The following is a 72089-nucleotide window of genomic DNA, read 5'->3' on the forward strand; positions in this document are numbered from 1 at the left end:
TGATGAGGACCTGGGTGAGGACATGATGAGGACCTGGGTGAGGACATGATGAGGACATGATGAGGACTTGGGTGAGGACATGATGAGGACCTGGGTGAGGACATGATGAGGACCTGGGTGAGGACATGATGAGGACATGATGAGGACCTGGGTGAGGACATGATGAGGCCATGATGAGGACCTGGGTGAGGACATGATGAGGACCTGGGTGAGGACATGATGATGACATGATGAGGACCTGGGTGAGGACATGATGAGGACCTGGGTGAGGACATGATGAGGACATGATGAGGACATGATGAGGACATGATGAGGACCTGGGTGAGGACATGATGAGGACCTGGGTGAGGACATGATGAGGACATGATGAGGACATGATGAGGACCTGGGTGAGGACATGATGAGGACCTGGGTGAGGACATGATGAGGACCTGGGTGAGGACATGATGAGGACATGATGAGGACCTGGGTGAGGACATGATGAGGACATGATGATGACATGATGAGGACATGATGATGACATGATGAGGACATGATGAGGACCTGGGTGAGGACATGATGAGGACATGATGATGACATGATGAGGACATGATGAGGACATGATGATGACATGATGAGGACCTGATGAAGAGATGATGAGGACCTGATGAGGACATGATGAGGACCTGGGTGAGGACATGATGAGGACATGGTGAGGACATGATGAGGACCTGGGTGAGGACATGATGAGGACCTGGGTGAGGACATGATGAGGACCTGGGTGAGGACATGATGAGGACATGGGTGAGAACATGATGAGGACATGATGAGGACATGATGAAGACATGATGAGGACCTGGCTGAGGACATGATGAGGACATGATGAGGACATGATGAGGACCTGGGTGAGGACATGATGAGGACATGATGAGTACATGATGATGACCTGGGTGAGGACATGATGAGGACATGATGAGGACCTGGGTGAGGACATGATGAGGACATGATGAGGACATGATGATGACCTGGGTGAGGACATGATGAGGACATGATGAAGACATGATGAGGACCTGGGTGAGGACATGATGAGGACATGATGAGGACCTGGGTGAGGACATGATGAGGACCTGGGTGAGGACATGATGAGGACATGATGAGGACATGATGAAGACATGATGAGGACCTGGGTGAGGACATGATGAGGACATGATGAGGACCTGGGTGAGGACATGATGAGGACCTGGGTGAGGACATGATGAGGACCTGGGAGAGGACATCATGAGGACATGATGAGGACCTGGGTGAGGACATGATGAGGACATGATGCGGACATGATGAGGACCTGGGTGAGGACATGATGAGGACATGATGAGGACATGATGAGGACCTGGGTGAGGACATGATGAGGACATGATGAGGACATGATGAGGACCTGGGTGAGGACATGATTAGGACATGATGAGGACATGATGAGGACCTGGGAGAGGACATCATGAGGACATGATGAGGACCTGGGTGAGGACATGATGAGGACATGATGCGGACATGATGAGGACCTGGGTGAGGACATGATGAGGACATGATGAGGACATGATGAAGACATGATGAGGACCTGGGTGAGGACATGATGAGGACATGATGAGGACATGATGAGGACATGATGAGCACATGATGAGGACCTGATGAAGACATGATGAGGACATGATGAGGACCTGATGATGACATGATGAGGACCTGGGTGAGGACATGATGAGGACATGATGAGGACATGATGAGGACATGATGAGGACATGATGATGACATGATGAGGACATGATGAGGACATGATGAGGACATGATGAGGACATGATGAGGACATGATGATGACATGATGAGGACATGATGATGACATGATGAGGACCTGGGTGAGGACATGATGAGGACATGATGAGGACATGATGAGGACATGATGAGGACATGATGAGGACCTGATGATGACATGATGAGGACATGATGAGGACATGATGAGGACATGATGAGGACATGATGATGACATGATGAGGACCTGGGTGAGGACATGATGAGGACATGATGAGGACATGATGAGGACATGATGAGGACATGATGAGGACCTGATGAGGACCTGGGTGAGGACATGATGAGGACATGATGAGGACCTGGGAGAGGACATCATGAGGACATGATGAGGACCTGGGTGAGGACATGATGAGGACATGATGCGGACATGATGAGGACCTGGGTGAGGACATGATGAGGACATGATGAGGACCTGGGTGAGGACATGATGAGGACATGATGAGGACATGATGAGGACCTGGGTGAGGACATGATGAGGACATGATGAGGACCTGGGTGAGGACATGATGAGGACATGATGAGGACATGATGAGGACATGATGAGGACCTGGGTGAGGACATGATGAGGACATGATGAGGACCTGGGTGAGGACATGATGATGACATGATGAGGACATGATGAGGACCTGGGTGAGGACATGATGAGGACATGATGAGGACATGATGAGGACATGATGAGGACCTGATGAGGACCTGGGTGAGGACATGATGAGGACCTGATGAGGACCTGGGTGAGGACATGATGAGGACATGATGAGGACATGATGAGGACCTGGGTGAGGACATGATGAGGACATGATGAGGACATGATGAAGACATGATGAGGACCTGGGTGAGGACATGATGAGGACCTGGGTGAGGACATGATGAGGACATGATGAGGACCTGGGTGAGGACATGATGAGGACCTGGGTGAGGACATGATGAGGACCTGGGTGAGGACATGATGAGGACATGATGAGGACATGATGAGGACATGATGAGGACCTGGGTGATGACATGATGAGGACATGATGAGGACCTGGGTGATGACATGATGAGGACATGATGATGACCTGGGTGAGGACCTGGGTGAGGACATGATGAGGACATGATGAGGACATGATGAGGACCTGGGTGAGGACATGATGAGGACATGATGAGGACCTGGGTGAGGACATGATGAGGACCTGGGTGAGGACATGATGAGGACATGATGAGGACCTGGGTGAGGACATGATGAGGACCTGGGTGAGGACATGATGAGGACCTGGGTGAGGACATGATGAGGACATGATGAGGACTTGGGTGAGGACATGATGAGGACCTGGGTGAGGACATGATGAGGACCTGGGTGAGGACATGATGAGGACATGATGAGGACCTGGGTGAGGACATGATGAGGCCATGATGAGGACCTGGGTGAGGACATGATGAGGACCTGGGTGAGGACATGATGATGACATGATGAGGACCTGGGTGAGGACATGATGAGGACCTGGGTGAGGACATGATGAGGACCTGGGTGAGGACATGATGAGGACATGATGAGGACCTGGGTGAGGACATGATGAGGACATGATGATGACATGATGAGGACATGATGATGACATGATGAGGACATGATGAGGACCTGGGTGAGGACATGATGAGGACATGATGATGACATGATGAGGACATGATGAGGACATGATGATGACATGATGAGGACCTGATGAGGACCTGGGTGAGGACATGATGAGGACCTGGGTGAGGACATGATGAGGACATGATGAGGACCTGGGTGAGGACATGATGAGGACATGATGATGACATGATGAGGACATGATGATGACATGATGAGGACATGATGAGGACCTGGGTGAGGACATGATGAGGACATGATGATGACATGATGAGGACATGATGAGGACATGATGATGACATGATGAGGACCTGATGAAGAGATGATGAGGACCTGATGAGGACATGATGAGGACCTGGGTGAGGACATGATGAGGACATGGTGAGGACATGATGAGGACCTGGGTGAGGACATGATGAGGACCTGGGTGAGGACATGATGAGGACCTGGGTGAGGACATGATGAGGACATGGGTGAGAACATGATGAGGACATGATGAGGACATGATGAAGACATGATGAGGACCTGGGTGAGGACATGATGAGGACATGATGAGGACATGATGAGGACCTGGGTGAGGACATGATGAGGACATGATGAGTACATGATGATGACCTGGGTGAGGACATGATGAGGACATGATGATGACCTGGGTGAGGACATGATGAGGACATGATGAGGACATGATGATGACCTGGGTGAGGACATGATGAGGACATGATGAAGACATGATGAGGACCTGGGTGAGGACATGATGAGGACATGATGAGGACCTGGGTGAGGACATGATGAGGACCTGGGTGAGGACATGATGAGGACATGATGAGGACATGATGAAGACATGATGAGGACCTGGGTGAGGACATGATGAGGACATGATGAGGACCTGGGTGAGGACATGATGAGGACCTGGGTGAGGACATGATGAGGACCTGGGAGAGGACATCATGAGGACATGATGAGGACCTGGGTGAGGACATGATGAGGACATGATGCGGACATGATGAGGACCTGGGTGAGGACATGATGAGGACATGATGAGGACATGATGAGGACCTGGGTGAGGACATGATGAGGACATGATGAGGACATGATGAGGACCTGGGTGAGGACATGATTAGGACATGATGAGGACATGATGAGGACCTGGGAGAGGACATCATGAGGACATGATGAGGACCTGGGTGAGGACATGATGAGGACATGATGCGGACATGATGAGGACCTGGGTGAGGACATGATGAGGACATGATGAGGACATGATGAAGACATGATGAGGACCTGGGTGAGGACATGATGAGGACATGATGAGGACATGATGAGGACATGATGAGCACATGATGAGGACCTGATGAAGACATGATGAGGACATGATGAGGACCTGATGATGACATGATGAGGACCTGGGTGAGGACATGATGAGGACATGATGAGGACATGATGAGGACATGATGAGGACATGATGAGGACATGATGATGACATGATGAGGACATGATGAGGACATGATGAGGACATGATGAGGACATGATGAGGACATGATGATGACATGATGAGGACATGATGATGACATGATGAGGACCTGGGTGAGGACATGATGAGGACATGATGAGGACATGATGAGGACATGATGAGGACATGATGAGGACCTGATGATGACATGATGAGGACATGATGAGGACATGATGAGGACATGATGAGGACATGATGATGACATGATGAGGACCTGGGTGAGGACATGATGAGGACATGATGAGGACATGATGAGGACATGATGAGGACATGATGAGGACCTGATGAGGACCTGGGTGAGGACATGATGAGGACATGATGAGGACCTGGGAGAGGACATCATGAGGACATGATGAGGACCTGGGTGAGGACATGATGAGGACATGATGCGGACATGATGAGGACCTGGGTGAGGACATGATGAGGACATGATGAGGACCTGGGTGAGGACATGATGAGGACATGATGAGGACATGATGAGGACCTGGGTGAGGACATGATGAGGACATGATGAGGACCTGGGTGAGGACATGATGAGGACATGATGAGGACATGATGAGGACATGATGAGGACCTGGGTGAGGACATGATGAGGACATGATGAGGACCTGGGTGAGGACATGATGATGACATGATGAGGACATGATGAGGACCTGGGTGAGGACATGATGAGGACATGATGAGGACATGATGAGGACATGATGAGGACCTGATGAGGACCTGGGTGAGGACATGATGAGGACCTGATGAGGACCTGGGTGAGGACATGATGAGGACATGATGAGGACATGATGAGGACCTGGGTGAGGACATGATGAGGACATGATGAGGACATGATGAAGACATGATGAGGACCTGGGTGAGGACATGATGAGGACCTGGGTGAGGACATGATGAGGACATGATGAGGACCTGGGTGAGGACATGATGAGGACCTGGGTGAGGACATGATGAGGACCTGGGTGAGGACATGATGAGGACATGATGAGGACATGATGAGGACATGATGAGGACCTGGGTGATGACATGATGAGGACATGATGAGGACCTGGGTGATGACATGATGAGGACATGATGATGACCTGGGTGAGGACCTGGGTGAGGACATGATGAGGACATGATGAGGACATGATGAGGACCTGGGTGAGGACATGATTAGGACATGATGAGGACATGATGAGGACCTGGGAGAGGACATCATGAGGACATGATGAGGACCTGGGTGAGGACATGATGAGGACATGATGCGGACATGATGAGGACCTGGGTGAGGACATGATGAGGACATGATGAGGACATGATGAAGACATGATGAGGACCTGGGTGAGGACATGATGAGGACATGATGAGGACATGATGAGGACATGATGAGCACATGATGAGGACCTGATGAAGACATGATGAGGACATGATGAGGACCTGATGATGACATGATGAGGACCTGGGTGAGGACATGATGAGGACATGATGAGGACATGATGAGGACATGATGAGGACATGATGATGACATGATGAGGACATGATGAGGACATGATGAGGACATGATGAGGACATGATGATGACATGATGATGACATGATGAGGACCTGGGTGAGGACATGATGAGGACATGATGAGGACATGATGAGGACATGATGAGGACATGATGAGGACCTGATGATGACATGATGAGGAGATGATGAGGACATGATGAGGACATGATGAGGACATGATGATGACATGATGAGGACCTGGGTGAGGACATGATGAGGACATGATGAGGACATGATGAGTACATGATGAGGACATGATGAGGACCTGATGAGGACCTGGGTGAGGACATGATGAGGACATGATGAGGACCTGGGAGAGGACATCATGAGGACATGATGAGGACCTGGGTGAGGACATGATGAGGACATGATGCGGACATGATGAGGACCTGGGTGAGGACATGATGAGGACCTGGGTGAGGACATGATGAGGACATGATGAGGACATGATGAGGACCTGGGTGAGGACATGATGAGGACATGATGAGGACCTGGGTGAGGACATGATGAGGACATGATGAGGACATGATGAGGACATGATGAGGACCTGGGTGAGGACATGATGAGGACATGATGAGGACCTGGGTGAGGACATGATGATGACGTGATGAGGACATGATGAGGACCTGGGTGAGGACATGATGAGGACATGATGAGGACATGATGAGGACATGATGAGGACCTGATGAGGACCTGGGTGAGGACATGATGAGGACCTGATGAGGACCTGGGTGAGGACATGATGAGGACATGATGAGGACATGATGAGGACCTGGGTGAGGACATGATGAGGACATGATGAGGACATGATGAAGACATGATGAGGACCTGGGTGAGGACATGATGAGGACCTGGGTGAGGACATGATGAGGACATGATGAGGACCTGGGTGAGGACATGATGAGGACCTGGGTGAGGACATGATGAGGACCTGGGTGAGGACATGATGAGGACATGATGAGGACATGATGAGGACATGATGAGGACATGATGAGGACCTGGGTGATGACATGATGAGGACATGATGAGGACCTGGGTGATGACATGATGAGGACATGATGATGACCTGGGTGAGGACCTGGGTGAGGACATGATGAGGACATGATGATGACATGATGAGGACATGATGAGGACCTGGGTGAGGACATGATGAGGACATGATGAGGACATGATGAGGACCTGGGTGAGGACATGATGAGGACATGATGATGACATGATGAGGACATGATGAGGACCTGGGTGAGGACATGATGAGGACATGATGAGGACCTGGGTGAGGACATGATGAGGACATGATGATGACATGATGAGGACATGATGAGGACCTGGGTGAGGACATGATGAGGACATGATGAGGACATGATGAGGACCTGGGTGAGGACATGATGAGGACATGATGAGGACATGATGAGGACCTGATGAGGACCTGGGTGAGGACATGATGAGGACCTGGGTGAGGACATGATGAGGACCTGGGTGAGGACATGATGAGGACATGATGAGGACCTGGGTGAGGACATGATGAGGACCTGGGTGAGGACATGATGAGGACCTGGGTGAGGACATGATGAGGACATGATGAGGACCTGGGTGAGGACATGATGAGGACCTGGGTGAGGACATGATGAGGACATGATGAGGACCTGGGTGAGGACATGATGAGGACCTGGGTGAGGACATGATGAGGACCTGGGTGAGGACATGATGAGGACATGATGAGGACATGATGAGGACTTGGGTGAGGACATGATGAGGACCTGGGTGAGGACATGATGAGGACCTGGGTGAGGACATGATGAGGACATGATGAGGACCTGGGTGAGGACATGATGAGGCCATGATGAGGACCTGGGTGAGGACATGATGAGGACCTGGGTGAGGACATGATGAGGACATGATGAGGACCTGGGTGAGGACATGATGAGGACCTGGGTGAGGACATGATGAGGACATGATGAGGACATGATGAGGACATGATGAGGACCTGGGTGAGGACATGATGAGGACCTGGGTGAGGACATGATGAGGACATGATGAGGACATGATGAGGACCTGTGTGAGGACATGATGAGGACCTGGGTGAGGACATGATGAGGACCTGGGTGAGGACATGATGAGGACATGATGAGGACCTGGGTGAGGACATGATGAGGACATGATGATGACATGATGAGGACATGATGAGGACATGATGATGACATGATGATGACATGATGAGGACATGATGATGACATGATGAGGACATGATGAGGACCTGGGTGAGGACATGATGAGGACATGATGATGACATGATGAGGACATGATGAGGACATGATGAGGACATGATGATGACATGATGAGGACCTGATGAAGATATGATGAGGACATGATGAGGACCTGATGAGGACATGATGAGGACCTGGGTGAGGACATGATGAGGACATGGTGAGGACATGATGAGGACCTGGGTGAGGACATGATGAGGACCTGGGTGAGAACATGATGAGGACATGATGAGGACATGATGAAGACATGATGAGGACCTGGGTGAGGACATGATGAGGACATGATGAGGACATGATGAGGACCTGGGTGAGAACATGATGAGGACATGGGTGAGAACATGATGAGGACATGATGAGGACATGATGAAGACATGATGAGGACCTGGGTGAGGACATGATGAGGACATGATGAGGACATGATGAGGACCTGGGTGAGGACATGATGAGGACATGATGAGGACATGATGATGACCTGGGTGAGGACATGATGAGGACATGATGAGGACCTGGGTGAGGACATGATGAGGACATGATGAGGACATGATGAAGACATGATGAGGACCTGGGTGAGGACATGATGAGGACATGATGAGGACATGATGAGGACCTGGGTGAGGACATGATGAGGACCTGGGTGAGGACATGATGAGGACATGATGAGGACATGATGAAGACATGATGAGGACCTGGGTGAGGACATGATGAGGACATGATGAGGACCTGGGTGAGGACATGATGAGGACCTGGGTGAGGACATGATGAGGACCTGGGAGAGGACATCATGATGACATGATGAGGACCTGGGTGAGGACATGATGAGGACATGATGCGGACATTATGAGGACCTGGGTGAGGACATGATGAGGACATGATGAGGACATGATGAGGACCTGGGTGAGGACATGATGAGGACATGATGAGGACCTGGGTGAGGACATGATTAGGACATGATGAGGACATGATGAGGACCTGGGAGAGGACATCATGAGGACATGATGAGGACCTGGGTGAGGACATGATGAGGACATGATGCGGACATGATGAGGACCTGGGTGAGGACATGATGAGGACATGATGAGGACATGATGAAGACATGATGAGGACCTGGGTGAGGACATGATGAGGACATGATGAGGACATGATGAGGACATGATGAGCACATGATGAGGACCTGATGAAGACATGATGAGGACATGATGAGGACCTGATGATGACATGATGAGGACCTGGGTGAGGACATGATGAGGACATGATGAGGACATGATGAGGACATGATGAGGACATGATGAGGACATGATGAGGACATGATGAGGACATGATGAGGACATGATGAGGACATGATGAGGACCTGGGTGAGGACATGATGAGGACATGATGAGGACATGATGAGGACATGATGAGGACATGATGAGGACCTGGGTGAGGACATGATGAGGACATGATGAGGACATGATGAGGACCTGATGAGGACCTGGGTGAGGACATGATGAGGACATGATGCGGACATGATGAGGACCTGGGTGAGGACATGATGAGGACATGATGAGGACCTGGGTGAGGACATCATGAGGACATGATGAGGACCTGGGTGAGGACATGATGAGGACATGATGCGGACATGATGAGGACCTGGGTGAGGACATGATGAGGACATGATGAGGACCTGGGTGAGGACATGATGAGGACATGATGAGGACATGATGAGGACCTGGGTGAGGACATGATGAGGACCTGGGTGAGGACATGATGAGGACATGATGAGGACATGATGAGGACATGATGAGGACCTGGGTGAGGACATGATGAGGACATGATGAGGACCTGGGTGAGGACATGATGATGACATGATGAGGACATGATGAGGACCTGGGTGAGGACATGATGAGGACATGATGAGGACATGATGAGGACATGATGAGGACCTGATGAGGACCTGGGTGAGGACATGATGAGGACCTGATGAGGACCTGGGTGAGGACATGATGAGGACATGATGAGGACCTGGGTGAGGACATGATGAGGACCTGGGTGAGGACATGATGAGGACATGATGAGGACATGATGAGGACCTGGGTGAGGACATGATGAGGACCTGGGTGAGGACATGATGAGGACATGATGAGGACATGATGAAGACATGATGAGGACCTGGGTGAGGACATGATGAGGACCTGGGTGAGGACATGATGAGGACATGATGAGGACCTGGGTGAGGACATGATGAGGACATGATGAGGACATGATGAGGACCTGGGTGAGGACATGATGAGGACCTGGGTGAGGACCTGGGTGAGGACATGATGAGGACCTGGGTGAGGACATGATGAGGACATGATGAAGACATGATAAGGACCTGGGTGAGGACATGATGAGGACATGATGAGGACCTGGGTGACGACCTGATGAGGACATGATGAGGACCTGGGTGAGGACATGATGAGGACCTGGGTGAGGACATGATGAGGACCTGGGTGAGGACATGATGAGGACATGATGAGGACCTGGGTGAGGACATGATGAGGACCTGGGTGAGGACATGATGAGGACCTGGGTGAGGACATGATGAGGACATGATGAGGACCTGGGTGAGGACATGATGAGGGGGTGAGGACATGATGAGGACATGATGAGGACCTGGGTGAGGACATGATGAGGACCTGGGTGAGGACATGATGAGGACCTGGGTGAGGACATGATGAGGACATGATGAGGACATGATGAGGACTTGGGTGAGGACATGATGAGGACCTGGGTGAGGACATGATGAGGACCTGGGTGAGGACATGATGAGGACATGATGAGGACCTGGGTGAGGACATGATGAGGCCATGATGAGGACCTGGGTGAGGACATGATGAGGACCTGGGTGAGGACATGATGAGGACATGATGAGGACCTGGGTGAGGACATGATGAGGACCTGGGTGAGGACATGATGAGGACATGATGAGGACATGATGAGGACATGATGAGGACCTGGGTGAGGACATGATGAGGACCTGGGTGAGGACATGATGAGGACATGATGAGGACATGATGAGGACCTGTGTGAGGACATGATGAGGACCTGGGTGAGGACATGATGAGGACCTGGGTGAGGACATGATGAGGACATGATGAGGACCTGGGTGAGGACATGATGAGGACATGATGATGACATGATGAGGACATGATGAGGACATGATGATGACATGATGATGACATGATGAGGACATGATGATGACATGATGAGGACATGATGAGGACCTGGGTGAGGACATGATGAGGACATGATGATGACATGATGAGGACATGATGAGGACATGATGAGGACATGATGATGACATGATGAGGACCTGATGAAGATATGATGAGGACATGATGAGGACATGATGAGGACATGATGAGGACATGATGAGGACATGATGAGGACATGATGAGGACATGATGAGGACCTGGGTGAGGACATGATGAGGACATGATGAGGACATGATGAGGACATGATGAGGACATGATGAGGACCTGGGTGAGGACATGATGAGGACATGATGAGGACATGATGAGGACCTGATGAGGACCTGGGTGAGGACATGATGAGGACATGATGAGGACCTGGGAGAGGACATCATGAGGACATGATGAGGACCTGGGTGAGGACATGATGAGGACATGATGCGGACATGATGAGGACCTGGGTGAGGACATGATGAGGACATGATGAGGACCTGGGTGAGGACATGATGAGGACATGATGAGGACATGATGAGGACCTGGGTGAGGACATGATGAGGACATGATGAGGACATGATGAGGACCTGATGAGGACCTGGGTGAGGACATGATGAGGACATGATGAGGACCTGGGAGAGGACATCATGAGGACATGATGAGGACCTGGGTGAGGACATGATGAGGACATGATGCGGACATGATGAGGACCTGGGTGAGGACATGATGAGGACATGATGAGGACCTGGGTGAGGACATGATGAGGACATGATGAGGACATGATGAGGACCTGGGTGAGGACATGATGAGGACCTGGGTGAGGACATGATGAGGACATGATGAGGACATGATGAGGACATGATGAGGACCTGGGTGAGGACATGATGAGGACATGATGAGGACCTGGGTGAGGACATGATGATGACATGATGAGGACATGATGAGGACCTGGGTGAGGACATGATGAGGACATGATGAGGACATGATGAGGACATGATGAGGACCTGATGAGGACCTGGGTGAGGACATGATGAGGACCTGATGAGGACCTGGGTGAGGACATGATGAGGACATGATGAGGACCTGGGTGAGGACATGATGAGGACCTGGGTGAGGACATGATGAGGACATGATGAGGACATGATGAGGACCTGGGTGAGGACATGATGAGGACCTGGGTGAGGACATGATGAGGACATGATGAGGACATGATGAAGACATGATGAGGACCTGGGTGAGGACATGATGAGGACCTGGGTGAGGACATGATGAGGACATGATGAGGACCTGGGTGAGGACATGATGAGGACATGATGAGGACATGATGAGGACCTGGGTGAGGACATGATGAGGACCTGGGTGAGGACCTGGGTGAGGACATGATGAGGACCTGGGTGAGGACATGATGAGGACATGATGAAGACATGATAAGGACCTGGGTGAGGACATGATGAGGACATGATGAGGACCTGGGTGACGACCTGATGAGGACATGATGAGGACCTGGGTGAGGACATGATGAGGACCTGGGTGAGGACATGATGAGGACCTGGGTGAGGACATGATGAGGACATGATGAGGACCTGGGTGAGGACATGATGAGGACCTGGGTGAGGACATGATGAGGACCTGGGTGAGGACATGATGAGGACATGATGAGGACCTGGGTGAGGACATGATGAGGGGGTGAGGACATGATGAGGACATGATGAGGACCTGGGTGAGGACATGATGAGGACCTGGGTGAGGACATGATGAGGACCTGGGTGAGGACATGATGAGGACATGATGAGGACATGATGAGGACTTGGGTGAGGACATGATGAGGACCTGGGTGAGGACATGATGAGGACCTGGGTGAGGACATGATGAGGACATGATGAGGACCTGGGTGAGGACATGATGAGGCCATGATGAGGACCTGGGTGAGGACATGATGAGGACCTGGGTGAGGACATGATGAGGACATGATGAGGACCTGGGTGAGGACATGATGAGGACCTGGGTGAGGACATGATGAGGACATGATGAGGACATGATGAGGACATGATGAGGACCTGGGTGAGGACATGATGAGGACCTGGGTGAGGACATGATGAGGACATGATGAGGACATGATGAGGACCTGTGTGAGGACATGATGAGGACCTGGGTGAGGACATGATGAGGACCTGGGTGAGGACATGATGAGGACATGATGAGGACCTGGGTGAGGACATGATGAGGACATGATGATGACATGATGAGGACATGATGAGGACATGATGATGACATGATGATGACATGATGAGGACATGATGATGACATGATGAGGACATGATGAGGACCTGGGTGAGGACATGATGAGGACATGATGATGACATGATGAGGACATGATGAGGACATGATGAGGACATGATGATGACATGATGAGGACCTGATGAAGATATGATGAGGACATGATGAGGACCTGATGAGGACATGATGAGGACCTGGGTGAGGACATGATGAGGACATGGTGAGGACATGATGAGGACCTGGGTGAGGACATGATGAGGACCTGGGTGAGAACATGATGAGGACATGATGAGGACATGATGAAGACATGATGAGGACCTGGGTGAGGACATGATGAGGACATGATGAGGACATGATGAGGACATGATGAGGACCTGGGTGAGAACATGATGAGGACATGGGTGAGAACATGATGAGGACATGATGAGGACATGATGAAGACATGATGAGGACCTGGGTGAGGACATGATGAGGACATGATGAGGACATGATGAGGACCTGGGTGAGGACATGATGAGGACATGATGAGGACATGATGATGACCTGGGTGAGGACATGATGAGGACATGATGAGGACCTGGGTGAGGACATGATGAGGACATGATGAGGACATGATGAAGACATGATGAGGACCTGGGTGAGGACATGATGAGGACATGATGAGGACATGATGAGGACCTGGGTGAGGACATGATGAGGACCTGGGTGAGGACATGATGAGGACATGATGAGGACATGATGAAGACATGATGAGGACCTGGGTGAGGACATGATGAGGACATGATGAGGACCTGGGTGAGGACATGATGAGGACCTGGGTGAGGACATGATGAGGACCTGGGAGAGGACATCATGATGACATGATGAGGACCTGGGTGAGGACATGATGAGGACATGATGCGGACATTATGAGGACCTGGGTGAGGACATGATGAGGACATGATGAGGACATGATGAGGACCTGGGCGAGGACATGATGAGGACATGATGAGGACCTGGGTGAGGACATGATTAGGACATGATGAGGACATGATGAGGACCTGGGAGAGGACATCATGAGGACATGATGAGGACCTGGGTGAGGACATGATGAGGACATGATGCGGACATGATGAGGACCTGGGTGAGGACATGATGAGGACATGATGAGGACATGATGAAGACATGATGAGGACCTGGGTGAGGACATGATGAGGACATGATGAGGACATGATGAGGACATGATGAGCACATGATGAGGACCTGATGAAGACATGATGAGGACATGATGAGGACCTGATGATGACATGATGAGGACCTGGGTGAGGACATGATGAGGACATGATGAGGACATGATGAGGACATGATGAGGACATGATGAGGACATGATGAGGACATGATGAGGACATGATGAGGACATGATGATGACATGATGAGGACCTGGGTGAGGACATGATGAGGACATGATGAGGACATGATGAGGACATGATGAGGACATGATGAGGACCTGGGTGAGGACATGATGAGGACATGATGAGGACATGATGAGGACCTGATGAGGACCTGGGTGAGGACATGATGAGGACATGATGAGGACCTGGGAGAGGACATCATGAGGACATGATGAGGACCTGGGTGAGGACATGATGAGGACATGATGCGGACATGATGAGGACCTGGGTGAGGACATGATGAGGACATGATGAGGACCTGGGTGAGGACATGATGAGGACATGATGAGGACATGATGAGGACCTGGGTGAGGACATGATGAGGACCTGGGTGAGGACATGATGAGGACATGATGAGGACATGATGAGGACATGATGAGGACCTGGGTGAGGACATGATGAGGACATGATGAGGACCTGGGTGAGGACATGATGATGACATGATGAGGACATGATGAGGACCTGGGTGAGGACATGATGAGGACATGATGAGGACATGATGAGGACATGATGAGGACATGATGAGGACCTGATGAGGACCTGGGTGAGGACATGATGAGGACCTGATGAGGACCTGGGTGAGGACATGATGAGGACATGATGAGGACATGATGAGGACCTGGGTGAGGACATGATGAGGACCTGGGTGAGGACATGATGAGGACATGATGAGGACATGATGAGGACCTGGGTGAGGACATGATGAGGACCTGGGTGAGGACATGATGAGGACATGATGAGGACATGATGAAGACATGATGAGGACCTGGGTGAGGACATGATGAGGACCTGGGTGAGGACATGATGAGGACATGATGAGGACCTGGGTGAGGACATGATGAGGACATGATGAGGACATGATGAGGACCTGGGTGAGGACATGATGAGGACCTGGGTGAGGACCTGGGTGAGGACATGATGAGGACCTGGGTGAGGACATGATGAGGACATGATGAAGACATGATAAGGACCTGGGTGAGGACATGATGAGGACATGATGAGGACCTGGGTGACGACCTGATGAGGACATGATGAGGACCTGGGTGAGGACATGATGAGGACCTGGGTGAGGACATGATGAGGACATGATGAAGACATGATGAGGACCTGGGTGACGACCTGATGAGGACATGATGAGGACCTGGGTGAGGACATGATGAGGACATGATGAGGACCTGGGTGAGGACATGATGAGGACATGATGAGGACATGATGAAGACATGATGAGGACATGGGTGAGGACATGAGGACCTGGGTGAGGACATGATGAGGACATGATGAGGACCTGATGAGGACATGATGAGGACATGATGAGGACCTGGGAGAGGACATCATGAGGACATGATGAGGACCTGGGTGAGGACATGATGAGGACATGATGCGGACATGATGAGGACCTGGGTGAGGACATGATGAGGACATGATGAGGACCTGGGTGAGGACATTATGAGGACCTGGGTGAGGACATGATGAGGACCTGGGTGAGGACATGATGAGGACATTATGATGACATGATGAAGACCTGGGTGAGGACATGATGAGGACATGATGAGGACCTGGGTGAGGACATGATGAGGACCTGGGTGATGACATGTCTAGCTGTATGTGTACAGTTTGACCTACTGCTCATTTTGTATTGCCATAAAAACTTCAATAAACAAAGTTTATTCCGGTTCCGGTTCGAGTATGGAGTAGTCGCTGTGGTTAGCAGCTCCGCTCCCGTTATTTATATTTTGCCTTTAAAAGCCTCTTTTTATAACCCCAATGCTTTTAAACCTGTACGTATATTTCAACTGAGGTTTCCAACTAACTATATTGACTGAAAGAGCCACGATGGCACAGAAGAAGAAAAAACGAAAACGAGTCAAAGAGAGACGACGGCTCAACCGACACGGAGTGTCTTGCCACGCTGATAGAAGGGTCCCGGCTTCAAGCTGAGATGATGGAGAAGAACTTAACTGAAAGTTTATCCTCCCTATCCAACAAGGTTGACGCTATCAAAAATCTATCGAATCCAAAATCGTGAAGCTATGGGAATCGATTGGTGAACGTATACCGAACGTATAGATGTAGTGGAATCCTGCTTGAATGAACACAAGCATAGACTCGTGGAGACAGAAGGAACCATAGAAGGAACCAACGAGAAGCTAATGGCTAAGATACTCTACCTCGAACACCGATCCCGCAGACCTAATATTCTAATAGTAGGTCTAGAGGAATCAGTGAGCTGCGGACAACCCAATGTCCCGTTTGCAGAAGTGTTAGTTGAAATTCCGGGTTCGGATATCCTCTCTACGTCACCTGAAGTGGATCAATGTTACAGAATTGGGGCCCGAAACAACAACAAACCGAGAGTAGTTATTGCTAGCCTACGTCAAATTGGAATTAAATAAATAATTATTCGAGAGGCACGAAAGAAGAAAGGTAATCTGAAATACAAAGGGCGACCAGTCTATTTCTATGAGGATTATTGCCCCGAAGTTGTGGCTCAACGAGCCCGTCGTTACAAGACCGTGATGTCCCTACTCTACGGCCGAGGTCTCAGACCTACACTTTGGTATCCTGCGAAGCTGTCCATCGTCAACAAAGACGGTGTGAGGATTTATCTCTCCTCGCCTGATGAAGCTGGAACCTACTTGAAGAACCATAAGGACACCTCTTCCAAGCGGGGAGGATAAGCTATAGTATACTGTTTTTTTTCTGAACACTTCGTTATGGTTTAAACACCAAACGGCGTCATATACATTTTGATAACCTTGATTCATAAATAGATTAACTATGTGACGCTGGATATCGTCTCCTTTATTTTAATGGTTCGCTACATCTGGGCTGGGTAGATTAAGTTAGCTCTGTTGAGTGATCTATGCTTTTTTTTGCAAGTCATTGTGTTGAGCCTGACTGTGACCTCCGGAGATTCATTATTTTTTTTATTATTTTGATGTTTTCCCTGTGTGTGTGCATTTGCATATGACTTCGAGATCTATTGACATTTGGAGCACTTTCCTGTTGTTGTCATTTTGGAGACGTCGACCAAACATAATGGAACGTTGCAGAAGATACTAGAATATCAGGCTACCGCACATCGCCCTCTCCTGATACGTTGGACTAATGGCACTTTTATTAAAATGAAATAGAATATTCTAGAACTTTAACATGTGTTCTGTGACTATACACACGGCTTAGGTCACCTCCGGAGGAAACAACAGTCTCACGGCGGAACATCGCCCACCCCTGGCCTAGGGGACGTACTGCATATACGTATTTAAACCTTTTTATTTTATTTTGCAATAGCTCCACTGCCTTTCCTTTCTAATTTCTTCTAGGTATTTAAACTTAGCCAAGTTCTTTTAAGATTTAAGTTAATGTACTCTACTCTTTGAGGTTTTTCTTATTTAGTTCCGATGCCTTTCTTTTCTATTTCTTCTGTGTGTTTTAACTTATCCAAGTTCGTATAAGGTTTAAGTGAATGTACTCTAATCTTTGAGGCATCTTTTATTTTTATATCTCTTTTTTATTTAACGGGAGAGTGGCCAAGCCACTGATGACATTCTACTAATGGTAGAATTGATCGTTTTAGACCCTATGGCAATTTGCATAGGGGAGTTAATGATGAATTGCTCGATATGGGTATACTGGTTGTGTACTTTAAAGGGAGGGAGGGAAGTGGGAATAGGGGATTATATGTATGTGTATTTTATATGTTTGTTCTCAAGCTCGGCTCTCAACAGGACCTTAACAGTTGGATATATATCTATTATGAATTGCTACTCCAGACGAATTACACACAGGAATACTGCAACCTGTTTAGACTATGGCTCATTTAAATATCTTGATTTGGAATACAGCGGGTCTCAACATACAACATAAACGCAAAAGCGTGCTTACATGGATGAAAAGACAACAGGTTGATGTGGCTCTTTTAAGTGAAACGCACCTTTTATTGGCTGACAATGTTACGCTGGCCGATAAAATATATCAAAACATAAGCTACTCATCTTTTTGGCACTAAATCCCGTGGTGTAGCGATAGTAGTGAAACGTAAGTTGAATATTAAATTGTTGGACGTATGGTCTGATGCAGATGGCCGAGTAACTATTGCTAAGATAGATTACTGTAACAGGAAAATCGCTTTGGTAGCGGCTTACGCCCCTAATCTTTACGACGCTAACTTCTACGCTTCACTCACTAGAGCGATGTTAGATCTCCCTGGGTATTCATTTATAATTGGTGTGGATTTTAATGCCATTTGGGATCCCTCGATTGATAAATCTAGTCTCACCACATCCTCTGACCAGAAACAGGCCTTGAAAGCACTACAGGCTTGGGCCAAGGATACAGGTGTAAAGGATCTGTGGCGATCACTCAACCCAACGGCCCGAGAGTACTCCTTTTTCTCAGCAAGACACAAGACATTTTCCAGAATAGATTATGTTTTTGCATCCCCTAGACCAGTGCTTCTCAAACTTTTTCTGTCAGGCCCCCCTTTGGCGGACCAAAATATTTTGGGCCCCCCCCCCCCCCCCTCGCCCCAACAAAATTGTCATGAAATGGGCCATGTTTAAATTTATTGAAATAACACCAATATCGTGACCTTTCAAATTGGCCCTATATTTTGTTTTCAGATACTGTATGTGGTGCTGAATGGTATCAACACCTTAACTGCTGCATCATGAGATACTTGGTGGGCCATGAGATGAGATACTTGGTACTCAGCACCACACTCTGAAACTAGCTCTCTAGGTGGTATCAGATGAGATTTCAAAGAGTTCTTCCAAGAGTTTGGATGGAGATGTGTCAGGAAGCTTTGTCTCAATGTTGTCTGTAAAGGTTTTTTTTATCCAGAGTAACTTGGTGATCCTTTTCTGTGTTTTATTAAATAATGATTTTCAGATTTTGAGAAATGGTATTTTCATGGAGAACAGTGCAGCTGCAACAGATAGCACTTTAGTGATAATTTTCTGGAATAAAAAAAAAAGAAAAAAAAGCTTTTTTTTTTTTTTTTTTTTTTTATAAATCTCAATGCCCCCCCTGTCATGCCTCTGCGCCCCCCCCCCCCACTTTGAGAAACACTGCCCTAGACTATTTGATAGCTGTGACGTTGAATTGGGACCCATTGCACTGTCAGATCACAACTATTTACTCCTAAAGGGCTCATTCAGTAGAATGACATCCCGAGCCCCAAGATGGCGTTTTAACTCGACACTATTGAAAAACATTGAATTCAATCTACAATTCAAAAATAAACTAAATGAATTCCTGCAGATTAATGCGTGTTCGATAAAAGACCCCAGAATGTTATGGATATCGGTAAAAGGTTTTATCAAGGAAAACACTACTGTCTTTGCCTCCAACGTCCGCAAGAAACGTCAATCCAAATTGGTAGAGCTGGAAGTGCTTCACTCTTCGTTGTTCTCCTCTTTACAATGCAACTACTCGTGTCAACTGGAGTCTCAAATTAAAATGTTAAAAAAGGAGATTAACTCCATCTTAAGACAACAATCTGAATTTCAAATATGCAGAACAAGACAACATTATTACTTTCATGGCTCTAAATTTATTTGGAACAATAAACCTCCACGAATAAAAAGATCCACTGCACAGAGAAATAAAGCCGACGGGGTTTAGCATTTCCAGACTTCAACTATTACTTTTAAAGCGTTCTCTTTAAGACCACTGATCACCTGGTTTGATTCTCAAGCATCTGTATCCTGGAGACCATTAGAGGAGAACATAGTAGCACCACATAGACTGCAGGATATAATAGTATACACCAACTTATCAATTACGCAATGCGACTTGAAATTTGGCCCTCTTATTACACATGTTATCCGGATATGGCATGACACACAGAAAAAGTGTACTAACCACCATAAATGGCATAGTCACTCTCCCCTATTTAATAACAATTTACTCATTATTGCACAACAACCTATCAGATTTCCTAAATGAGAAAAGAAGGGCATACATACATTGGGGGATATCTTCGACGACCGGGGACTCTGCAGCTATCAAGATATATCTAACAAATTTAACCTCACCAGCTCCACTCATATTTTCTATCTACAATTAAGAGCAGCTTTAAAGGCTCACGGAGTCCCATTAAAGATTCCACTTGAGCACCACAGATATCACAAATTATTTTATGAAAAGGAGACATCGAGAGGCTTCGTCTCTGACTTTTATCATCACTTACTTACGTCCTCATATGATGTCCTTCCCCTAGACTCAGTTTGGAGAAAGGATATCCCAAACTTAAGTAGATTTTGATTGGGATGAAGTCTGGGCAAACGTTCGGCTGTCGTCACGCAACCCAGATCATCAACAGATTAATCTTAATTTTATTCATAGGACTTACCTGACTCCTAGACGTTTTGCACCTAATGGGGCTCAGACAAGACCCTCGATGCTCCTTGTGTTTAAACGGTGATATTGGTACATTTATGCATATGTATTGGGAATGCCCTCCTGTTAAGATATTCTGGGAAGAAGTAACCACTCAATTATCAGAATTTTTATCTCTGACCATACCTGTACTGCCTTCTGTATTGTTGTTGAATGATGTTTCTCAGTTATCAACCTCGGTACATGTAAAGAGACACATTTTGTCCGGTCTTACGGCTGCCAAAAAGTTGATAGCATCACGCTGGATTCAACCGGATAAAATGTGCCAGAAGGTATGGGTTCTTACCTATCTCGATGTGATTTATCTAGAGATATCTACCGCACGAATTTTAGGTGTTAATGAAGCCAGCATAGCAATCTGGTTAGATGTGGTGGAGAAGATAAAGGGTAGCATATGAACTTGTAATCCCTGATGTTAATCGGAATAGTGGATGTATAGTCCAAAAGGGGGTCCTGAGGGGGGGGGGGGGGGTGGGGGGGAGGGAAGGGGAAGGAAAGAGTGATGAAGAGTGAGCAAGAGTATATGTATTGTATTGTATTGTATTTATAATTTTTATGTCTTTCAATCTACATTTATTTTGATTTAATTACTGGACTGTCATTATTGTTATTATTATGTCGGTCATTGTCCTGTGATGTATCATAGATTTCTACTATTAATGTATTGTTTGTCTAGTTTTGTGTTAAAAAAGGGAAAATAAAAAACATTTGTTCAAAAAAAAATAAACAAAGTTGTGAATTTGTTTTATCTGCTGACCAGCAGGACCAGGCTGATGACGTCTCCAGATTCATATCTGTTTCGACGGACAGAAATGTTCAGGGAGGATAAACGTTTGGAACTTTTTTGTACACGTGATCTCATTTATATTGTGCTTTGTTTCATCACAGTTTAAGCAAACCTAGTAATAGACACAATATTTGTGACACTGGGAATACATTCACTGAGGTCCATAGATGTCCCTATATACCAAGAATATGCAAACGGACCTTGTAGAAGTGGAGCAATCTTCCATTTACTTAGGTATGTATTTTAGGCAGATTTTCAGAAAATAGGGCTTAAGAGGTTAACATCAGCAAAATACATACATACAAACTGACATTCAAAGCTATGCTATGTTCATATTCCTTGGCAATCAAGCGCATAAAAACACATGTCATGTCATGTCATATCAGATATATACTTTCAATATAGATTATTTCTGGGCGGCTAAGTGGCGCAGTGGGCAAGGCGCTTGCCACTATTGTGGGGGTTTGGCTTTAGTAAACAACCCTATCTATTCAGAGGCTATTTCTAGCTTTTAATAGGAGCCTGGGACTATTCAAATGCTAAATTACTCTGTCTCCAGGCCTAAACTATGTTTACCGTTGCAGGGGCAAAGGACGTGAGAGGGTTTGAATCACTCTTCTCAGACCTGCTCCCTTCCGGGGGAGATGAGACATCACCTTACCCCCAGAGGCTCTGTTCTGACCCCCAAAGTAACTTCTATAAGAAATGTGTCTAGAATACTCTTTGGTGGACTAGCAGAATAGTTATATATAAATAACAGAATGAATCTATCTAGGGTGTGTGCACTGATCTTACCGTTCAATTCTCCCCGTAGCGGTTGACCTTGTGGAAAATCAAGACTTATAGCAGTTTGAAACTGAAATTATACCACACCTGTTTGAGGAAGTGTCGCGTTACACTATGCGCTACAACCATAGAGCGGGCGTTACTGCAGATCAGCTACTTGCTACGTCACATTGCGAGTCAAATCAGAACAGCTTAGTTGAGTGAGGGAAGATCTCGTGAACTCGAGACTAGACTGATGAGTCAATATGATAATTAACGACACAGACCACATTGATATAATCCCCAATTGCTAGGAAACAATGCTAAACACTGGAAAATGCCATTTATAATGCATGGGACCTTTAAGAGAGAGGAGGAGAAGATGTCTCTGATCACTCTGAGCTGACCTGTCATCAGCCCAGTTCATCAGCACCAGTTGGAGTTGAAGGTTGAAGGTAGCCTGTAGACTCCTTGTTGTTCTTTTGTTTCAACGCTCTCAGACATCCTGGCGGAGGCTGTTCGGTTGATAAGTCGTGACGTATCGACCTTCCAGTAAACAGTTTCTGGGGCCAAGTTTCCTGCGTGGGCTGAGGCTCTCGCCTTGTCAACACGCCTCAGTGCTGAGTCCCTTCTTGTTTCAACCCTTTCACTACCACACTACAGAAGGTTAACCCTTTACCATCACACGTGTAGTGTGGTAGTGAAAGGGTTAACGCTTTGTCGTGTGGCAGTGAAACGGTTAACCTTCTGTATTGTCGCAGAGAAAGGGTTAACCATTTGGTGGTGCAGTAGTGAAAGGGTTAATAGATCTGGGGGATGTGCTCCTAGTATCTCCCGCTGTCTAAAGTGGAGCATTTGGACCCGGACAAATATACTGTATATAGGTATATGTGTCACCTCACAGCGCTTTGTGCCAGATCTCTACATTTCAATTTTTCAGATTATTCCAGATTGCTAAAGTACAGAATCTAAGCTTTCAAATGATGTGTCATATGTTGAAATCTGAGAATGTTTTGAACACGATGTGCTCAATTATAACTTCTAAAACTGGCTGTGTTCTAGAATACCTAAGAGGTGAAAAGGCATCTCAAAGGAAGGCCACTTTTCACACTTCAGACAGTTTCAACTGGGCGTCAACAAAACCCCCTCCAGCAACGCCCCTCACCTGAATAACATTAACATAATTAAGTGCTGCCATCAGAGTTCTCTCTCCTCAGGACCCCTGTCTCTCCAGGACCCCCTATCTGGACTGTATAGGACTGTGAAGCTATGTACCCCCCCCCCCCCATGCTGCTTTGACACCAGAATTATTGTTAAATCTATGTCACAACGAGAAAAAGCAACAAAGTCCTCACTCAGTGGCATGGGCCATTCTCTGATGCATAAATAATAAAATAATGTATGATTGAAGTGATGGATGTCAGTGTCACAGTTACACATACACACAGTCCTCATATCCCTCCTAGTTACACACACAGTGCTCATATCCCTCCTAGTTACACACACACACACACACAGTGCTCATATCCCTCCTAGTTACACACACACACACACACACAGTTCTCATATCCCTCCTAGCCACCACAACATAATGTTATGTAGCTCTGCAAGCTGCTTACACACACACTTACCTGATATGCTAAGAGTTAAAAAGAAGAAGAGAGTATTTGTGTCACCGCACAGCGGTTTGTGCCAGATCTCCAAATTTGAATTTTTCAGATTTTTCCAGATTGCGAAAGTACAGAATGTAAGCTTTCAAATGATGTGTCATTATGTTGAAATCTGAGATTTTTTTTAACATGATGTGCTCATTTATAACTTGTAAACCAGTCTGTTATCTAGAATACTTAAGAGGAGATAATACTTCTGAAAGGCAGGCAACATTTTCACACTTCAGACAGTTTCAACTGGGCGTCAACACAAAAGAAACAGCAACGCCCCTCACCTGAATAGCATTAACATAATTAAGTGCTGCCACAATGTCATGACTGTGAAAAGCCTACATGACATCCCTCCTCGGGACCCTGATGTAAACAAGACGAAAGTATTTTTCTGGTCTTCATTCTCTTAGCAGTTGTTTGCATTGAGCTGTACTGTATTGTACCCATCCTGCAATCTGTTAATAAAGCTACTGTGGTAAATTCCCACAGACTTTCTACAATAATTTGAGGTTATTGTAGTACAATACAATGAGATTGATTATCTGGAAGGAGGAGGAAGGATTCATACTGATAGAATTGTTGGTCTCCTCATCTGACTTAGCAGATGAGGAATAAAACGTGTACGCCAGACAAACCAGAACTGTAGTTCAACTCAACTGATTTATTTGAGCCAGGGCCAAGAGTGAATAGAAGGTTGCCTTCTACATACAAAAGATTATCAGAGAACATTAACAGGGCTGCCTGTGTACAGAAATATCACAATCAGGTTTGCATCTCAAACCTCAATAATGTACATAAAACAGTCACTTGGTTAACATAATCTGAACATACATTAACCATACTGCACACATTATACATGAGTAAATCTGGTTTCAGACATAAGTATCTATACATTCTATTCTAACCAACCATGGGTCCATGATTTTACTCACATAAAATGCAGCAGCACAGTCTCTCTGGTGGAAGGAGCGGTGGAGCCCCCATACCCCCTGGGGTTGGTCCGGTCTGAGAGCTCCCGAATTACCAAAATGTCCCCTCCTTTATACTACAATTTCTAGCCAAAATAGAATACAGTTCACTATTACAGTTGATCCAATCAGGCGTCTCCTGTGGGGGGTCTCCTGTGGGCGCTGGCAGCCCCTCCCCCCTGGGTTGTGGCGACGTGATGGGACAGCGGTGGCCCCCGTCGATGTGATCTTTTGCTGAGATGAAGGGGCCTGTCTTGTCTCACGAGGGGGGGTGTGAATACGCTTTGACCCTTTGGGCTATTTACCATACAGTACTAATCTGATCACCTAGTGGGGGTGGAGAATAGCTCTCTGTCACCCCTGTTTCATCTATATTTAGCACTGAAAACCCACTCTGCTAGCCAGTATACAAGGTTATTTATGAAATTCAACTCAATATTACCACATTTCCCCGTTTTGACGATTCTTATCGTCACATATGATATATTGACTTGATTTTCTATACATTCTAACCATACATAATAAAATTCATTTTTTCCAAAATTAAAATTCATTTTTTCAAAATTTCTGCATTTTTTCTTTTTCCATTTTTCTAATTAACCTACTCTGCCCTCATGATCCAGTGTTTACCACCTACTATCATTGGGCTTTGTTCCTCTGGGCCCTTTGAATATGCTAAAAACAATTAAAACAATTTAATCTAAACATTACACATTTAAAGTATAATCCATCACAATTTTTTTAAATTACAGTATTCGTTTACATGATCTGGGGAGGACACAGAAATTATTATTCATTCTTTCATACATTTTGCTTCTCCTCTCTTGTTAATTCCTTTTCCAAGTCAGCCCAATCACATTTTGCATAATCAATTCAGTTGGTCTTCTCACCTCTCCCCCCTTTTATGAACATCCCATGGACATAACACCTACCACCTCAGCGCACAGTCGACAGGGAGGGCGGAGCAGCACTCAAGGGAAAAAAAATTTCACCAGAAATTATCTGCCATAACCTACACCTAATATCCTACCTATGTGTATGTGTTTAGTTTAGTACTCTTGCGTTGTGTCATAATCTATACCAGTTGTTACCGTTCAGTCACCTCCCGTTCAACATACCAATCAATCACACAGAGGCCCTTGTTCAACGCTTTGGTTGCACAGTCTCCGACCGTTTTCGCCCCCCCCCCTCCACCCCATGTCGGCCAGCCTCAGCTGAAGCCAACGTCTGTAGGCCTGTGATCTCGTCATATTTCGAGCCATGACTGTATTTCCATGGATCTACAGATTTGTCCCAAACCTCCGGCCTTTGTATCCGGGGCTATATTGACGGAGGGGCAGCGTCTACCAGCGACCTCTTTCCACAGTCCAACAATCTCCCACAGGAACTGACTGAACGGGTTCACACCATCGTGTCATAATCTAATGAAATGTATTCCTACACATTTTTCCCATGATCCCTCCACTTGTGATGGTCCATCCTCCCCCTCCGACTGAACTGCAAGGGAACAAAAACACAAAACAAATTTTCTTTACACAATATGTCAAATATTCTCAAGAGAAGCCAAATGTTTAACCATTATGCAAACGTGATGGGACCACTTAACTGCCATCGATCTGATCCAATGTATCCCAGCCTCGATCTGTTCCAATGCATCTCACGCTTCAACCGTCCTCTCACCAGATCATAACAGAGAAATTAAGAAACAAAAGGCAAATAATCAAAAAAACATTCCAACAGATGTGAAAGCAAATCAATGAAATTAACCAGCTCCAACCGCAGACCACCTTAATGGTTATTTAGAAAGAAAAGAAAAGAAATCTAAAACCCTACATCTAAACCTCATCACACCTATCATCGTGATTTTGACACCTTTCAAGCCCGCACAGTCTCTCTCTACAGGCTCCATCCACACCCATACCAGACATTCAAAAGAAATCAAACCAAAATGAAAGTAATAAAGACAAACTCCTTCAGTAAAACAAATGATATGAAACAAATGATAATGGTATAACCCAAGTGGTTCGATACACTCCTTACTTAAACACATTTTGTTATTTTTAAGACTAGTTTCACCTTAAGTGAAAGCTAAGTTGTGTGTGTGTATGTATGTGAAATCAGATCGTGTGAATGTGTGTCTGTGTGTGTCTGTGTGTGTGTGTGTCTGTGTGTGTCTGTGTGTGTGCGTGTGTGTGTCTGTGTGCGTGTGTGTGTGTGTGTGTGTGCCTGTGTGTGAATGGGTAATTAAGGCTTCTTGGCCCCCATCCCCCGCTCAATCACTCACTGAAATCAAAAGGACATCCCAATCTCACACATACATACAAATTTTTTATTTAAATAAAAAATATCATCTATACCAACTCAACCAAACATCCAATTTCACAGTGTTGAGAGTTACCTTTTAAAAAAGAAATAAAAGCAAAACCCAATCAAACATCACAATTCAACATCATCCACGCTTCATTCATATCATAAACATATACCACACTCGTTAATCACTTCACATCTTCGACAAACAAAAGGTTAGTTCTTCTGCGCTCAACGCCTCTGCTCTCAATCCTCTGCTCTGATCTCAGGCTACTCTAATCTCAGGCTCTACAGCCCCTCCTCACATCAGCTCCTCTACTCTCACTTCAAAGACGGACTGGAATCCCTCTTTAATTCAGACCTATCCATGCCTTCCAGTGCACAGACAGATCCAAATATTCCCTTATCAAAATAGTCAACATTCATAAGTCATAACCCCAAATGAATGCCTACTTCCTTGATTGTCTCACTCACTAATCCAGCTGTTCCCTGACAACCCTTCCCCTGTCTCACCTTCCTGTCACTTCCTGGCCCCCTGGCCCATTACCCCCACTCCCTGTCCTCTGCTCTAAAAATAACGCCATCTGTTATCTTACTTTGACTGTTCCCTCCTATCTCCACCTGTGGCCTCTTTCCTGTTGCATCTAATCTCACGCCATCCTGTCATAAAAAGAACCGCCATTGTAAGCAGCTGTATACACGACCCCCCTTGGGCCCTCCTGTCTCAAAAGGATTCCTACCCCCGGGCAATATAACCTCCTCAACTTTTGTCTCTGTCATGCTCCATGCATACAGTCTCCCCTGAGCATAAAGGCTTTTGACACAAAGACCCTATCTCCTCACTTCATGAAATAACTCCATCTGTAAATCATTAAATGGTTAATCACACTTCTCATCTTCCCAGAGGCAAGCCGCCCCCAGGTTTTTGAATTAATCACACATTCCCAGGGAGAAGGCCAACCCCCTCCCCAGCGTATAAAATTATTAAGGATCAATAAAAACAATCATGTCGATCACTGTAAACACAACCATATCAAAATTTGTCATTGCAGCAAGCCTCCATCAATAAATTATCCTACAAGTCGGAGGCTTGTGTCAACATTTTAACAGTGTATTAAAGATTTACCAATCTAAAACAAGCATAAACACATGTCCTAACCATATTAACAGTGTATTAAAGATTTAACCAATTACACCAGCATCAACAGATTCCAACATAGCAATGCAAAGAAAATATACCCCAACAAGCCTACATCACTAAATTATCATCCCCATGATCTAAAGACTTGCAGCAAACATTAATCTAAACATTATCCTATTTAAATCAATGGCCTTAAAGCTATAACAAGTATCAATATCTGACATTTCAACATCAATGCATTCTATACAAGCATCTTAATTCAAGCTACATAAAACACAACATCATTATTCCAAGCTTACAATTGTACACGTTACACAAATTAAAAAACTGGAAATGTCCATCAACTCTAATTATTATACATGTAAGCATCATTCATTTCAGCATAACATTATAGTGGTTAGTCCTAAATGCTCCTTTCTTCATACACGTGTGATAAATTGATTTTACTGCATTCTACTTTGTAGAACATTTTACCAATTTTCAATAAAAGTTATGATGTATAACAACTGTATGTTTTTAACTAAACAATATTTTTAATCAATCCCTACTCATTCCCCCCTGGTTAAAAATATACCCCTGTGTATCAAAGACCATAATACAATCTACCCAGTATAGCCGGTTTTATGAATCCCAGTTTAATTATGGGCATTGTATCCATTATTTCATTTCTCCTCAATAGGCTCACTGTATCGTTTGCAGCCTAAGTAAACCCTTATTGACTATCACCCCTAACCTAACCACCATACATGTTATATCTCTTCCCCTGTTTACACAAAAATACAATGCACAATATACAAATACCGCCATATCACATAATGCAGAATATTCTCTTACCCGTTATTCCTGTCCCCTGAGCGAACTACTCCGAATGCACTAGACCCAATCCACGTCGTACCGCGCATGCGCAGTGGCAACCGAAGCGACTGTTATAACGTCGCTTACGACAACCAAAATCTGCCACGACATTCATAACATGCCCCGACATTCATAACCTGCCACGACATTCATCACGTTCTCTACCCCTTCCCCAACATCACTCTCAAAACTCGAAACGTAACATATGCCGCCCGCAAACGCCACAAAACAACGGCATGCAAGCTAACTAGCTTAGCCAGCTCTAATGCGACGTTCAAGGCCCTCACGGGAGCCGTGCCTTTCAAGATCCGTTCATCCACGCAATTCGCTCAGTACCAACCAAAGCATAAACAACTCACACAAGCTTAAAATAACCAACCACTGTAATCGAAAATAATTTTTAAAACATTCTCACCAACCAGCGCCGCACATATAGTTCAACACGAATCCTTTCTCCTACCTACTCCGCCACACTCCATAGCACCGCGAACGTTACATACTCCCCACAACACCATGACGTCATCAAGCAGCGACTCCCTAATATCATACACTACCGCTACCGCACCAATAATAACCCCCAAAACGGCCACAATCTCGCCACCCTACGTCTTGCTTCGCCTCTTACCAGCAATCGCCGCCACAGTGTTTAATCAATTCTCTCATAACGCCACCGTAACGTCCCCAGTTTCACCGCGGACTCTTCCACAGAGCTAAGCCAGCTAGCCCCAACCACCAGTAGGACTCGCCTCAAACATATGTCCGTTGGTCATTAAAATATCATAACAAAACAACAATAAGCTCCCACGTTTCGCCAATCATTCATAACCATAGCCATAGTCCCCCATACAATTCCTAACCATAGCCATAGTCCCCATACAACCATTAAGTACTTATCAGTCAGTTCGACCGAATTGTTTTTGTATCACAGCGAACGTAATTAATCAACAGGCCGGTTTCGCTCAAGATTAAAAAGGATACTATGCCTAAGGACGGCAAATATATCTACATTTAAAACAGGCAGAGTGGTCCCCCAGACTCCAGTCCGTCCCTTCCCAAGCCTTGTCCTGAACACGCCGGCACCCTACACTTCTATTAATTACTACGTTTTTATCCTGTAATCGCACAGACCCCTGCGCTGATCATGCCAGGGTCTACCAATCTTTCACCATACTTGACTTGCATGTTCTGAAATAGTAACAGAGCCCTTAGCCTGACGCATTTATGCCCATACTGACCCACTCACGGTCCCCGTCCCGCCTATTCTGTGGCTCTAAGCAGGGTCATAATGCACATTGGACACAGCTCTCTTTCTATTTCAGAACAATCAAATCTCCTCAACTTACCCGCGCCCTCTTCCTGAGAATAATTTTAGGGCAATTACATACTCAGAACGCGCTCCTGTCGCATACACCAGAATAACCGTGCTTCCTAGCAAGAAAAGCCTTTTATCTGCCGTCATGCGACGCCACCCCCGTTATATCATGACCAGATAGTCTGTGCGCCACCAATACGCAATCACATTACTATAACATGAGGCCTTGTAATTACTTCAACTCCCCCGTACAGTTCATAAAGTATATTCCATACGAGTTAACCAACCCAACCCCCGTGGCCCGCATAGGCCGAGCCCGGCCTCCTGTGTCTGAATAAACATACAAACATAAAAAGCCCACGTTCGCATGTTCACTGCACAACAAGCGCGATCTTCATACCTCCGGACATCCTAACCTAAGACACCGCTCCCCCAACCCTGCATGCAGAAGCCATATTCACCGTGGGCCCCAAACAGTGGCGTACACAACCAACCTTCATCCTGTCCCTCTCTCTCCTCCATTCAGACAACAAGCCCATCATTAATCACTTCACACGCAGCAACACCCCAGCTCCTTGCCCCGTGTCCCCAACACACAGCAAGGTCCAGATTTGATATGACAAGACCCTACCGCACCTTTTCAGGGGGAGACACAAAGGATGGGAAGAACGGCACCATTTCTGTGGTAAATTCCCACAGACTTTCTACAATAATTTGAGGTTATTGTAGTACAATACAATGAGATTGATTATCTGGAAGGAGGAGGAAGGATTCATACTGATAGAATTGTTGGTCTCCTCATCTGACTTAGCAGATGAGGAATAAAACGTGTACGCCAGACAAACCAGAACTGTAGTTCAACTCAACTGATTTATTTGAGCCAGGGCCAAGAGTGAATAGAAGGTTGCCTTCTACATACAAAAGATTATCAGAGAACATTAACAGGGCTGCCTGTGTACAGAAATATCACAATCAGGTTTGCATCTCAAACCTCAATAATGTACATAAAACAGTCACTTGGTTAACATAATCTGAACATACATTAACCATACTGCACACATTATACATGAGTAAATCTGGTTTCAGACATAAGTATCTATACATTCTATTCTAACCAACCATGGGTCCATGATTTTACTCACATAAAATGCAGCAGCACAGTCTCTCTGGTGGAAGGAGCGGTGGAGCCCCCAGACCCCCTGGGGTTGGTCCGGTCTGAGAGCTCCCGAATTACCAAAATGTCCCCTCCTTTATACTACAATTTCTAGCCAAAATAGAATACAGTTCACTATTACAGTTGATCCAATCAGGCGTCTCCTGTGGGGGGTCTCCTGTGGGCGCTGGCAGCCCCTCCCCCCTGGGTTGTGGCGACGTGATGGGACAGCGGTGGCCCCCGTTGATGTGATCTTTTGCTGAGATGAAGGGGCCTGTCTTGTCTCACGAGGGGGGGTGTGAATACGCTTTGACCCTTTGGGCTATTTACCATACAGTACTAATCTGATCACCTAGTGGGGGTGGAGAATAGCTCTCTGTCACCCCTGTTTCATCTATATTTAGCACTGAAAACCCACTCTGCTAGCCAGTATACAAGGTTATTTATGAAATTCAACTCAATATTACCACACTACACACAGTACTAAATACCTATATGTCCCTATGCCATAAATGTCATGTATGTTGTGTATGTGTATGTCATAAATGTCTATATGAATTGAAAATGGGGGACCCTGATGGAAACAAGACAAACGTCTTTTTCAGGTCTGCATCCCCTTAACAATTGTATGTATTGAGCCGTACTGTATTGTACCCATTCTACAATCTGTTAAATAAAGTTTTCATTCATTCATTCATTCATTCATTCATTCATTCATTCATTCATTCATTCATTCATTCATTCATTCATTCAGTCCTCATATCCCTCCTAGTTACACAGTCATCATATCCCTCCTATTTATACACACAGTAACACATACACACAGTCCTCATATCCCTCCTAGTAACACATACACACAGTTCTCATATCCCTCCTAGTAACACATACACACAGTTCTCATATCCCTCCTAGCTACACACACAGTCCTCATATCCCTCCTAGTTACACACAGTTCTCATATCCCTCCTAGTTAAACATACACACAGTGCTCATATCCCTCCTAGTTAAACATACACACAGTGCTCATATCCCTCCTAGTTCTGTTTCATTAGGGGCTCTGCTTGGCATCACTACTGCACTATCTCGCGTACGTGCACGCGTACTGAATAAACCACAAATGTACCTCTAATACCAGTATTAGTCTGACCACACCCCTCATCAGCTTACCTTCATAAGCAGGTGTGTGGTCACCTGCTCTCCTCCTTCTCGCTTTCACCACAAGGAAGAAGTGCCTCGGTAGATCCCCACACTTGACACCATGATGGAAGAAAGGTTTAGGAGCAGCTTTGGGAAACAAGGATACGTTGACATCATATCTTTATTTTCTCTCTCACTATTTTCGAGAAAATACGGCGATATTGTCTTCGTACTGGAGTGTCTGGAAGATGATGATCATTCTAAAAACCCTCCACCGGTTTTCGTATTGGGAGCACGCCGCTGCATGCTTCTCAACTGCAGTTCCTTGCTGTGTTTGTTGGGGTGAAACCTGTCAGGCCACAGCTGAACTGTCGGACATGCCGCTGTTGTGAGAAGCGGTGCGTTCCAGGTTGGGTGAGTAGTGTTTGCTGGCGGGCTCCACTTGTCTGTTAGTGCTATGGGGGCTACTTGACAAAGTTTATGGAAACCGGCCCCAGACTAGGGTCCTTTGTTCAGCCACCTAGGCGACAGAAGGCCTTGGTCTGGAGACCATTATAGTTTTAACTAGTGGGCCGCAACCATTGACACTGGTGATCCCTGTGTGTTCTGGACGAGTGGATTCTCTCTGTCACCGTGTTAAGGCCCCATCTTTCATATCCAAATGAGAGTATTCCTTCACGAGGGGATATGTGCATGTAATGTGCGATAGCGGCAGATTCATGTTCAAAGTCAGCTACACAGGCCAGTTGGTACTGTGCTGATTCCGTCGGATGTGGTAATGTCACCGTTGTGAAGCGGTGTTGACATCTTGTTTTCTCTTTTCTCTTAAAAAGTGAGGAGAGGTTCAGAACGGCGGCCTGTCTGGGTGAGTGTTATGTCATTGTTTACATGTTCATAGCTTACGGTTAGCCGGTCAGCTGTTAACTGCTGCGTTAGCCTGCTGGATCGCTGCATGGCCTGCTTAAGGCCTACTATTAGCCAGTCAGCTGTTAGCTGCGGGGCTAGCATGTCGTGGTCGCTAGGTAACGTTAGCTTGCTGCTATGGCCATGGCCTGGCGCGGGGTAGCTTAGCTTCTCGCGCGCCGCCGTGAGCTCGCTTCTGATCGCGTGCGTCGTTAGATCGGCGTCTCACGAGCAGAAGCAATAGCACCCGAACGGTTGGAGCAGCCGTTAGCTTGATGCTATTCTGTTGAACGTGCTTTGATTTTAACATGTTTTACACTCTTGACCACGACGTCATCCTTGACAGGGGATGTTCGTCGACCCTGCCCTGAGCCTGGACGGGGATTGCGTCAACAAAGAGGACTGTAGCGACTGGTTGGAGCGGCGACGCTGCCCGGATCGAACAACACAGGACGGCTGTGTTCTACGGTGTCTTGTGACTGCACTTCGCTGATCTGCGTTCCGGGTAGGAACGGGGTTGACCAGACCTCATAACACGTCTTCTGGTTTTACTTTGCTAAATGTATTGTGAATAACGGTGTTTTTCCCAAAACGTGTGTTGCTACAATGCATTTAGGATACGTTGCGGGTTATGTGTGAGCTGTTTTTGTCACTGGCAGTTAGCTTCTCCGTGCAAACGGGATGTAATGATCTGGTTGTTGTGTGAGTAACACGGCCGTGTACTCACAACTAAGGTAACTAACCTATGAAGCTATGCTTGGTGACAAGTGAGTAAAAGAATGTTCTTTCTCAGACTGTAATGACAATGAACAGTGTGTTCACACATTAACAGGTTTTCCTGTTTTAACTGGCCGTATTGAGGGTAAAATAGGAGGATTGTGTTTTCCCCCCCGGTTCCCTGGGGACTTTATCACCTCCTATCAGACATGTTGTGCATTAATTGTGTCTTTTGTGTGGTAGGGATACGATGTAACTCTTAGCTTGATTGCTGAGGTTGTGCTAAATCTGCTGGAGAAACTTATTTCCTAAAGGGAAATTGGTTTGGTTGCTGTCATGTGTGCTTAGCAAGGCCTGTGGTCGATACTAATCAAGAATGATGTATTCTCTCATTGTGAAAAAAACGGCGTTCCTCTGTTGAGTGTTTTTGCCATTTTTTGTAGGTGATGATGGGTTGTGTGTGTCATGTGACCTACAACTGGGTTGTACTGGCCACAGAAGCACATGTGTATGTTGGACCGGGGTTCTTAGAGCCCTCTCTATTCTGTGTTTTTCCTTAGTAAAAATCAGATAGCAGGTTAGCTCATGCGCTGTGTGGAGCTGTGAAACGCTTCATAGAGCTGACTATGACTGTGTCATATTCTCTTTTTGTCGTTACGTCGTATCATGGGTGTGGGGTCGTAAAGGGGTGAACTGGTAACCTTTCCTCTCCCCATTGTTCTGTCGGTCAGGGGTACACCCCCTGTCCTTCAAGGTTCCCGTCACGTGGCGGTTCGGCACGTTACGGGGGGGGGGGGGGGGGGGGAGGGAGTTCCTGGTCCCACGGCCTGGTATATTGGGCGTGTGCACCGCAGGAATTCCCCCGCCATAGAGTACGTCACCGTGCGCGTCTCTGTTGGTAGGACTTCCGTGTGCTGTTCAGGTCCATGTGATGGATCTGTTTTCAGGGGGGGTGGTCAGGGCTCCTCCTCACCAAGCGCCTATTCAGGCCTTCTGTGAGTTCGGACTCCTTCTTCCATGTGAGGAAGCCTCCATCAGAGTACAGAGCCTTCCTCCTCAGATTGTCAAAGTGAGTGGACCCTCTAGAAGGGTCCTTTTCTATTGTATGTATATTCGATTCAATTCGTTTATTGAGTGTGTATGGGTTCAGTGCCTCTTCCCCGGAGGCCCTAAAACCAGTTTTTTACATGGCTCAAGGTGCAATATATTCTTTTCAATCTGTACAGCTCGCGTGGGAAGTCTCTCTGGGGATCCCCGTCTCTTTCCTATGGGAGGGTGGTGGGATGTAAAAATGTGAACATTTTTTACCCTGGCTGTGTAGACTGGGATACATACTGTTGATGCTTCCTTCTTTCTATTCCAGAAGTGTTGGAGTTAGGGAGTGTCACGCCCCTCTTGTCGTTCCCCTGGGCGCCTTGGGGATTCAATGACAGGTCTAAATAGCCTGTTCATTGATGGGGGTGTGTCCCGACGCACGTATAGTGCTAGCTCGCTGTAAACAGGCGATTGACTGGCACGCCTTGGTTGCTTGTGGTTGAAACAGCGTTTTTATAAAGCAACTGAGATGGGGGTTTTTCCTCTTCCGACGACCACATCCCATGACCTGGGTGGGTTGTCGACGGATTCTCGTTCATGTCTGGGGGATGATGACGGGATGGATCTGAACATATGTAGTGGGGTCTCACGCCCTTGGGGTGGGCCACCAGGCGCGGTTCGTCCGAACGTCTGGGTGGCGCCTTCTTTTCATGTTAAGATCAACACGCATATCTGCCCTTCTCCTGGAGTAGGCATGTCGGCGTGGTTAGGGCACGGGACTGGTTCTGGTCACGCTGGTCCAGATCAGTTGAACCCGTTGTCCGCCGGGGATGCAGATCTGCTGTTCTGGTACCCTGAGGGACTTGGGCTTTTTTCAGGGGGAAAAATGCCAGGTCGGTCTGGGTGTCACAGGGTTAAGCGCTATGGAGACCCTGGTTGGGTATGTTTTTACTCAGCACTGTCGTCATGGCTTACAGCCATGCCATTCTGTACGCGCTCGATCTCGTCGGATCTCGGCCGCTACACAGGTTGGTCCTGGTTAGTACTTGGTTGGGAGACCGCCGGGGAATACCAGGTACGGTGTGCTTAGGGGCTGGTTCTCCATTATTTTTCGCTCCTCTCTCACGCATGGCGAAGAGGGGCCTGTGGGGGTGGTTTTTTGACCTCCTCTGGTGACCCTGTGCTTCCCGTACCGCCAGGCCCGGTCCGAAGTGATGTTTGCGACCCGTAGGCCTGGGTTAACCCTTTTTGGAAACTGAAACACTTGTACTGCGGTATAGCCGGTGTATACCCGCAGGTGTGTTTTGGAGTTTTTTCTTGAGGGGTTATAGGAACAACCACCGCATTGGGTAACACCGAGGTGGTTGATTCCCTGGTGTGTTGGAGCAGTGTCAACTCCCGGGTTCACCGTTTGAGGGTGCCCCTGCACGTTCATGACGTCTGCCAATCGTGTCAGCCTTCTCTGCCTCGACCCCTCTGGGTGGGGGTTTTTAAATGGAGGCTTGGTCATGCAACACCGCCAGCTTACGCTCCTTCCGCCGGGGCGGCTGTGTTCAGCTGTCCCCTCTGGCGCCTGTCTCGTCCGCAGTCTCCAGGCTAGGGTTAACAGCCTGTTGCCTGGTTTTTCCCCGGTGCGCTGCCTGCTTCCGTTGGTTAACCTTTTTTGTGTGCTTACGGCCATGCTGACTGTCTGTTCTGCAGGGTTAGTGTGCCAGGCGGTGTACTGTTGGGGGGACGGGGCCCGCTCGGTTTACGGCCATACCGACCTGAACACGCCCGATCTCGTCCGATCTCGGAAGCTAAGCAGGTTCTGGCCTGGTTAGTACTTGGGATACCGCCTGGGATTACCAGGTGCAGTAACTGGGGGGCCTTTGTCCGAATACGCTGGCGATGTGGGGGGCGGGGCACTACGTGCCCACCTGGTGGGGTCTTGATGCTGGCATCATGGACTTCTCCGGGCCCCCATTCCAGGGAGTCCAGTCCTTTTGGTGGGTCTGGGTCTTCCTTCGCACTCCGCTGCTACGGCCTTGCCACGGGGTTGGGTTTGCCCTTGACCCCGTGATTCTGGGGGCAGTAACGAGGTTGTTCCTCCGTTCGTTCCCGGGTGGCATGCGGGTTGTGCGTGTGTGTAGTCGTGGGGTCAAGCCACGGTCTGCTCACCCTGTGCGTTAAGTTGCTTGAGTGCCTCTTCGCACGGTCGGGTCCGTCGCCTTCCCGTGAAGCCTCTAATAGGGGGGATACCCTCCATTAGGGGGGGTCGGGGGGGCTCGGCCCTCCCTGTTCTGATGGTTTTGGGGGGCTGTCAGCGGGGTGTATTTGTCAGCCAGCGGCTCCGCTTGGCCTCCCTTTGTGCAGTAGTGATGCCAAGCAGAGCCCCTAATGAAACAGAACGTTAGGTTATGACTATAACCAAGTTCTGTTAATTAGGGGTGACGCTTGGCATCAGACGGCCGCTGCAGCCCTTGACCTCACCTTGTGGTGAAAGCTTGGGAAGGAGGAGAGCAGGTGACCACACACCTGCTTATGAAGGTAAGCTGATGAGGGGTGTGGTCAGACTAATACTGGTATTAGAGGTACATTTGTGGTTTATTCAGTACGCGTGCACGTACGCGAGATAGTGCAGTAGTGATGCCAAGCGTCACCCCTAATTAACAGAACTTGGTTATAGTCATAACCTAACGTTAAACATACACACAGTGCTCATATCCCTCCTAGTTAAACATACACACAGTGCTCATATCCCTCCTAGTTAAACATACACACAGTGCTCATATCCCTCCTAGTTAAACATACACACAGTCCTCATATCCCTCCTAGTTAGACACAGTTCTCATATCCCTCCTAGTTACACACACACACACACACACACACACACACACACACCCACACACACACACACACACACACACACACACACAGTGCTCATATCCCTCCTAGTTACACACACACACACACACACACACACACACACACACACACAGTGCTCATATCCCTCCTAGTTACACACACACACACACACACACACACACACACACAAAGTGCTCATATCCCTCCTAGTTACACACACACACACACACACACACACACACACACACCCACACACACACACACACACACACAAAGTGCTCATATCCCTCCTAGTTACACACACACACACACACACACACACACACACACACACACACACACAGTGCTCATATCCCTCCTAGTTACACACACACACACACACACACACACACACACACACACACACACACACACACACACATACACACACACACACACACACACACACACACACACACACACACACACACACACACACACACACACACACACACACACACACGCACACACACAGTGCTCATATCCCTCCTAGTTACACACACACACACACACACACACACACACACACACACACACAGTGCTCATATCCCTCCTAGTTACACACACACAGTGCTCATATCCCTCCTAGTTACACACACACACTCTCTCTCTTAGCTGTCCATCGTGTTCGATGATGACGCTTGCTCCAGGGATGGGGAGAGGGGGGGGTGGGGAGGGGAGTTAGCGACACTGCCGCTGGTGCCACTTCTCGTGGGCGTTGAGTCCGATCCTTGAGCCGCACACCCGTCCACAGATGGCGCAAGGGAAGCCAGATACCTGGGGGATGCCAGCCGCCCGCTGGTGTCGTTGCGTGCGCCTCTCAGATCTTCGGTCTTGGTTCGTTTGGTGTATTTGGGAAACTGCAGTGGCACAAGTGACTTGCCAGGCTGATCTGTCGAGTGCCAGAGTTTCAAGCTGCGTGATGTTTGCACACTTTAGGAGGTCCCTGGTGTAGTCCTTAAAGCGTCTCTTTTGGCCTCCAGCAGCCCGCTTTGCTCCTCTCAGTTGGCCATAGAGGACTTGGCGGGGCAGGCGGTGGTCAGGCATACGTATGGTGTGCCCTATCCAACGAAGATGTTTTTTGGCCACAGCTGCGGCCATACAGATTGAGTTGGTGTTGTTGAGGATGTCTGTGTGGGGGACTCGATCTTCCCAGGTCAGGCCGAGGATCCTTTGGAGGCAACGGATGTGGAAAGCGTCCAAGTTGGTGATGTGCCGGCGGTATGGGGTCCAGGATTCTGCTCCATAGAGCAGAGTGGAGAGACATACTGCGTTGTAAACGGCAACCTTGGTGCTGATCTTCAGGTTTCGGTTTTCAAAAACCCTGCTGCGTAGGCGTCCAAAGGATGATGCCGCTTTATTGATACGTGTGTGTATCTCCGCGTCAAGGGAGCAGCATGAGGACAGAGTGGAGCCGAGGTAGGTGAAATGATCCACTGTTTTGAGTGGAACACCGTTTATGTGAAAACTGGGAGGTGTAGAGGTTCGGGAAGTGAGTTGGGACACACACACACACACACACACACACACACACACACACAGTGCTCATATCCCTCCTAGTTACACACACACACACACACACACACACACACACACACACACACACACACACACAGTGCTCATATCCCTCCTAGTTACACACACACACACACACAGTGCTCATATCCCTCCTAGTTACACACACACACACACAGTTCTCATATCCCTCCTAGCCACCACAACCTAATGTTATGTAGCTCTCCACCTTGCTATCTGAAACGATAGCTATCAATATAACGTTAGCAACTTTAACTTACATGGCTGTGTGGCTAGCTAGCTATAGCTAACGTTAATGTAGCATGGGCTCGTAATAACACAAGAAAAGTGACATGGTTGGACTTGCGGTCGGCAGAAAACTCTCGGTGTAGTTTTATCTAATCTAGACGCGGAATTGTAAGGAGTTGGACGCTACTTTACACAAACATTCTTAAAGACACTTACCCATAAAGACGCATCTCGACCGATCTCATCGTTAATTCCGTTGAATAGCGTGGTGTGTTCACCGGTGAGCTGAGACTGAATCAACTGGATTAACAAAGTTCAATATGTACTCGTTCATTAGATCCGATTCATTAATCTCTTTCTGATCCAGAGTGCAGCTGCTCCAACATGATGAATCCGACTTGAGACACGTTAATCCCATGGAAAGTGTAAACAGAGGTCATGTGCTTCGCTCTAACACTCCCCCAATGCAAAACGAAAGTGCTTGTCTTGATTCACATGCAAATGTGATTACGCCCCCATGCAATGCAAGTTCCCTCACGCAAGATCACAGTGAAACAGCCTATTTTAAACAAAGGATTGTTACTATTATAGATATTCTAACTGTTCGTTTTTATAGTAAACATGTACTTATACATTCAATTACTAATAATATGAAAGAAAAAAAAACACAAAAAAAGAAAAAAAAAGTCTTTCAAGCCGAGACGAAATAGGGGCGGGCCGAGTTCTAGTAGATAGCGCTGTGCAGTGAAACATTTGGTCGTGGATGTCCTGATGTCCTCATTTGGTACAAGTCCTTGCCCTCCAGGACAGAGGTGTTGGAGGCTGGGCCTGCCCTCCTGGACAGAGGTGTTGGAGGCTGGGCCTGCCCTCCTGGACAGAGGTGTTGGAGGCTGTGCTAGTGTGCTGGCCTTCCTGGACAGAGGTGTTGGAGGCTGGGCCTGCCCTCCTGGACAGAGGTGTCGAAGGCTGTGTTTGCCCTCTGCAGAGGTGTAGGAGGCTGGGCTAGCCCTCCTGAACATAGGTATTGTAACCTGGGTTTTTGCTCTATTAAGAGGTGTTGTAGGCTGGGCTCTGCCCTCTTAACAGGTGTTGGAGACTGGGCCTTGCCCTCATAAGAGGTGTTGGCGGCTGGGCTTGACGTCCCGGACATAGGTGTTGGAGGCGGGGCTTGCCACCAAGGACAGAGGTGTTTGAGGCTGTGCCTGCCCTCTTAGACAGAGGTGTTGGAGGCTGGGCTTTCCCTCCTGAACAGAGGTGTTGGAAGCTGGGTTTTGCCCTCTTGGACAGAGGTGTTGGAGGCTGGGCCTGCCCTCCTGGACAGAGGTGTTGGAGGCTGGGCCTGCCCTCCTGAACAGAGGTGTTGGAAGCTGGGTTTTGCCCTCTTGGACAGAGGTGTTGGTGGCTGGGCCTGACCTCCTGGACAGAGGTGTTGGAGGCTCGGCTTGCCCTCCTGGACAGAGGTGTTGGAGGCTCGGCTTGCCGTCTTGGACAGAGGTGTTCTGGAGGCTGGGCTTGCCCTCTTGGACAGAGGTGTTCTGGAGGCTCGGCTTGCCGTCTTTGACAGAGGTGTTTGAGGCTGGGCTTGCCCTCTTGGACAGAGGTGTTGGAGGCTGGGCTGGCCCTCCTGGAGGCGTGTATGCTTTCCGCAACGCAGTTGTGTTTCCGCTTTCCCGTTTTGCGCTCTGATTGGCCGAGCGCGTGCATGCGCATGAGCCGCGACAAGCCCTTGAGCCAGGCAGGAATACTCAGCTCCGCTTAACGCAATTTATACAAATGGAAGTATTGATTTCGCCGTAACGAATCCTTAAAAAAAGATACCGTTAACTGGAATATGTTGTTTCTTTACACATATGTTGGATTATGTAATTGGTTTGTCATGACAAACCAATAAAAAATCGCGAATTAACCGGTGGCTACAACAACACACAGTAACTACATGCATCATTGTTTACAATGAACGGTGGGGATAATCGAAAGGACTGGACACAGACAAGTTAAACAGCAATCAATTAATTTAATATAACAGTCCGGTTCTGTGTTTGTTTGTGTCTGTAGATTGTTGGTGAACAACTAACTTTAGGTTAGTTTAACTTGTCCGTGTCCAGTCCTTTCGATTAGCCCCACCAAACTAAAGAATAAATCCTACAGTGCTGTTTACTTGCTCAAAGGAGCAGAAGATAATATCTTTCTTTCGCTCACTCTTATTTACAGGTATTTTTAATCTCTCTCAATAAATATTTACTGGGTAAAATGGTCACTGTACATGACGTTGTTCCCCACCCCCTTATCTCCTAGTCTAGTTGTGTCCCAAAGTGTGTTCACCCCTCATCAGAATGCATATGTGTGTGTGTGCGTGCGTGTATGCGTTAAGATGCTAATCTTGTATTGATGATGTAATCCTGAAGGGCCTATTGAAGATTTCACTGCAGAGGAAGAGAGAGAGAAGAAGGAGATAGTTTAAATGAGAGCTCAACATTGATGTGCTAATGAGTTTGGACAAGAGCCGAGAGCCAGTACATAATCCTACCCCATGCTACAGTATATGAGTTATGTACAGTACAATCTGTTTTATTACAATAAACATACATTTTGATGGTTTATAGGTGAGAGAGAATAAGAAATACCCCTTTCGTCAAACTACAAAGTGACAGGTTTATTGATTTAAGCCTGCCCCCTTCACCAGCACACCCTGTGTACTTTCCTTTCTTTTTTTCTTTTCTTTTTTACATTAGGTTAGTTGTAACGTTAGTTTAGGTTCGTGTTAACGTTAGATAATGTACTAAATAAACGTATTCCACTGCTATAGACGTCGCTCTTTTATTTTGAAAACCCCCAGAAAGGAAGTCATTATATTAGCTTTAGAATTAGCTCCGGTTAGCTCCGAGCATGCAGTAGTTAGTAGTATATTATCAATACCAGCCATTGGATTACTGTTTTCTAAATTGGGGAGGCTTTTAATCGTCAAGGTAAGAGGATTTTAAGTCATGGTATCCATAAACTTCAATCGGTTTGGATCCTTTGAATGAATGAGAATGTAAACAAACACGGCTTCCACGTAGAAATCATGGACTGTGCGCAGAGAGGAGTCGTTCGGCAAAAAATAGTTCCGAGTATATCTGCTTAGAAAACGTAATTGTCGAATTCAATAATTTTTTTTTCTCCACGTGGTAAATACACCGGTCACAACATGTTTACAGGAACGTTTTGGAGTTGTATTTGGAGTGTATTTGGTGACTGTAGGGCACTGTAGGGAACGTCAGGCTCTAACCCCCCCCCACTTCCAGTGATGAAGCTAAGCTATGCTAACGGAGCGACTGTTCCCTAAGCTAAATGCACGCACAGAGACAAAAAAGGTATGTATCTTCTTGTCTAACTCCAGGGAAGATATTAAATAAGCTAATTTCCCAAAATGTTGGAGTTTTCCTTTAAGAGGTTAAGTAATTTACAATAGATACAATTATAGACGGATAGATAGATATGGTAGATTTATAGATAGATACTTTTATGGATATTCTTTAGCATATCATTACACATTAGCAAACATTAGGAAAAACCTGCTAATATCTTGACAGTTGCCAGGTTTAGTCAGGGCAGAGAAGGGAACCCTTTTATCCAGCCGTGAAACGCCCTCTTTCTACTGACGCATGAGCCCCTCTGCATATACGGTAGGTAGGAGGAGGTGGTGGCTTTAATCCCAGCCATGTCCCTACCAGCCATGGCTAAGTACGGGTCAATGGGGTAGCCGCTTCGCCAGCAGACCACCAAAATATTCTCTTCCCCATTTAGTGACACTTCTCTGGCAGGCTGTCTTCATGAAGGAAGCCGAGGCACTGGAAGCAGCATCCACCTCAGAGGAAAAGCAGAGGTTCAGCGTTCTGGGATCGTCTTTGTCCCGGTCATCTCCAGTGGTGGCAGCTCTGATAAGGGCCGTTTGGGTAGTGGAGGGGAGTCCATCTCTGCATTGATCGAAGAGTCAAGGAGTGTCTTCTTATACAAACAGAGGGGCATGGTCCTGGTCAATGATTCAGTGACATTCTTTCAGAGAGCCAGGAGCAGTCCAATAGATGAAGCAAGACACTGAAGCCAGCATGAGATATAACTTGATTAAAGGTATGAGAATCGGGAGCACACAATCGAGAGGCCCATACCTGAGCTATGAATATTTGATTATTTCTCTTGTTCAGGGAAAAAAAAGATATTCATGAAGTCTTGAGATAACCTGAACTCAACTCCCCCACTTTCTCTCTCTCTTTTTCTCTTTCTCTACCCTCTGCCTCTCTCTCTCCTTACCCCCCAACTTGCTCTGACCTGTCTCTCTCTCTCATCTCTTTTTTGCTCTCTCTCCTCGTCCCTTACATCTGCATTGGCCCCGCTCCAATCTCCTCTTCAGTAATTGCCTCTTCCGAAAAACGTTCAGAGTGGCGGTGGAAGTGCTTTGTGTGTTCCTTTTGTGTACCAAAGACACTGATTGTTCACAAATGAGGTTGGGAGCGTATTAATTCACCAGGAGGCGATAAGGAGGTGCCATCAGGGGGTGGGGGGCAGAGCGTATGGAGCAACAGAGATACAGAAAGAGAGAGAGACAGGAGACACAGGGGAGAGAGAGAGAAAAAATATAGATGAGAGAGAGATAGAGAGAGAAAGAAAGCTAAAAGAGATATAACAGAGAGAGGGAGACAACGAGAGAGAGATTCTGTACAAAGGGGACTTTTTTTTGCTCTATAAGAACCAGATAACTGCTTACTTTGAGAACATGAAATAATCAAGGCAGCCTTTCCACAGAATTGCCCAATTTCTCCAGGAAACCACCATAGTCAGGACTGCGTTGTACTGTCTGGTATCCTCAGACTCTCTTGATGAGTTTTAAAACTCCAATATTTTAATATTCCCCCTCACATTATATTTAAAGTTTTATTCCCAGTAGTCATCAATGTTATCTTTGGTTCAAATGTTCAAATTCAAGTCCCTCCCTGTCCCTCAACATCAGCTTGTTTCCGTCAGAAAATTGTAAAATCATGGATGCTCTTTTTTTAGTTTTTTATGTTTTTGGTAGATTTTTATTGGTTTTTACTACCGGGCAGTCCGGTAGAGAGAGAGAGGAAGAATGGGAGACAGAGCAGGGGAAGACATTCGGCAAGGAATGCCGGGTCCGGGAATCTAACCCGGGTCGGCCGTGCCGCGACGCCGTGCGTTACGTGGTTCGCCACTCGGGCGCCCCAAAATCATGGATGCTCTTAATGCCTTTCATGTGGGACTTGAAGTCACTGTGATGTCACACAGTGAGGTCATCGGATGCATCATTGCCATTTTCGATGATGTCATGGTGTTCCACGTTAAACCTGGCGCTAACCGCAAACTTCTGATAGTCGTGTCTTCACCAGGCACGTGCACACATAGAGCCCAAGGGGTGCTTAAAAAGTGCCCTAAATCTTTTTTTTTAAAGAAGTTTTTTTTTAATTATCCGTTACGCATATAGACTACCCTTTCAAGTCTGATGGGATTTAGCAATCTCAAATACAAATCGGGATTGGAATAAAAAATGCATTTATATTAAACAATACAGAATATACAGCACTTCTTGGGGTCTGTAGGGTAAGCACTTATTCCCTCCCCCCTGAACATTTATGGAGCTGTATGGGCCTTTTAAGTCAGTGATAAAAGTGTCTTTCAAGGATAAGTGAGCTCCTGCACTGATTATTATAGTTCAATATTCAATATTAGATCACCAAATCCCCCCAAAAAGCATAAAAAGGGGGGCCCCCCGCCCAAAAAGGGCCCTTAAAAATCTGGCTCGCGCGCTATGCATGCTCGGTTAAAACATACACATAGTGCCCTTTTTAGCCTTAGAGCACCTGCCCCTCTAAAGTCCTGTGCACGTCCCTGGTCTTCACTGGTAATTACTAGGACGAGAGAACCACAGATTTGCTTAAACCCCCATCGATACATCTCTTTGATCTAGTAAAGGAAGCAGCCAGCGATGGTCTCAGTCTCTCTTGGCACAGAGGACTAATTGAAGCCTTTTGTTCACAGTCTCAGCCAGAAACACGAGGTAGATCTCTCTTAGCTTTAAAAAGAGAAATACTGCTGAATTTCAGTATCCATGTGATTTGCTAGGGCTGAGAACACTTAATACTGAGGGGATTTGTTCCAGAAGGCTGTACTGTATGTTTGGAGAGCAATTGTTACTCTGTATCTTTACTCACTATTTCAACTAGGACACACAGTGTCATAGATCAACTGTGAAAATGTACACCCAAAAGTTCTAATCGACCAATGGAAAGAAACGCGTCTCAAACCAACAATGATTGTGGTCACGGGCGAGTGCTCTCATCACTAGACTAAGCCGGCCATCCATCCTGTATACACATGCTATGATTATGGTTAGAGTTAAGGGCAAAAGTAAACAAACTCGAAGGCGATGAAAACAGAGTCCAGTAGATAATGTAATGTTCAGGAAGTCCAAGACTCACCAGGCAAACTGCCGACGGGCAATTCAAAACGAGGAACCACGGAAAAAGGTGATTGCACGGGGGATTATCCACAGGGGAATAATTCTTCCAAGCAGGATAACGACACATCGCTTCTCACAGCAGACACGGCACAAACTTGCAACGAGCAGAGGGAAGCCTGCTCACTTAACCTCTCCAGGATGACCAACAGGTGCGGGACGAGCAAACCATCCTCAGGTGTGTGGTAATGCTTGCTGGGCTCGCCCCCGTTGGGAAGAGCGCACAGCCGGCCCAGCCATAGCAGAAAGAATGGTATTATAAGACATACCCCCCTCCTTAAACTCCTCTACCGGTGCAAATGACATCACGTCATAAATCATTCTCTCTAGACTGTATGACATAATGTTGTGTTTCTTTCCCCAAATGTATCCAAGAGTAAAAATCCTAACCATGTCACAACAGCAGTCATAGTGTATATTTTCAGCAATATGTTTGTTTACCAATAGGTTAAAGTGTTATTAGTGAGATTTTAGTTTTTGAAATGTGTTAATATTTTCGCAGAAATCCGCCATTTTGAATTAGCGGCCGTTGCCGAATGATGATGATTAGTAGTCATATGAGCACAGGGCATTCAGAGCTGAGTGTTGACATTTCGAAAAACTACAGTACCCAGCTAATTCTAGCTTCCTGCAAGCAAATGTCTTGTGTATGAATTTTTTTTATTTCTCTTATTTCTCTGGATTCTATACCACCAAACTGAATGTTATTGGCATAGATTGAAGCGCAGTTAGTGTGTCTACCTTCTGTGAACATTTAGCAACCATCTGTGTTGAAATCCAATCCAAAATGGCAAAGCCATATCCATTCTAAGAATCAAACTGTACATGCAGTAGATTTCATTATTCATTCTCGGTGCACGCCTAGTGATACTAAATCCAAATTGAACTCTGCCATTTGAAAGAGGAGATTGGGCCCGATCCATAGTTGGCTATAATAAGGTAATTTATAGGCCTCATATTCTAGGGTGATCAAACGTTCTCTTTTGCCTGGACATGTCCTCTTGTGTCCTCACGTCCTGTCCAGGCCGTCCGGGGGGGGTTTATAAATTCATGAAAATGTCCGGCTTTTACGGACCGTTTGCATGCACTTAAATTGACTGGCGTATTGCACCGAATACTACGGTACTCTGTTGCCTGTGTGACGTAATCCCTGAGTCTGAGAAGCTTTGTGGGCGTGTTGTATATTTATCTAAATAAAACCTGTAAATTAAACAATAGAAATTATGCACATATATGAAATAGCAAAGAACTAGGTTATTTTCTCTTAGAAAAATAGAGACTCACAGCCATGCCAAATCACCTGTTAGGTTAACCATACATTTGAGTCAACAAGAAGGCTGTTAACTGGCCTCAGTCGAAATGGATCAAAATGACCCATATAAGCATTACAGGAAGGATTAAAATCATCTAGCGGTTGATGGAAAAAGCCACAGGAGAACTCAGTCAAAAAGCTAACAGTGCACCCCTTCAGCCTTCACTTAGCAGTTATAGGAAAGGCCCAGAGTGCCATAAAGATAAAAAAAACAGACCAAATGGCAAACAGATGAAACCTCTTTCCCCACACAACAAAGTGGGATGGAGGGCCCAATACTTAACTTTAAGTCAGGCCTGAAGGCCAGCACTAGAGTTCTGTTTACTGTAGCTAAGCAGTCCAAACAGGCCATTATTTCAATCGGTATGAGGGTCGCATTCAGGGACACTTGGGTAGATCATTCTAAGAGAAGACTAGTTCCTGTCCCCTCTTTAAGGTCACCTTGTAACGCTGTTTCGCAAGACCCAAATGACTCACTTAGAGGGGAGACCTTCTAGCCAATAGAAAAGCAGGCTCTCTGGGGTGACGGCACTGGATGGGGCAAGGGTGGGGGGGATTCTCTCTTCTCTATAAAACCTACAGGTTGAATGATGGAGAAAAAACCAGAGACGCAGAGAGACAGAGACACGGAGACACCGACAGAGAGAACGGAGAAGCAGAGACGGAGAATCCACCCCACCACAGTTCGAGAATAAGAGACGCCACTAAGAAGCCCTCCGGGAAAAGCTGATTAGAGATAGAAAATAATTGATGCTGTGAACCAGATAATTTAAGCTGTTGGATATTCCAATAAAACAACAGTCAGACTGTTTACACCTGCCGCGCTGTCTCCGCCTCCACGTGATTTCCAAAGGACCACATTTGAATGAACTGTTACTTAAACGGGAAATACAACGAGCAGAGTAAGCTATTCCACTATACGCTAGAGAACGATCATATAGCTAAAACATAGAATCATTGAGAAGATACATTAATCTGGCGCCGTGACTGCCGGTCTGTACATCCGAACGGAACCCAGGACAAGGACACAACAGAACTTCAAAAACTCTCAGAGCAGAGCAACGACGCCTGACTACACCATCCTCGAGCAACAACAACCAGCAGAGGCCAAACGGTGAGTTGAAGATGTGTCTGTGTTGTCGGGGTTTGTTTGGGCAGATTTCGAACAGGGGTAGGGAATGGTTGCATTGGCGCGATCGAGTTGAACGATTGAGCGCACAGCCGTATCGGCACTAATGAAATTAAGGGGATTGGCGCGATCGGGTTGGACAATAATATAGTTCAGGTCGCGCACTGCTGAGGGGCTAGAGGATTGCGCCAGGTTAGGCGACAGAGACTCTTGTTTAGAATCGTAGGTTCAAATGCAATGACAATAACTGGAGACGTCTGGTTTGTACGTTGCTAAAGACAAATCGACGTCGTACGAATCCGTTTAATTCTTACGGAACAAGAGATCTGGAGCGCGTAAGGTAGTCCTCTTAAACCTCGGAAAAATTAGCACTTGTGCACTGGGGGGTTATAAAGAACTGCGCTTATGTTCGAACTAAAAAACTGCACTTAGAAGCGATGAGGCATTATATAAGGACTTTGGTATGTAACAATGTATATATGTTGTTTAGATGAAATAGGATGACACATGCATGGTATCATAGCTATGATCAAACGTACGTCATCATAACGCTAAACGTCGCGGATTACTATATTGTTGCAGTATACGGAATAGAGCCGTTTTATACCCGGGAAGCTACTGCTATACAAAGCAGGGCTAATACATGCTAAGCTACGTTGCAAGCTAACGGGGAATGCTGGGGGTTATTAATGTTTAGTACGACTGTTGTGTTGAGATGACGGAACTTATAGCTTCATCCATGGTGGCTGAAAAAGGCTACCAAATGATGCTACATGATGTGCAAGGTTGACCAGTGCTAAGAATGATTATGTTGCTGAATGGAAGTATGAGTGTAACTGTGCGGATGAGAGAGAATGTGTGTGAATGAGTCTGCTAGAGGTTATGACTTATGAAGTGGATGCCAGTATTTTTTGTATCATTATGATAACTCTAGGGACGGAAACCGGGGACACCATACCACTGTCCGCGAGAACGACGTGCATACCGTATGGACGCTGCGTTGCGATATCGAATGAATTGAGTGAATGGCGAGTGAGATGGTACCAAAGGGATGTGTGACGTTCTTTGAAATTTTTGTATCAGTGGTAATAAGGTCGTGGTTTAATGTGGTAAAGATCAAAGAAAGCAGGGTTCTTCTTCTGCTACAATGATTTAATGGCAGATCGCGGCCACCACTGATGACGTCACTAGGGTGCGTCTGCTTGGTGGGGGCCTAGAGGGGGTGCGTTAGATTTGAAATACGGGGCTGGATCGGGAGCGTTAGATTTAAAATACGGAGCCGGCCGGGGCTGATACTGTAGGATTTATAAACGAATGCTTAATAAAGTTAAAATTATGTTATAAAATATGACTGGGTTGTGCAAAACGTCGCAATGTGTTGTGCCGCTCAAATCAACAGGATAATGGGCCGTGTAGGAAACGCTATTGTAAGGGGCTAGGCTAAGCTAACTAGCCGTGCTAGGCTGATCGAGCGATAGCAACATTGAGCTAAGCTAATGGGGCTAACAGTATTAAGCTAATCGTGTTAGCAGTGGACAGCTAACTATGCTAAAAATGCTAAGCTAACTATGCTAACATGCTAAAGCTACCTGTGCTAACAATGTTGCATGCTGGGAGTCTCGGGGAATATCGCGTGATGCTGTTTTGGCTGACAGCGAGACCTCGTGAGTGTAAACGTGACGTAAGCCTGTGGCGACGTCTCGCGGGAAGCCATCCTTAATGGCGGACTACGATTCGGTACAGGGAATTCTGGGAATTGGGGTTCATGTTGTGTGAGTACGCCGGCTGACGTCATGGGAAAAGTGGCTGCGTGATGACGAGTACTGTGGGGCAATGAGGTTGATGTGCGAATAGAGACAGCAGGGGGCGATGTTGTCTTTGAAATGGATACACCTCTGCTGTTGCTTGGCCCTCTCTCCCTAGGTTGCCCCCCTCCCTTCCTCCATCCCTCCCTCCCTCCCTCTCTCTCTCTCTCTCTCTCTCTCTCTCTCCCTCTCTCTCTCTCCCTCCCTCCCTCCCTCCCTCCCTCCCTCTCTCTCTCTCTCCCTCCCTCCTTCTCCTCTCCTCTCCTCTCTCTCTCTCCCTCCCTCACCTCCTTTTCTTCCTCCATCCCTCCCTCCCTTTTCCACTCCCTCCCTCCTTTTTTCCCCTTTTATGGCTAAAATGGTACAGTATATGAGAGGATACTAGAAGTTTCATCAGGCCCCCCCCCTCCCCACTGTAGCCTTCCCTATAGGGTGTGCCCCCTCCTGCACTATTATAATGGGTGCCATCCTGCATTATCATAGTGTGTGCCCCCTTCCCCTCCCCCCTTCCATCCATCCTGCACTATCATAGTGGGTCCATTCCATCCTTCCATTTATTATATGGTGTGAGCTCCCTATGGTACAGCTCCTTCCCTGGAATGCTTCCTTTCTCCCTTCATAGTTTCTATGGTGTGTGCCCCCCCCCCCCGCCCCACTGTAGAGATGAGATATCATCTCCCTCTATACCATAGTGTGTGCCCCCCCATGCAGATATAGTACTCTTTTCCCTCCCTCCCTGCCACCCTCTCTCCCTCCCTCTCTCCCTCCCTCCCTCTCTCCCGTTCCTGTGTGCGTATGAGTCACGTGTCTGTTCTAATGTTTGCAAACAATGCACCTTTAGATGTAGTTGTGATGCGCTCTGCTCACGAGGACAAGTTTGTAACATGAGACGCACAGGAGGTCTTGTTTCGCATTTAATTTAACCAGATGTGTGGAGGCTTATTTCCTGATACGGGTTCGAAGATAACTTCACAGTTATTGGCGATTTGTTTCCTTATATCGCTTCCTCCAGGGTTCCAACTTGTGTTGGCAGACAACCCTGCTCAAATACGGAGCGTCAGCACTCTCGCTGGGCTAGAAGGGTGCACTCAGTAGAGCACAGATGACCGCCAGGACGGCAGCCACACATGATAGTGATAATAATGGATTGGATTTGTGATGTGCTTTTTGTTCGATGGGATCCCAGAGTGCTACGCTACAGGTTTGAAACAGTTATAGGGAAGAAATAGAACATGGTTAATTAGAAACATAGAATAAACGGAGGATTTAGAAAAACGAGGGCGATGAAGTTAAAATGGGAGGCTGACAGTCGAAGGCCTTTTTGAACAGGTGGGGTTTCGGCCTGCCTTCTCCCTCCCCCGTCCCCCCCTCCTCCCTTCGTCTTGCCGTCTCTCTTTTTCTTTCCCTCTCTCCCCCTCTCCCTCCCTCCCTCCCTCTCTCCCTGCATCCCTCCCTCCCCCATTCCCTTCTCCCTCCCTCCGTCCCTTGGGGTATAGTGGTGGCTTTTAGGAACTTCATGCAAAGACCATTAGTTGTATTAAGCTGTGGGTTAACTGGACCAGGCTGTACGGTGAAGTCTGCTGGTTGATTCTGGGAATAGAAAGAAAATAAATAAATCTCCCTTCATAGCATCCCCCCCTCCTTCCCTCTCTGTGCCCCCCCCCCTCCCGTCATAGCTCCCCCCCTCCCTTCATCTGTCTGTGCCCCCCCTCCCTTCATCTGTCCTCCCTCTCTCCCTCCCTGTCTTCCTCCCGCTCTCTCTCCCTCCCTCCCTCCCGGTATCTCCCCTTCCCTCTGTCTATCCCTCTCTCCCAGATGGACTCTGTTGATTGATTGGTTGATTGAAAACTTTATCAGAATGGGTGCAATACAGTACGGCTCAATGCACACGATTGTTAAGGGGATGCAGACCAGAGAAAGACTTTCGTCTTGTTTACATCAGGGTCCCCCATTTTCGGTTCATCAGGACATACATGACATGCAATTAGTTAGAGTATTCGAGTTAGGTTGCCCTTATGGTGGGCTTGAGGCAGTGGTTGTATTAAAATAGTGTTTACTTTACGGAAGGATAAGGTAATATTCATGGTCGTTTGGGAACTCCTCTTCCGTATGTATGTCTCTCCCCCCCTCTGTCTCTCCTTGTATTTCTCCCTGTGTCTCTCCTTCTCTCCCTCCCTTCATTTCTCCACGTGCGCCCCCCCTCGATGCCTTGCCTTCAAATGGATTGTGGGTACGTTACGGACCGTTTCTAGTTGGGGTCCCTCCAACCCCCAGACTGGCCCTCTTGAGTGTGGTGTGTGTGTTTGGTCTGGGGGCAAGGAGTTGGGGTATTTGTTATAAGGGAGATGGGTTTTACATTAGGTTGGTTTTGGTTGGAGACGGTTGTGGCGTGTTTTTTGTTTTTCATTTTAGGGAAGGTGCTAGTTTCCCCCTTCGGTTGGGGTCCTTGGAGGCATGGTTGGCTTTGCGTCTTGTTGTGTGTTATTGGTTGGGTGGTTGTTTTAAACTACGTAGCTGTTATGTATGTGAAATAGGTGCCGGTACAGGTGATGGTTGGACGAGTTGTGATGTTCCTTGGAAGGGGGCTTGGGGTGTTTTCGTTCAGGTTCGAAACTGAGGGAGAATGCTTTGGGCTGTGAAATGACGGGTCTCTGGGGATTCAGGGATCATGGGAAATGTTGCGGTGGGTATAGTACTGGGGTTCATGGATTTAATAACGTGGACAACTGGGCTGTGTAACGGTCAGGGGTTTAGTGACCTAAGTTGCTAAAGATACATTTTTTCCCGTGATAGTGGTTGGAAGCAGTGACGCCACCAAAAGGTTTTTTTGGTGGTGTGAGGGGGTATGTGTGGAAAAATAATGTAGAATGGTGTTGTATGAAGAATGTGATGAAGGCGTGAGATGTAAATGTGGTGAGAAATGTAGGAGGAAGTATAGTTTTTGATTTTCATAGTAGAAAGCAAGTAGGGAAGTTAATATTACATTTATACATAGTTAATACGCGGAGCAGTCATTTAAAGTATAAATTATGACAGGACTTCCGGTTAAGCTGCAATATGTAGCGCACGCAATTGGTTATAGCTCCGCTCCCGTTATCGTTAATTTCGTTTAAAAACCTTATTTGGACAATACCAAAAGAGACTAGACCACATTGTATGTATTGATAAGACCTTCTACTAACTATATCAAAAGACAACATGGTTAGGGATAGGGAAAAGACGGGAAAGAAACAAGAAACGGCAAAGCTAACGGCGCAGATTGAAACTCGGTCAAAGACAATGACAGGCGACGCTGTGGCAGATCCGTTGGTGAGCCCCGGCGCGGGGAATATAGAGGAGAATACACAGGGACCAAGGACAACTGGCCCCGAGATGGAGACAACAGATGACAACATAGCAGGAACATCAGAAAAAAGTACCGTGAAGGAAAAAGCAGGCGATTTTGAGAAGATAATAGCACAATCATCCATCGGATCCCTCACTGCTCCAACAACATCAACTGACACAAGCAGTTCAGTTGCACAGCCCGACTTCAACTCTCTGACTACCCTGATAAAAGAACAGATGATCGCTTTCAAAGCACACGTAGAAGAACAGTTGGTCGCACACGCTGAACACATCGATACTAAATTCGAAGAGGTTATGAGAGCAGTCACTTTGCTGTCCGTGCGAATCACGACAGTGGAGATTTCGGTGACAGAAAACACAAAAGCAGTCAAGGCGAACGAAGGTATCATGACAGTGATGGGAGAAGAGATGGAAAAAGTTAAAGATGAATACCGGAGGGAAATAAAATTGCTTAAAAACGAAGTGATGGAGAGGCAACTAGAAACCCATCGTTACCACAGGCGGAATAACATCCGCATTGTGGGGCTTGATGAATCAGTGAACTGCGATGACATCAACTTTCCAAACGAGTTATCAACGATTTTGAATAACTCCGATCCAAACAAAGTGCCAGAAGTGGAACAAGTTTACAGAATTGGTTCCCAGGGGCAAAATATCAACGGGCCGAGAGTCATCATTGTCACTCTACGGAAAACTACAACAAGGGATGAAATCATCAAATATGCTCGCAACCAACGTGGGATGCTGAAGTATGGTGATAAACCAATATTTATCTACGAAGATTTGAGCAGAGAGGCCATCATCCGACGTCAACCATACAAAGTTGTGATGCAAAAGCTGTACACAGCCGGCCACAAGCCAAGGCTAGCATATCCGGCGCTGTTATCATTCTTGGACAATAACGGCCGCAGGTCAGGTCCATTTACACCCCTTTATGCTGAGGATTTCCTGATTCAAAATGCAGCAAATAACCCAAAGCATGACGGAAATGCCGGAATCAGTTAAGCCTCTCTCTAAATATATACCAGTGTAGGAATGACTTTATTGTGTTCATCAATGAGGTCATTCCACCAGTGTTGGAATAACATTGCTGTGTTCATCAAAGTAGCAAACGATATGCAAGTCGTCTATAACAATGTTTACTGTGTATAATACGATTCATAATACATTATAATTTCAGTCTCTGGTCTCTGAGGTGACAAATAAATATCAATACAAAAAGATCTATCTGGAATATTCTGGGTTTATCGCTCAAATGCCCTGGGTCTCTTAGATCATTCTGGAATGTAAAATAGTCTAGGCACTAGTATATTCTACAACCTTCTAGAATATAAGGCACCATGACAACGAAGTAAAATAGTCTAGGCACTAGTATATTCTACAACCTTCTAGAATATAAGGCACCATGACAACGAAGCATACAACTCTAACAATAACATTCGGTGTGCATACACATAGCATATATAAATTAAATGAAGTGCAATCAGCCCTTAATAATACTTTAAAAGTATCCACACATAAACGTATGGGCACAGCAAGGTTATTCTAACAATTTAAGTAATCACTCCATTAAAGGCACATTGAAGCGCTAAAAGGCGCTGCTTTTCTATCTTATCTAATCAGTTAAATCGGTTCTAGTGGCTTCTCCACGTTGTTAATTATTTATCTCTTATTCCTTATCTATATCTTTCCATTGATTTTTATTTTATTAAATTTTTTCTTCTCATCACCCTATATTTTTTAAATATAATTTAACTTACATTGTTCTTTTCCAATGTTCTTCACATTAAGGTGTCAATATTACTATATATTTTTTAAATATATTGTAACTTACATTATTCTTTTCCAATGTTCTTCACATTAAGTGTCAATACTGATCTACAATCTTTTCCTTTTTTTTTCCCTCACACGTTGGTGGAGGGTTCAAAGGAATATGTCGATAAAGGTTTATTCTCTTTTTATTTTATTTTTTATTTTTATCTTTAGGTTAATTATCACAATACTTCATTACAGTAAGGGAAGGTGCAAGACCAAAAGCGACATTCTATTGCAATAGAATGGAAATGTTAGATCCTATGGCAATGAGCATAGGAAAATTAGGATTACAATGCTCAGGTTGGGCAATCCGGTGGACCATGGGAGAAAGTCAATCGCGGAGGATGTGTTCTTGGAACACAGGCATGTTCGACTTTCTGGGAGAGGGGAAAATAGGGGATTTTTATTTGTATATATATATGTTTTTAAGCTCAGCTCTCAACGGGACCTCATTAATTGGATGTGCATCTATTGTAGCTTCATACTCCAGAAACATTACCAAAAACTACACGAAAACATGCATAGACTATGGCTAGTTTGAATATAATGGTATGGAACACCGGTGGGATAAACAAACAACACAAGCGCAAAAGCGTGCTTACACTGATGAAAAAAGAACATGTGGACGTGGCACTATTAAGCGAAACGCACATTTTAGAGGGAGACATAAATACGTTAGCGGATAACATATACCATAATATTGGTCACTCTTCTTTTGCTACGAGAACTAGAGGGGTAGCCATAGTCGTCAGACGCAAATTAAATATCGAATTGAAAGGGGTATGGTCGGATGCTGAGGGGCGCATAACTATAGCTAGGATTATACACAATAACAGGAAAATTGCATTGGCAGCGGTATATGCCCCGAATTTGTACGAAGTGGGTTTCTTCACTTCACTAACAGGAGAAATGTTAAACCATCCCGAGTACTCATACATAATAGGTGCGGATTTTAATGCCATTTGGAACCCAAGGATGGACAAAACTTACCTTTCCTTCTCCAGCGAACAAAAGAATTCATCTAAAGCATTAAAAGATTGGTCGAAATCAACAGGAGTAACTGATTTATGGCGTTCACTTAACCCCATGACCCGCAAGTACTCCTGTCGTTCGGCGAGACACAACACACTATCCAGAATTGATTACGTCTTTGCATCCCCGAGAATATTTGATAAATACGAAGTGGAAATGACACCCAATGCGCTATCAGATCACTGCTACTTAATCCTGAAAGCAACATTTGGTACATTATCTACCCGGGCCCCAAGATGGCGTTTTAATTCGATGCTGCTTAACAACAAGGAATTCATTACACAAATTAAAGAAGCTCTCACAGTATTCCTACAAGTTAATGCTAACTCGGTGCAAGATCCCAGAATATTATGGATGTCGGTAAAGAGTATGATCAAGGATTTCTCGGATAGATTTACATCCATATTGCGCAAAAATCAAAACACAAAACTGTCTGAAAAGGAAACGCTTTACTCAACGCTTTTTAATTCTTTAAAATACAACAACTCTACTAGACTAGATAACCAAGTTAACATTCTAAAGACCGAGATCAAAGCAATGTACAGACAAAAATCGGAATTGCAAATACGTAGCACTAGACAACAGCAGTACTTCCAAGGTTCTAAACCTAGTCACCTATTAGCCATGCGACTAAGAATTAATGCAAAATTTGCAGATATAACTGCCATTAGGAAACAACAAGCTCTAGTAACAGAACCCAAAATAATAAACGATACATTCAAAGAATTCTACTCCGATTTATATAACTCAGAAACGACCTTTGATCAAGACAAATTAGACACATATCTTAATCAAATTACTCTCCCTAAACTTACAGATGAAGACGCTAAACAGTTAGAAGTACCGATCACATTAGATGAACTCAAGAAGGCCATATCCGGAATGAAAAACGGCAAAGCTCCGGGAATTGACGGTATCCCATCAGAAATGTACATTTCTTGCTGGGACATATTTGGACCCTTATTACTAAATATGATCTTATACTCAGTCAAAGAGGGAAGCTTCATCGAACACCAAAATACCGCACTCATTTCAGTTCTTCACAAAAAAGACAAAGACCCCACTGAATGCGGTAGTTACCGTCCTTTAAGCCTCCTCGGAACCGATGTCAAACTGTACTCTAAGATATTAGCCATCAGATTGCAAAAGCATATGACGTCTTTAGTTCATACGGACCAAACAGGCTTCATAAAAGGTCGCCTGATCAATGATAACATAAGGCGAATACTGCACGTACTAGATACAGACAAAGAGGACATCACACCTAAGGCGATACTATCCCTGGATGCTATGAAAGCATTTGACAGGTTGGAATGGTCATTTCTATGGGCAGTATTGGAAAGGATGGGGTTAGGAAAAGGTTTCATTGATATGATTAAAGTACTATACAAGGACCCATCGGCCATGATTACAACAGGCACAATCATCTCCAAAATCTTTCCGGTATCACGCTCTGCCAGACAGGGTTGCCCTCTTAGTCCCGGACTATTCAATTTATCATTAGAGCCTTTAGCACAATATATAAGACAATCCCAATCCATAGAACCAATCGTAATCAAGGGCACACAACAAAAAATTAGTTTATATGCGGACGACGTAATATTGTTCATGCAAAACCCCAACACCACATTGCCTCATCTGCTCAAGTTGATTGAGAACTTTGGTGATCTATCGGGATTTAAGATAAATTGGCCGAAGTCGGCTTTCCTTCCACTTAACACCCCTGCAAAAAAAGATATAACCCTCCCAGGTGCGATACCGATGGTAAAACATTTCAGATGCTTGGGAGTGGAAATATTCCCCACCATAAGACAAACGGTGAAGCACAATTACACAAAAATACAGAACAAAATCAAGGACGACCTAGACAGGTGGGCAAAACTTAAAAACTCAGTACAGGCAAGGGTATCAATAGTTAAGATGGATGTATTACCAAGAATCAATTTCTTCAGCTCAATGCTTCCGTTACCTCCTCCAGAGGGCTACTGGAAAAGATTACAAACCTCCACATACAAATTTATTTGGAATAACAAACCACCTCGCATAAAAAGATCCACCGCACAGAGAAGTAAAGCAGACGGTGGCATGGCAGTCCCAGATTTTTTACAATATTTTAATGCCTTCACATTAAGACCATTGAAGAAGATATGGTTTGACCCCGAGGCTTTGGTATCTTGGAGAGAATTAGAAGAAAACATAGTAGCCCCACAGAGATTGAAAGACATAGCATACACTAAACTTTCAATCAAGCATTGTGAGCGAGAATTTGGCCCAATAATAACCCATGCAATCAGGACATGGCGGGAAACTCAAAGGAAATTTCCTAACAATCAAGTATGGCATAATCACACTCCCATATTCAATAACAATGCTCTCTTAATGGGAAAACGACCTATAAGATTCCCTGTATGGGAAGAAAGAGGCATACACTCATTAGGGGATATTTTTAATAACAAGGGCCTCTGTAGTTATGTCGAAATATGCAAAAAGTTTAACCTCACCGAGTCCACATGGCTTTTTTACATACAGTTAAAACTTTGTATGAGATCTCACGGTGTTCCATTACACATACCAATCGAACACCACAGATACCACAAATTTTTCTATGACAGAAATACATTGGGAGGTTTTGTATCAGGTTTTTATTCACAATTACTAACGTCCTCGTACGAAACCCTTCAACTAGACAATGTCTGGAGGAGGGATATACCAGACCTGGAAAATGACTTTGATTGGCAAGGAGCCTGGGCAAATGTCCGACTTACATCAAGGAACCCGGATCATCAACAAATCAATCTGAACTATATTCACAGGACATACTTGACTCCTATAAGGCTGTGCAAAATGGGGCTTATACAAAACTCCAAATGCTCCCAATGTACAAATGGGGACGAAGGAACATTTATGCACATGTATTGGGACTGCCCACCAGTTAAGGCATTCTGGGAAGATGTGTCCCAACAATTATCAATACTCGTATTTTGGAATATACCTGTACACCCCGCGGTATTGCTATTGAATGATGTTTTTGAGTTTGCAGTGAACCCACAACTAAAAAGATTGGTTTTATCGGGTATCACAGTAGCTAAAAAACTGATTGCATCACGTTGGTTTCAACCGGAAAAAATGTGCCGGAAAGTGTGGTTTCTTACATATCTTGATGTGATATATCAAGAAATATCAACAGCAAGAATTCTAGGGCTCAATGAATCCAAAATGTTAATGTGGTTAGAAGTGGTGGAGAGAATAAAAGCTAGCCTATAATGGTGATGTCTGGTTAGGAGTGAGGGATAATAGAGGTACTATCCAAGAGGGGGTCCGGGAGGGGGGGATTTGAGCTGGAGCATATGTGTGTAGGGTTTTAGAAAATAGGTATTCGGGGTATATTATATACTAACATTTATATAATTGTAACTTCGCTGGATATACACGGTATACGGTTAAAATGTTATTATTGACTATTTTTGTTTTATCCTGTTTCTGTACTTGCATATATTTTAACCACCTTTACTGAAAGTTTCATTATACATTGTGTGTTGAGTACTGACTTTTAATAAGTTTTGTTTTGCAATAATAAAAAAAATTAAAAAAAATTATGACAATTTCAACAAAGCAAAAAGAAATTGGAACAGATGGCTAACCAAGTTTACCATTTGTTAGAATTGATAGGTTGTGTGGAACTTAATGATTATGTTCCCCAGAGAACCAAAGGTGAAAGGAACACACAAAGGATTGGAACCTCCAGTTTCCGGTTGGACAAACGGACAAAAACAAGTAAAGCCGTATCGTTATATTCAAGTAGATCACACCGAATCTCTCTAGAAGAATTAGTATAGGAATGCCCGACATTTCCAATGCATAAATATTGAGGAAATGACAAGGGAAATGCCACTGTATTAAGTGTTATGTTTTTGCTTTCTTTTTGCACAGGCTCGGCGAGGACTGGGGCTCTGACGATTTCAATACCAATTGGGGAAATGGCTATATGAGCCTTGGTATAGTATGAATGATAAGAAAATTGTCAATCCCTGTCTGCACCGGTATAAATCTGATAGTGTGGGTGAATTTTAACTCAAGTAGCGAAAAATAGGTTTGGACACAGAGAAACTTGTTCTTCCAAACGGTGATTGCAGGTGTGTTTGGAAGTGGTGAGAATGTCGGGTACATAGGAAGTTCACCTTAGTGGAACATTGATAGGAACAACTGAAGGTTTAGAAGCAATAACAATAGCAAAAGTAGACAATCTGTCTATGTCAAAGACAGGAAATATCACAATAGAAGTGAAGAAGCCATGGCCAAAGAGATTCAGGCCTTTACAAAACCTTGTATTTAAGTATAAAAAAGGAGGCTGTTATAGATTGAGAAACAAAAATAAAAAACAGAAAAAGAGAGCACGAAGAGCGATGAAAAGAAGTAATGCCGACAATAGCAATAGGCTGACAACCTTTGCAGACACTCCCGTAGAAAGATTGATATCTGAAGTTAATCTGATTGAGTGGGATGTGATGGAATTTCCTCAGGTGACCAGTATAACAGAGGGACTGGAAATAATGACTTTGATTCCAATACAGGAGGTCTTACAGGAGAGAGAACCAGAGACAACGGTTTTACTCCAACCAGAACCGAGCCACACTGGGGTGTCCATTGCAGGCGACTGCAGTTTAACCAAGGGACAGAGAAAGAGACTGAGAAGAGCGGCGTTGTTACAGCCGTCCCACGAAGTCCACTCTGGCCGTACGGCTGAAACAGGGACCGATAGCAGGTATGGAAATGTACACAAACAGTTTCCACAGCCCAGTCCAGTCGTCCCTCGAGACCAAAGCCAGGATGAGAGGCGTGGGCCAGTGACGAGGAGCCAGACAGCGGGGGCCAGGGTGGAGGTAGAGAGGATGACGTGCCTCTCTCCAGAAAGACAAAGAGCATTCACGGAAGCGTCCGAAAGACATGAGACAGTCCGTAGAAAACTGGTGGAGAAGCAGCTGGCGGTTGACCAAGTCACACGCGAGAGGGAGGTGCTAGAACAAGAGCTGGCGAAACAGACTGTGATCATGAGTGATGTAATTTTGGAAATCATGTTTCGTACTGCAGAACAAGGACTCAGTGAACAAGAGAAGTCACCTGCCCTGTTACCTGAACAGGAAGCGGAGCAGCGAGGGAATGATGACAGCCGCAGGGGGGGTGAGTTTCCAGGCCCCTCCCAACAACAAAAGGCCCAAGGTGCGGCGGCTGGGAAGAACAGGTATGTCCCTCTCTCATCCAGACAACAGAACTGGCAGCCCCAAGGAGGGAATGGACGACAAAGAGGGGGACCGCTTGGATGGCCGGCATCAACTGAGTGCTGGCAATGTGGAGAAATCGGCCATCTCGCTCGATCATGTGGCAAAGGGTGGCGGGCTCAGCAAGAGTCCAATAGAAAGCAAGCGTCCATCAGAAAACAGAGTTGCTGGACATGTGGAAAGTTGGGACATTTTCAGAAGGGGTGTAAAGAGGGTGTGTCTGCAAAGGCCATAGGTTGAATAAGAACGAAGCAGGAATGCACAAGCGAAGCTAATAGTGCTCGGGAAAATAGAGTTATTAATAAGTTAAAATGGGAAAAAGGACTGATTGGAATAAAAATAGAATAAAAAATATATAGAAGCGTTGGTACATTAGGTCATGAGTGGAAGCGACTAAGATGGATGTGCAACTAACAGGGAGAGATGAAATGACTGACAGATGCATGAGCCAATCGTACTAACAGTTAATTAATAGACCAATCATGGGTTTTCCTTTTTGCTACAGTGTGTCTGATCAACTCTTGCTGTGGCAGTGAGGAAAACGTAAGGGAGAAGGGTATGGTGGACGATTTTTGGTATCTCCCACCTGTGCAGCCTGGCCCGGCTGCACAGATTGGAGAGAGAGAGAAAAATGGTCACCGCAATGGCTCTTGTGGTCATGTGAACTCTGAACCAGACGGTGTCAGAGAAGGGTTAAACAGTTGATATTAGACATAATATTAAACAGAGTTAATAACAAAGGACTATTTTAGTAGTGATTATACATACTTGATCCAAGGGGGGTCAAGGAGACGTAAAAAAAAAAAAAAAAAAAAAAAAAATTAAAATTTAATTTCTTTACTTAATTTCTTTTTAATTTTTATTTCTTAGTGATTATGCGGGGGTATTTATGCCTCTAGCTGATAGTTTAATTCTGTTGATGGGTGTGTTGCATGAAGGCACTCACGAATTTTTGTTTATGTTTGTTTGCAATTTTCTTTGTTTTTGTTTGACACTCTATTCTTTTTTAGGAACTGACTGGCTGGGAGGGATCTCTCGCCGGTCAGGGATAGCAGGTGGTGGTGACACAGCGGGACTGGTAGGAATGTCTAATATAATGGGCTGGACACTAAGGGTGGACGGGAGCTGGTTCGTGATTTAGTTTTCCGCTCATTGGAAGTCCAGGAGTAGATTCTGGGGAGTTGTGTCACTTTTTTGGGTTTGGTGAGTGTTGGGCGAACGTGTTTCTCTGTTTATAGGTAAGCTCTGTAGGTTTTGGTCGCCATTGGCCAAATAGTTTACAAGTAGGGTGCAGACGTGTGAAATTGATAATTGGCTTATGGGAGACTCTGCACCGGCTTGTTGAAGGCTGGCAGAGTGTGTGGGATGTGTGTTTAAAGGGACTGTGGTTTGTTACCATGCACATAGGTTCTGTTGGTGGTTGGCCTCGTCTAGAGCTGGCTGTCCGGACCGAGGAGGCTGTCTGGAAACAAGGTATTGATAGTGTAATAAATGGTTATTCCACTTTCAAGGGTGGAGTGGTGATTGTGTTGAACTTGAGGTATTTGATCTAGTAAGATAGTACAGCACAAAAATGAATGAGACAAAGGTGATTTGATTGAATATTAACAATTGAAGCTGTGGAATATATAGATAACGAATTTGGAAAAAGAGTGTTGTCAAATACAGAACAGTAAAGATGTATCTGTGCGGAAAAGAGAACTTCCAATCCATTGTGTGTTTGTAAATAACAATCCAAAATGCAAAAAAGGACAGAGGGAAAATCGTTTCCTTCTGTGGAAAATCGGAGCAGTACCAAAAACTGCATACAACAAAGAAGAGGCTGTGGTTAGCACAAAATACAACAAGAAGAAAACAGTCAAAACGAGGTAGCCGTAAAGACCTCAGGAGGTTTAAACAGGGATAACTGACAGGGATGAAAGCGAAGAATAATTGAGGCCTCAGTGGTATTTTCAAGGAGAAGAGATGATTTATGTTTGCTTGTTTGAATCTCCCTCGATGTTTAGAGTGTTAATCTTTTGGGTAGGATGTATTAATCTTTTCTTGCAGAGTCAATTACACAAAACAGACACATTGAAGCTAAGTAAACATGGATAAAATAGTCTAAACAAAAAAGCTGTTATTGAAAGAGTGTTTCCTTGTAAAAACAGGAACAGCTTTCTTAGTCTAGAGTCATAGTAATAACTGATATTGTGTGTGACTGGGGAAGAAGCCAACGGAAAGAGTGAATGATGATTTTGTAACTGTACAGACGGAAATGGGTTTGGTAGTTCGATTTGTGTACATTTTGGATTTTTTGAATTTTTAGAAAATATTAGCAAAAATGATAATTATGGTTTAACATGTTTAATTTAGAACATATTGGTGCTATATAGTGGGTTATGAAACCCACTAAGGGTGGATTGTTGTATATTTATCTAAATAAAACCTGTAAATTAAACAATAGAAATTATGCACATATATGAAATAGCAAAGAACTAGGTTATTTTCTCTTAGAAAAATAGAGACTCACAGCCATGCCAAATCACCTGTTAGGTTAACCATACATTTGAGTCAACAAGAAGGCTGTTAACTGGCCTCAGTCGAAATGGATCAAAATGACCCATATAAGCATTACAGGAAGGATTAAAATCATCTAGCGGTTGATGGAAAAAGCCACAGGAGAACTCAGTCAAAAAGCTAACAGTGCACCCCTTCAGCCTTCACTTAGCAGTTATAGGAAAGGCCCAGAGTGCCATAAAGATAAAAAAACAGACCAAATGGCAAACAGATGAAACCTCTTTCCCCACACAACAAAGTGGGATGGAGGGCCCAATACTTAACTTTAAGTCAGGCCTGAAGGCCAGCACTAGAGTTCTGTTTACTGTAGCTAAGCAGTCCAAACAGGCCATTATTTCAATCGGTATGAGGGTCGCATTCAGGGACACTTGGGTAGATCATTCTAAGAGAAGACTAGTTCCTGTCCCCTCTTTAAGGTCACCTTGTAACGCTGTTTCGCAAGACCCAAATGACTCACTTAGAGGGGAGACCTTCTAGCCAATAGAAAAGCAGGCTCTCTGGGGTGACGGCACTGGATGGGGCAAGGGTGGGGGGGATTCTCTCTTCTCTATAAAACCTACAGGTTGAATGATGGAGAAAAAACCAGAGACGCAGAGAGACAGAGACACGGAGACACCGACAGAGAGAACGGAGAAGCAGAGACGGAGAATCCACCCCACCACAGTTCGAGAATAAGAGACGCCACTAAGAAGCCCTCCGGGAAAAGCTGATTAGAGATAGAAAATAATTGATGCTGTGAACCAGATAATTTAAGCTGTTGGATATTCCAATAAAACAACAGTCAGACTGTTTACACCTGCCGCGCTGTCTCCGCCTCCACGTGATTTCCAAAGGACCACATTTGAATGAACTGTTACTTAAACGGGAAATACAACGAGCAGAGTAAGCTATTCCACTATACGCTAGAGAACGATCATATAGCTAAAACATAGAATCATTGAGAAGATACATTAGCGGCTCTACAACTACGCTCTCAGTCTCACACAAACAGAGGAAGTAGACAGTCACAGAGCGGACCGCAGCTCACATTCAAAATGCCAAAGCGCAAATGTACTTTTACAGATGAATTGCAGAAGAAATACCAAATGTACCGACCCGGTCGGAACAAATGGGAGGCGGAGTGCACGTGTGCTTGCACATACGTGTGTGTGTGTGTGTGTCCAATAAAGGTGCAGGCGATCTTAAAGCGCACATGGACACAGACAAACATAGAAAAGCTGTGCAAGGTGAGAGTTTGTCGGCAAAGTTGACAGACTTCTTTGTTAGACCAGGCAAAACAGATGATGCTGTAAATGCAGCGGAGGGTGCGTTTGCATTTCACACTGTGAAACATCACAACAGCTACAGATCTATGGATTGCACAAGTGCCTTGCTAAAAAAAACATTTCCAGACTCTGAAACTGCCAAAAAATTCAGTAGTGCACACACTAAAACCGAAGCCATTGTCAATGGCGTTATAGCGGCCCACTCGCTTGATGTCGCACATGAAGCACTCAAAGAAATCCACTACTGTGGTGTTTCTACAGACGGGAGTAACCATGGAGCAGTGAAAATATTCCCAATCATAATCCAGTACTTTGACTGGAAGAGGGGTGGCATGCAAACTAAATCAATCGAGGTTAAAGACACACCAAATGAGACAGCAGAAACCATTGCACAATATCTCATTGACACATTGGCAAAAAACTTTACTGGCGACAATTGCAACACAAACATTGGAGGAATCCGACGTGATGAAGGGGGAAAGAATGTGTTTGCAAATTTGAAGAGGTTGCTGGAGAATAACACTCTGATCGGTGTGGGTTGCCCAGCACACATCTTGAATAATTGTGTTCATCATGGGGCAGACACAATAGATATTGACCTTGAGAATATCATGTTCAAAATCTACCAGTACTTCCACATTTACACTGTGCGCACTGAGAGCCTGAAGGAGTACGCTTTTGTCAACATTCAATACAGAATGATACTTTCTCACAGCAAGACAAGGTGGCTGTCATTGTTCCCAGGCATTGAGAGGATGATACAGATGTTTCCAGCTTTAAAGGCATTCTTTCTGTCTCAGCAAAAACCACCCATAGTGATCAAGACGTTTTTTGAAAACGAATTCAGTGAGATCTACCTCTGGCACATGCACTCACTCATGTCTGCGTTCCACACCCACATTCAAGACATGGAAAAGGAGAAGAACTCCATTGTGGAGGTAAAGAAAATAATGAACAGCATCCATTCTTCTTGAACGCAAGAGCAACAACTTCATGTCCCTTAAAGTTAAGGGACTACTGGCACAAAAGCGTACTGATGGACTTGGTAAGGAATATGACCAGTTCTGTGTTGATGTGCAAGGATCTGGAGAAGTGGATGACTCCCATGGAAGAGTTCTTCACATTCATGTGGATGGATCTGAGTGAGCCACCAGAGTGGAATGATGTGGAGGCCTGCATCAAGTTCCTAGGAGAGAAGGGGGTGCTAATTGATGATGTCAAGTGTTTTGACCAGGTCACCAATCTGAAGAGATTCACAGAAAGGTGCAACCGTGACGAAGAGTTCAGTGGCCTGCAGATGCACCAGAAGTGGACCAAATATTTTGAGAAGGCCAAAAGCATTGCATGTTACTCAGAACTACTGAAGATTGCACAGTTTGTCTTTGCACTTTCCTCTCACAATGCAAATGTTGAGAGGGTTTTCTCACTGATGCAGAGCCAGTGGACCAAGGAGAGGAACCAGCTGTCTGTTGAGTCACTGAAGGGGATTCTATTTCTGCAATACAATTTGAAAGACATGTCTTGCAAAGACTTTCATGCTTATTTGTTGAGCAACCGAAAACTGCTGGGAAAGCTCAGCTCCACAGCTAAATATCGATGGGCAGACAAGGTGGATGAAGAAGAAAAGCAGGATGAAGAAGATTGAAGTATGCAGCTATGCAGAGAGAGAAAGCTATAGCTTTGGGAGAGAAACTTTAAACTTTACATTTTAAATTGGGACCCTAAAAAACAGTTTAAAGCTAGAAATATGTGAAAAGTTGCCGTTTCACTTTTCTTTTTACAATGACAGGGCCTGGAATTGTGTTTACAAACATTTAAAGTAGGCTTATATTTGGTTCATGGTGCCTCAAAATGTGTTTGGTTTGATTCAGGTAATCAAATGTTATGTTATGTTATGTACTAATGGCAATTATGCAAATGTGAAATCCAAAACTGCATAGTGCACTTTTAAAATAATTAGATTAGTATATTTGTGAGGTTACTGTTTTATTGTTTACATTGACAAGATACAAAGAGATTATTTGTTAAAGCTGGATTTTCTATTTTCTACTATTTCATATATTTTGTTATTTATTTTTGTCCAGTAAGATTTGAAAAGAGAGCTATTATTTTGTTACAGGTTGATGTTTAAGTTATTCTTGTGCCATTGAGATTTGTCAGAGATAATTCTAGGCACAATAAAGCATGTTGATTGTTGAGTAACCTTGGTTTGGTGTGTCTTTGGTTATAGAGAGATATTATTGTTATATACAGTACAATAATATAAATAATAATTGTATATCCATACAGAGGAGGCATACTTTAAATATATTAAAACAATAATGCATCTTTGAGTAAACGTTGAGTATCATTAAGTATCTCGAGGCTGGGGGCAGCATGTCCTCTTTTTTGGAAATCAAAATATGGTCACCCTATCATATTCTATATTCTATAATAATATTTCAAATGTCATGTATCCGGATGGCAGAATTCAGTACTGTATCTACAAAATCTTCTGTTTAATCATCTTCCCTTTATTAATTTCCTTAGATTTTCTGTACACGTGATCTCAAGAAGGTGCTGAATGAGCTCAGTGGAGGTTTTTCATGTCTGGTCATTTTTAGCATGGTGTCAAAGTTTAGCACTGTCAAAGATGCAAAGAAAAATCATAATTCATATTCTCCTTTGTTTCATCACAATTTAAGCAAGCCTAGTAATATACACAATATTTCTGACACTGGGAATACATTCACTGAGGTCCATAGATGTCCTTAGATACCAGGAACATGCAAATAACCTTGTAGAAGTGGAGCAATCTTCCATTTACTTAGGTATGTATTTTAGGCAGATTTTCAGAAAATATGGCTGTAAATCAGCTTTTTATTTTGAATCAGTTTGGAACGCGGATTGTTTCTAAATGTTCACAGAAGGTAGACAAACTAGGCGGTTGAGTGGCGCAGTGGGCAAGGCGCTCACCACTAACGCAGGAGATGCTGGTATCGAGCCCAGCTCTCGGCGTTGCTACCGGCTTGGCCGGCCGTCATACTAACACAATTGGCATTGTTAGAGGGTGGGAAAGCCGGTGGGTGGGGATTGGACGTTGTGGACAGCGACTCCTACAGGTCGGTTGGGTGACGCCGCTGCGGCGGAAACAGGAAGTATCGGGGGCAGCGTGAGCCTCCCACGCGTTACTTCTCGCCACAGAGATTTCAAGCTGCTGCGGTGAAAAGATGCGACAGGCTGCCTCCTCGTGTACCGGAGGGGACACGTGATGCAAGGCTTCTATCCTCACTACGGCCGACCAGTGGGAGGCATAGTCTAGCAACGTTCAAGACAGGGGAGGGAAGAATTGGAAATACGAAATTGGGATGGGAGAAAAAATTTAAAATGGGTGCTCCTCGTCATCGCCCTCTGGGGGTTGCTGACTGTCTGTCTGCATGACTGTACTAAGTACACTGGGTTGATGTGTCTCTGTTTCTACACACCTTGCTCTGGAGTCCAGCTCTGGCTCCTCTGTCTGTGTCTCTCTCTCACAGGTTGTCTTCGTGACAAACTTGACTAGCATGTGTTTCTGCACTCTCCCGTTACCGGGATGATAAACTAGGAAAGCAGGGCTTCCTTTGTCGTGTCCTACGAAAAATCCTTTTACACCCTTGGACTTGGGTTTTCCCCTGTCCTGCAGGTACGCATAACACACTGATCCAAATCGGTGCATTCTGGCTAGATTACACTTCTTTCCTGTCAGTGCTGTATACGGGGGGTGGTGCCCAAGTGCTTATTAAAGCTTCTGTTTCTGGTGTAAGCGGCTTCTTGCACCGCATAATGCCATAGGCTCTTAGGTAAGTTACTATCTGCTAGCTTACTCTTAGCCATTTCGAAAAGGGTATGCCATTCCCTCTCTGCCACCCCGTTCTGGTGTGGGGGGGTATGGACGTAACGTCTCGAGTCTTATCTTATGCCTTCTAAACAGTGATTGAAACTCTCTGTTTGTGAACTCGGTTTCGTGGTCGGACCTCAAACATCTTACTGTACCATAAGGGGCTACGTCTGCCAGGAATTTCTCTGTGGCCTGGAGTGTGTCACTCTTTGCTTTGAGAAAGTAAACAAACACTGCCCCTGTACATACATCTGTAAAAGACTGTACATATCTAAAACCTCCTATGGACTCGTTGCTTACTGGGCCTGCTAGGTCCATGTCAACTAGTGCAAGTGGTACCCTTACTCTGTCTGTGGGATTTCTGTATCTCGGTTGAGTAAACTTCCCCGTTTTACACATTGCAAAATTTTTGTCAGGTCTACGCTTTTCCCCTTCAATGTGCATGCCCTCTGACACTACTTGCAGTTTCAGTAAATCCTCGTAATTACAATGACCCATAATCTCGTGCCATGTCTGAATATCGTGACTGGCCGTCCCGCTACACACATCATCATTAACATTACACTGGTCGTTGTCATTACACTCCGTTTTCAGATAATATATTCTCTGGTACATCTTTATGTCAAACCGGGTACCGTCAGGTTCTACAAGAAAATGTTTACCTTTATCGAAGAATACCTTGGCACCGCTTGCGGTAGCAGCTATTACAGAGAATAGTCCTTGTGGGAACGATG

This window comes from Notolepis coatsorum, assembly GCF_963971535.1.
Source record: "Notolepis coatsorum genome assembly, chromosome: 2".
In the NCBI taxonomy this organism is placed as follows: Eukaryota; Metazoa; Chordata; class Actinopteri; order Aulopiformes; family Paralepididae; genus Notolepis; species Notolepis coatsorum.